This window comes from Capsicum annuum, chromosome 8 (genome assembly GCF_002878395.1).
Source record: "Capsicum annuum cultivar UCD-10X-F1 chromosome 8, UCD10Xv1.1, whole genome shotgun sequence".
Classification (NCBI taxonomy): Eukaryota; Viridiplantae; Streptophyta; class Magnoliopsida; order Solanales; family Solanaceae; genus Capsicum; species Capsicum annuum.
In genome coordinates this window covers 14,550,551-14,622,639 of record NC_061118.1, presented here as the reverse complement: position 1 = coordinate 14,622,639, position 72,089 = coordinate 14,550,551, and the positions used below count along the sequence as shown (strand labels likewise).

The 72,089-nt window shown below is 33.6% G+C and overlaps 1 protein-coding gene and 2 pseudogenes across 1 annotated transcript; 2 read left to right on the top strand and 1 right to left on the bottom strand.

Moving 5' to 3' along the window:
• The first annotated feature begins 33,299 nt into the window (after positions 1-33,299).
• Positions 33,300-40,111, top strand: LOC107838981 (26S proteasome regulatory subunit 6A homolog). The gene is made up of 9 exons (XM_016682295.2): positions 33,300-33,713; positions 33,797-33,913; positions 34,684-34,791; positions 35,023-35,406; positions 37,358-37,476; positions 38,155-38,242; positions 38,488-38,607; positions 38,772-38,912; positions 39,688-40,111. Exons 1-9 carry the CDS (start codon positions 33,600-33,602, stop codon positions 39,763-39,765), a joined length of 1,269 nt encoding a protein of 422 aa, XP_016537781.1. The 5' UTR covers positions 33,300-33,599; the 3' UTR covers positions 39,766-40,111.
• A 3,608-nt stretch (positions 40,112-43,719) lies between these two features.
• LOC107879129 lies at positions 43,720-46,192 on the top strand (annotated as a pseudogene).
• Positions 46,193-46,896: 704 nt separating this feature from the next.
• LOC107879128 lies at positions 46,897-48,403 on the bottom strand (annotated as a pseudogene).
• Between the last annotated feature and the right edge of the window lie 23,686 nt (positions 48,404-72,089).

The following is a 72,089-nucleotide window of genomic DNA, read 5'->3' as shown; positions in this document are numbered from 1 at the left end:
CTGGATTATAATCCTCTTTTGAGTTCCTACAATTCTTTGATACCTCCACTGAGTAACACACTTAAAGAGCCAAGAAAGAATAATATTTTGTCAGAGTGTAATAAAAATAAAAGGTTTTCTTAGGATAGAAGAAAAGAGTAAATATGGTTGCTTACTTCTATGAGATGAGATGAACGTTCTTTCTCCATAGAGAAGGACCATGAGTAATAATTACCCAAAGCAAAGAAAGGTAATACATAAGTATTATGGAAGCTCAATAGTGACATCCCCGATGTATTGAAAGAACAAAGAAGTCACAGGAATCAATAAAAAAATGGTACATTGTGGGAATATTTTTATCATTTAGGAACGGTCTCCTTTGGATAGGATCCACCCTATTTTTTTTTATTTTTGTGATTTTATTTAGGCTTATTTGAGCCCATTTTTCTTAATTTTGGGTTAATTTTCATTAACTAATAAAAGGAACTCTACATCCAAATTTTGCTAAAAAAACCTATGTTAAAAAATTTTAATTTCTTTTGTAATTTATTATTTTTAGTAGTAAAATCATATTAAGTGGAGGCACAATTTGTTGAAAAAGGATCGTTCATGATATTAATCAAAGTCTCAAATATGACTAACATGTTTTTATCTAAAAATAAAATATCCCCTTCTCATGCTTCAATTAGTGGAGTTTATGTAGAATTAGTCTTAAACTTAGCATTGCCTGTAACTTGGAAGAAGCCAATTACGTGATGCTTTAGGTGTAATTCTGATGGGGGTTTTGAAAGAAACCTAACACCACATCATAAATCATAAAGGATATTTGGTGTTTGCTAGGATCTATCAAAGTTTTGAAACAACTAGTATTGATGTAGACGTTATAGCTATGGAAAAAAGGTGTGAGTATTATATTCAATATCAGTTATTGCCTCTAAGTTTAGAAATGGAGATCACTGACCTTAAATAAGACTATAGACGAATAAGGGGAATGTCCATGAATCATATATATTGTAAAATGAATAAGAGAATAGAGAAGGATAGGAATCATTCAGATTAACCAAACTCTCAAAGAAGGTAATACCCTAGCAAATTTATTTTTACCAATATGGATTTTGATTTTGTAGGTACAAGTACATTTTAATATGTACTTAATAGGGCTAAGAAAATCATCTACCTATACAAGAAGAAAGTGACACTCATGAGAATTAGAATATTGAAGAGACAAGCCCTAGATTAAAGCAACAATACAGAAAGAATTTCTCAAGTTTCAGAAATATAACATACATTAAAGGAGAGATAAAGAATTCACAAAGATTTCTACAAAGAATATATTAGAGAAACATTCCAACTAAAGTCCACTACTTACATGGTCAATTCACAATCCCATATAAAATTTTTACTTTAGGGTCCCTCAACTGAAACTCTAATGGGGAGGTATAAACCCCTTCGAGTTGCATTCTTCCAAAAGAGAATCAACAAAAGTATTGATTTATAGCCTTAAATAAAAAACTAATCTATAGAGTAACTTGTGATTGATATAATTGAGTTAGCCATATCTTCAAGCTTAAAGCTGGTCTTTGTGGGTTCAGATTTCACACCAGGTGAGAGTTCAAAGGCAAAGTAACCAGTTATCTCAGATTTGTGCAAATCAAAGGTTATAAACTATGGGGAAGGAGGAGAGGACAACATCTACAAGGTTTTACTTGAATTTCTAATGCAGGCACAAGCGGTGACAACATAGTCGGAGAAAATAAAAAAATCAATTAAAAATTCCCCAGAACTTTTTTGAGTGATAAACTAAACTTTTTGTGGTCTATTTGCTTGCTCTTTGGTCTTCTGTAATTTATTTAAGTTATTTTGGACATGGTTTTTTGGCCTCTTTTGAGCCAACTTTGTTGGCCTTTGTTTTTGTACATATTAGATTTATTTTCTTATAATTGTTTTCCCTTTGACCATTTAATTTTTTTACAATTTAAGATAAGTATAATCATAAATTAAAATTGTATTATTGATTCAAATATAGATATTTTATCTAATTAAATGATCAAGTAAGAAAAAAGAAAAATAATGCACATGCCTTTTATTTAAATTATTTGATAAGTCTATTAAATTTATTTATCCCAGCTTCAATGACAAGTAAAACACGTATAAGAGAATAACTTAAATTGTTTAACCAATATTGATTTGAGATTCAAGAGTTACATCATAAAGTTAGATTCATATATCTTATAATACACGTGCATCACACATTACTTTACTTCTATATAAGACAGGATATTAAAATTTTATAGTCCACACAGTGGCATTAAGGTAATTTTAATTATTTAATCCTCTAAAATTATGACTTTTAGATGATATATAATTTATGATTTTTTTACACAATTCCTTTCTTGCCACTTGGACCTTCGCATTTGGTCTATCATAATATGATAAATTATTATATGTTATAAAATATTATAATGTAGATTTTTTTTGCTTAAATAATTTACTCCCACTACTTATCTCCAATACTTCCTCTATTATGAAGATAACCTCCACCATTCATGACTATTATTCTTGTGATCTTACACCTCCATAACGTTCTCCATTATCTTCCTTATTAATGTCATGTCTATGTCAACCTTTTGTATGCCTCTATATAGCACTATAAATATAGGCTTAAGGGTTCATATTATATACACTTGAACATTTGAAATAATAAGAAAAACTCTCAACTATTGTCTCCCTAATTTCTTATCTATTTTTCTTAATTTTTATTGTTATGCTTTTAGTTTGAGTTTACAACACATTACCAGCACAAAGTCTCTATTTCAACCAATATTTTCAAAGTTGAACTCCACTTCTTGTGAGTTTTCCAAATACCCAAATCTTAAGAGGTGCTATAATTTTAGCATAAAAGTAAAAGTGAATGAGGCAATAGTCTTCCATTTGAATAGGAAATTATCAATGGTGCCAATGGTAAGTTAATGGTATGCATTTGCTCTCTGGTAAGGTTCCTTCGTTGTAATATTTATAATAAATCTCTGGTAAGCTAATAAAATAGATTAATTATATAAGTTTACAAAATGTATTGTGTTTCATCTAAATGCACACTCAAGTGTACATTGTTGTGCAAGTAATAAAGTGGCTCTTGCAAGTAGTATATCAAACTCACACGGACTTGTGACTTTAGCTAATAATCCAATTCAAGTAATACTATAAATTTAACAAGTGCAATTTTGTAACAAAAGAATGAGTAGGAGTTTTGTGATTCTAAACATAACAATAAAACTAGAGCGTAACTAAAAGTGTTGTAAGCAATATTTAGGAGGATTCCAGGGTCAAGGCATCTTGAACAACCATGCAGAGCTATGCAATATCATTCATTTAGTTATTACCTTGGTTGTTGATTCACGATATCAATATCATGATTATGATCTATTGGGCATCTAATTATTAAGACTACTCTTACAACTACATTATTGAGCGGAGATATGAGGATCTAATTCAAATCCATTTATGTTTCTTCTTGTATTGGAACCAAATGGGGAAAACTATGTGTATTCCTATCCTAACTATTAATATTATCTTTACTTCTTAAAGATGAGAACCCACCCCTTACATACTTCATTCTAATCTAATGTCAATCCTTCTGAGCTTACACAAGATTAATGAATTTATTCTAAAGGTCACGAATTATTAAAATAGTAAGAGTAAGAATGCAAGAACAACCAAAAAAAATAAATAACATTAAACAACTTGAATTTAAACTATACAATCATGTTCATAGCCTCAACCCTAGAATTAGGGTTCTTAGCCACTCATGCTAAGGATAAAAACATAATAATTTGATGCTTTTATAAAAAGGAAAGACTAAGAAATTAAAGAGAAGAAGAAACCTAATGTTGAGCTTTCCTTCAAGTTTTTTGCCTCCAAAAGTAATGAACAACCCTTCCAAAAATATGCGGAAGGATTATATATAGTAGTGGGAAAAGTCTCAGTAATCCTACTAGGTTTTGGAATTGATTTAAGAGAAAATTTGGATCTGGATAGCCCCTTGGTGCCATGCGCCTACCATAGCATCTAGGCTTTTATTCTGGGTTTATGTCCTAGCGCTATATACCTACTATAGCATCTAAAAGGTTGCCTAAAGTTAGGGCCTGGCACCATGTACCTATGTATTCACCTCTGATGGCCTGCTGGAGTTTAGGCTCTGGCTATGTGACTACCATATCACTAACTAGGTTCATGCCCAAAAAATCTTCCAAAGTTGATCCAAAAGGTTCTAAACCTCCTTTCATGCTTTTATGGGTCCATTTCCACCATCATTTTTTACAAAACACCTAATCACAATGGTTAGTTTGCAAGCACTTTGGATAATTCTCTTCTCACCCAATTAAACCCCACTTTCATAAAGTACATAAGAAGGATTATTTCTCATTCATAACATACTCAAACATACTCAAGCCATTATACTTAGGATTTCTAAAAAGTAGGCCATCCAAGGGCTCAAGGGTTGAATTTTTTCCAAAAAATTTGGTATTTTAGGCATGTTAATCTTCCCTAGTTACTAATTTGATAAAATCATAAGTTTTAAAGTGTTGTTCATACGGTATTAAGGTTGGTTTTGAAAACATGGGTTGAGGGTCTTGAACAATTATTGCTTATGTGATATTTCATATTTGTCCTTGCACGGGTTATGTTTAAACAATGGTTTTAAAAATCCAATTGGTTCATGGGAATGGTGAATGAACTAAGGATTATTATTCCCCAAACTTATGACTTTTGAAGTAGTTATGACCCCAATCCCATATTATGAAATCAGTTTTGAATATGAAAAAGTATGTATATTAAACTACTCGTGAACAACTACATAATATGAAAAGTCAATGAAGCATAATGATTTTAGAATTAAACCTTAAGAGGTTGTATGATTCCCCAATCCAATGTGTGATTGAACCAAGGGGGATTGTCGTATCCCATAAATGATGGTAAATGGTGTAGCATGTTAAAGTTACCTTGCAACTGTAGTTGGTATGACGATACTAAAAATGTATTCTTAATTGTATAGCATGGTTCAATAAATGATAATATATGTGTTAATTGTTTAGTTGGGCTTTAATAAGGGTTGTGTAGCTGAGTTGTAAAAGTAGAGACTTAAAGGACCAATACTGGAAATTGTGGTTGTCGATGCGGGGGTCTATATGACTGGGAGATTTGAGTCCTCCTTATTAGTCATTTGATTGGGTGGTTTGAGTCCCCCAGATCGTATTATATAATTTGGTACTTATGTTACATTGATATGTCGGGAGGTTCTAGTGCCCCATAGTGCATATATATACCCTTTGGTTTATATGGCCACACGTACTGGGCTGGGACCATATATCCTGTGGATGCATTCTTATGTTATGACAGTTGTGCAACACAATCTTGGCTACAATTTTAAATTACATGTTAAGCCGTGTTCCCTATCCCAACATGTGATATATATATATATATACATTCGATTATGTGAGTTGGTTTTGAATTATTTTGAACTGTTAATCACGACATTATATTATCCTTATCCCCGAGTTACATGCTAGTGTTTACCCCATTAACCATCTCTAGATGGTGTATCCCCATGCAATACAGGCATCGTAGATACCTTTACTTTTCCTGTACAGAGTTAGGTGGATCGGCTTAGTTCGTTGGTTTGTTGTAGTGAAGTGGTGAGATGTAATAACCCGATCATTTCTTAAGCCTAAGTTCATCTCCCGAGTGAATATAGGTGACTTCCAAAGTTATTGCTATTCAAACTACATTATATTTCCCTAATTTCTAATTTTTGTGTTGTGGAGAATTGAATAAGCTTTCCATCGATACCAAATTTGCCTAAATCCGATACTCGGGTGAGAAGTTAAAGCCATTTTAGTGAGACAGTGTGCCAATTGGCACTTCAGCGCGTCGCGGAGCCAGCTAAAATGGTAATTGTCATTTTCCAGTGAGCCTTCGCAATTTCACTGCGTCGTCCTAAGGCTCAATTTTAGGGTTGTCAAATTACAGTGCACCAACGCGATTGCTCTGCGTCACGGTGCCCTTCCAGGTCACGATTAAGGTGGAAAAAGTGACTTCACCGCGTTGCACCACTGTGCAATTTCCCAATTGTCAAAATCTAGTGAAGGTCATAATTATGGCATGTCGGGCCAGGACCAAAGATCGGGCTCCAGTTCTAGAATTTGCTCAAGGGTATTTTGGTCTTTCCACCCACCCTTACCCATTATATATATACAAATAGAGGATACAATCCTCATTTTCCTCTTTCATTCTATCCCAAAAAGCTAGGGTTTCTCTCTTCCATTTCCAAATCCAAATCTTCTCTAAGAAATTTAAGAAATCTCCCATATATTTCACCGAGTTGTTTAAGAATCAAGTTCTCCGAGTCAAAGGCATCAAGAAATTTAGCTCAAGGGTGCGAGAAAGAAGTTTATATCAAGTTTCTTCATCTCCAAAATCATAATCAAGGTATCTGGGGTTTGAACAAGAATATCATTTCATACTTGTGCCCAAAGAATTAATTTTTACTATTGGAATTTCATGATTTTGCAAGAGGGTTTATATCCAAATTACTTTATCTTTGATTTATGAGAATCGAGCTATTCAAGATTGATATACATGACTACTTCATTTTTTATTTCTTAAATTGAGAATTTATGCTATGAATTGTATATTGCAACTATGAATTGATGATTTCTAGGAGATATGAGTCATGATTTTAAGATTTTTCATAAGAAGTTAATTATTGAATATATATATATATATATATATATATATATATCGATATTGAATTTGAGAGTCAAGAATGAGTCCTATGATGTTTTCTTGAAGCTTTTGATATTTGAAATGATTTGATAAGCAAGCGTACTTGATGATGAGAAAGATTGTTTTGAGTTGAGTCGAGTTAGGAATCCACAAATTGCTTATGATTTACAAATGAGATATATTTATGATTTTGGTCTTTATGATAGACCCATGAGTTGATATTGATTAAAGTGGATTTTCTAACGTGTTCTGAGATGAGTCTGGGAGGAGTATTTAGCACTGATCAGGAAATATGGTATTTCCCTAGAACTATGTGCCAACATAGGATTGATATTAATAATTGTAGACCAGAGGCTGAGTATGACCTTGTGATCACGAAGTTGAGGTTGTACACCCTGGCAAGAGTACGATGCTCCGGCCAATGTGGGCTTTTCTCTTTAGGAGGGCAAAACGTATGACTCCATGTGGCTCACATGGTCTATGTCGGTTATAAGAAACTCCCAAGTCCATAATAGTCTAAGTTTGTTGAGTTACCGAGTCACTCTAAGTGATGAGTCAAAGAGTTTGAGTTGAGTCCAATGATTTATGAGATTTATAAAGCATGTATTATTATTGATGATTTATGGAAATTATGTTTCAGGAAATTCAAGCGAAGAGAGTCATTATTGTCAGCATGCATGATTTTATTTTACATTTATGATATTATTTAAAAATATTGCATACACCCTCACATACTCAGTACATTCCCAAGTATTGATTCCCATACTCGTTTGTGTTCTATATTTCCTCGTGATGTAGGTTCAGGTACTCAGTCTCAGCAGCGACAGTGATCTTCGAGTACCTTCATCTATATTTCTATAGTTGGTGAGTCCTCATGGTTCGAAGACCTATGTCCCTGATTTTGTCTTGTTAATAGATGGTTGTTTCCTTTCAGATCAGTACGAGTTAGTTGGAGGATCTGTCCCAATGGCTCCTCAGTCTTATGTAGCAGAGGCTTTGTTAGACTAGAGTACCAATATGTACAGAACTTCAGTATTTTGATTGTACAGGACTGTATCTCTTCATATTCTAGTATGTTCATGGCATGATTATTCTTTCTTACTCTAGCTTAATTTTTATCGTAGAGAGTTCTAAAAGTGATGATAGGCTTAAAGGGTTAGCTTGAGGTCACGTGTGGCCTTAAGCACCATGTAACGTCTCAGGATAGAATCTCGGGTTGTTACATGAGCTTCCATACTTTTGAAGACTTATACATTTTATTAGTTCTTATCATAGACCAGAATTGAGAGTTTCATTATCATTAACATTATCATTTTTACTGTCATTATCATCTGTTAGAGTCAAGGAAATATCCCGACCAAGACTGGTTTTTGGTTTCTATGTTAGAAGGCTTTGTTGATTACTATGGACTTAGGCGATGTTTATCAGTTATTTTGGCCGATCGATGTTTATCAGTTATAAACATACCTTTTATTCTTTGAACTTATCTTGTTATAGGTTCAGAATTCATCTGATATTAGGGATATTTTGTTTGGTTTGGTTTGGTGTAGGGGGTGATCTTCTGTCCGCGTGGGACTTGAGGTATCCTTTATAGCCAGGCCCTAGTTTGGGTCATGACAAAGATAGTACCAGATCCTAGATTTGATGTCATTGGGTGTCCACAATACTGTGTCAAGTAGAGTCTCTTTTATGGATATGTAGCACACCACACTTATAAGGGAGAGGCTACGAGGCATTTAGGAACGTTTCCCTTTCTTGTTGTTCTATTTCAAGCTATAGAGTCTAAGGTCTTGAATCTTTTCTAATTTTTATATGTTCTCTTTTCAGATCATGCCTTCTAGAAGATCTAATATTCATAGAAACTCTTCTATCTTGTCTAAGGACAATGTGGATGGAGCTCATCCTACTCCAAGAGATCAGACTCGATTAAGGGTCGCTACTTCTAATTTCTATGAGGGGGCTCTACTGGTTTCCCCCATCCCTCCTCAGGCACCCCAGGTTAGTGTGTCTAATGTTGAGTTTTACCAAACGATTTATTTGCTTACCCAGTTGGTGATTGCCCAGATTGAGCGTGTTACTTTTGTTGTTCTATGCTCTGAGGCCACTAAAGTTGGCCAATTTATGAGGTCGGTTCCTTCTATTTTCACTAGTTCTAAAGTTGAGAAGATTTTTAAAATTTCTTTGATGATATTGAAAAGAGTTTTTATGTGGTGCGTGCTACCGATGTGAAGGGTATAGAGTTCACAACTTATTAGTTGAAGGATGTGGCATATTAGTGATATGAGGAGTGGGACCAATCTAGGGGAGATAATATTGTGTCTATATTATGGGATGATTTCTCTAGTACCTTTCTTGATTGTTTCTTTCCTTTGGAGTTGAGGGAGGCAAAGGTCTTGGAATTCATAAATTTGAAGTAAGGCAGGATAATAGTAAAGGACTTTTCCTTGAAGTTTCATTAGTTGTCACGTTATTCTCCTGAATTAGTGTCCAAAATGAGGGCGAGAATTAGAAAGTTTACCTCTGGGTTGTCCCGTTAGTTGATTTTGAAAAGCAAGATTGCTTCGTTGAAAAGGATATAGACATCTCTAGACTTGTGGTGTATATGCAATAAGTGGAAGAGAAAGCAAGATTACTTTGTTGAAAATAAGAAGCTAGCAGAGATGAGTAAAAGGTAGAATAAGAATTTTAGCTATTCGAATGAGGGTGGATGTCAGCAATAAAGTGGTAGAGACAGTGGAAAATGGTCTAAGAAAAAGTGAGGCAATTTTAGCTCCTACTCTATAGCTAGTTCTTCTTATCCAAAGATGTTGGGTGATCATTATTTTCTATATAATAGTAGGTTTAGAACACCAGAATCCTAGCCTTAGGCTAGTGGGGCTCAGTCAGCTCCATCAAATCCTCTTGTACATTTTGTGGTCAGGTGCATCGTGGTATTTGTAAAGAGGAGAGAAACAAGTGCTCTAAATATGGTTAGATTGGTCATATGCAAAGGGATTGTCCTTGTAAGGTTGCTTCTAAGGAAAATAAGATTCTTGTTTCTACTTTATTAGCTCCTACACCAAAAGGTGTTGCGTCTGCTTCTAGCTCTGGCACTGGTCAAAATCGTCTGTATGCTCTTGCCACCTGCCAGGATTTTGAGGTATCCCCCAATGTTGTTACTGGTATGCTCAAACTCTTCTTTGATAATATATATTATTTATTTTATCTCAGGCCTACCCTCTCTTATATGACTCCTTATGTGGCTATCCATTTTGTTTTTAATCCTGAATATATTTCGGACCCTTTTTCTATTTCCACCCTGGTGAGTGAATCCATTAAGACTAGAAGGGTCTATAGGGGTTGTGTGATATCGGTCTATTGTAGAAAGACCCTGTTAGACTTGATAGAGTTAGACATGTTAAACTTTGATTTGATTTTTGGGATGGATTAGTTGTATTCGTGCTATGCGTCTCTTGATTGTTAGACCCAAAGGGTCAATTTCTATTTCTCTAATGAACTGGTAATTGAATAGTAAGGTAGTTCCCTAATACCTAAGGGAAGGTTCATTTCATATCTTAGAGCTCGAAAATTAGTTTCTAAAGGGTGCCTATTATTTAGTACATGTCAAGGATTCTAGATCTGAAAGTCCTTCTTTGCAGACTGTCCCTGTAGTTTGTGAATTTCTCAAGGTGTTCCTGATGATATTCCAATTATTTTTCCCCATAAGGAAATTGATTTTGGGATTGATCCTCTCCCAGACACTCGTCCTATTTCTATCTCTCCTCATAAAATGGCTCTGGCTGAGTTAAAAGAACTCAAGGAGCAGTTGAAAGATCTTCTTGACAAGGGTTTTATCCACCCTAGTGTATCTCTGTGGGGTGCTCCTATTCTTTTCGTGCGCAAGAAGGATGGGTTCTTTTGGATTTGTATTGATTACCACCAACTGAATAAGGTGACTATAAAGAATAAGTATCCTCTTTCAGGAATTGATGATCTATTCGATCAGCTCTAGGGTGCTAAGTTCTTTTCAAAGATTGATATTTGGTTGGTTTATCATCAGTTGAAGATTAGGGAGGTGTATATCTCTAAGACTATTTTACAAATATGGTATGGTCACTTTGAGTTTTTGGTGATATCCTTCAGTTTAATCAATGCCCTGGCAATATTTATGGATCTTATGAATTGGGTTTCCATTAATTCTTGGATTTGTTCGTAATGGTCTTTATCTATGATATCTTAGTGTAGTCGAAGAGAGAGGCAGATCATATTGATCACCTCCGCCTTATGTTGCGGACCCGTATAGAGCAGCAACTATATTTAAAATTTTCCAAGTATGAGTTTTGGTTAAATATCGTTACTTATCTAGGACATGTTGTTTCCAGTAAAGGGATCATGGTGGATCCCCATAAGGTTACGATGGTTATAAAGTGTCCTAGACCCATAACTCTAATTGACATTAGAAGCTTTTTGGGTTTTGCCAACTATTATAAAAGGCTTGTGGAAAGTTTCTCTTCTATTGCTACCACGTTGACTAAGTTGACCTAGAAAAAGGTGAAATTATTTTAATCAAATGCTTGTAAGGGTAGTTTTAAGAGGCTAAAGGATAAGTTGACTTCGACTCTGATCTTGACTGTACCTGAGGGCCCTGATGGTTTTGTTGTCTATTATGATGTGTCCTATGTAGGGTTGGGTTATGTGCTGATACAGTATGGCAAGGTGGTTGCTTATCTCTCTAGAAAATTGAAAGTCCATGAGAAGAACTACCCGACCCATGATTTGGAATTATTGGTTGTGGTATTTGCATTAAAGATATAGTGACATTATTTGTATGGAGTCCATGTTGATAGCTATTTTGATCAAAATAGCCTGCAATACGTGTTCACTTAGAAGGAGCTAAATCTCAAACAAAGAAGATGGCTTGAGTTGCTCAAGAACTATGACATGAGTCTTCACTATCATCCAGGTAAAGCTAATATAGTTGTTGATGCTCTTAGCAGGTTGTCCATGGGAAGATTATCTCATGTGGACAAAGAGAAGTTGGATTTGGTGAAGGATATTCACCATTTGGTTAATCTTAAAGTTTGTCTTTTTTACTCCAAAAATAGTGTTGTAGTTGTTTAAGAGGTGGCAAAGTTATCTCTTGGTGTAGAGGTGAAGGGGAAGTAGATATTGGATCATGTCTTGATGAAAATCAAAAATGATGTAGGCAGGTAGAAGTTCATAATTTTTTAGATCAGTGGTGATAGTATCTTAAGGTCTCAATGTAGACTATGTGTTCCCAATATTGATGGGTTACGAGGGAAAATTTTGGCCAAAGCTCATAAGTCGCGTTACACTATTTATCTTGGTTCGATGAAAATATATCGTGATCTTAAGGAGATTTATTGGTGAAATAATATGAAAAAGGATATGACCAATTTTATAGCTAAGTACATAGTATGTCAGCAAGTGAAGGTGAAGCACTTGAGGCCCGATAGGTTGACTCAAGAGATTGAGTTGCCTGTGTAGAAATAGGAGATAATTAATATGGATTTTATTACTGTTCTTCCGCAGTCTCACCAGCAATTTGATTCAATTTAGGTTATTGTGGATAGGATAACAAAGTCTAGTCACTTTTTGCCAGTAAGGACTAATTCCTCTTCAGAGCATTATGCCAAGTAATTTATCGAGGAGATCGCGAGTTGCATAGTGCTCCAATTTCCATCTTATCTGATTGGGGTACTCAGTTCTCATCTCACTTTTAGAGGTCGTTCCAGTGAGGTTTGGGGACTAAGTTGACCCTTAGTACTATTTTCCACTTACAGACTAATGGGCAAGAAGAAAGGACAATTCAAGCCTTGGAAGATATGCTTTGGGCTTGTGTTTTTTATTTTGGTGGTAGTTGGGTTGACCACTTTCCTCTCATAGAATTTGCCTACAATAATAGTTATCACTCTCTCATTGGTATGGTAGGAAGTGTAGGTCTTCTATTGGGTGGTTTGAGGTTGGTGAAAATAAGTTATTTGGTTCGAATTTGATTCACCAACCTATAGAGAAGGTGAAGGTGATTCAGGATAGACTTAATGTCACCAAAAGTCCAATGCAGATGTGAGGCAAAGGGTATAGGAGTTTAGTATTGGTGATAGGGTATTCTTGATAGTGTAACCCATGAAGGGAGTGATGTGGTTTGGTAAGAAAAGGAAGCTCAGTCCCCTTTAGGTTGGTCCATACTTGGTTTTGAAGAGGGTTGGTAATGTTGTATATGAATTGGAGTTGACTTCTAGTTTGAGCTCCATTCATCTGGTGTTTCATGTTTTAATGTTGATAAAGTGTGTGGGTGATCCTTCGACGATTGTTCCTTTGGAGGAGGTAGTTATTTTGGATTCCTTGTCTTATGAGGAATTCCTAGTTGAGATTTTAGATCGGCAAGTCCGTCGGTTGTGGACTAAGGATGTGGCATCGATAAAGGTTTTTTGGAGGAACCAAAAGGTCGGAGAAGCTACTTGGGAAGCCGAGGAGGACATGAAGTCCAATATTCGTTCTTGTTTCACATTTTGTATAATCGTGTTTGAGGTATGCATATTCCTTCACATCTTTGTTCTATTTTTGTTAAAGGTAAGTGTGGTTGTTTTTGGAGTTAAATTATGCTAATAAATGCCTTGTCCTGTCATTCTAGGACGAATGATCCTAAGGGAGGGAGTATGTAACGCCTCAGATTTTTTGGTCCTTGAAAATTTTTGAAACTTTATCCTCAATGTACTGACTACGACTCACCTAATGGGTCGTAGGGTGTCTTGATGAGTCGTGGGAGTAAATTATAACCAACTCAGAAAGTGTGTGGATGAGTTCTTCTTTGAGTATGAGTGGCTCACTATGAGTCAAAACGACTCGTTACAAGTCGTTGGGTGTAAATCATAGGGTGTCTAATGTATACCCCAAATGGTTGCTGGGTTGACTATGACTGGACCCTACGAGTCATAGGGTCCCATTACGAGTCATATAGGTTGAGTTATAGGGTCAACAGATTATGAGTGCCTAGGAGACTATCTTGGCTATGACTTGTGGTGACCAATCGTAATGAGTCTATATGAGTCATATAGTGACCCATAGTCACAAACGACTAAATTATAGTTTTAAAATTGAGGGCACTTCGGATAATTCCCTTCTCACCCAATTAAAACCCCACATTCATAAAGCACTTAAAAAGGGTTATTTCACATTCAAAACATACTCAAACACTTCCAAAGCACTCTTAAATTTTCTCAAGTAGCCATGCTTAGAGTTTCCAAGAAGTAGGTTATCCAAGGGCTCAAGGGTTGAATTTTTTTCATGAAACTTGGTATTTCAGGCATGTTACTCTTCCCTAATTATTAATTTGCTAAAAGCATGAGTTTTAAAGTTTTGATCATATGGTATTGAGGTTGATTTTGAAAACATGGGTTGAGGATCTTGAATAATGGTTGTTTATGTGATGTTTCATGTTTGTCCCTTCATAGGTTACGTTTAAATGGCAGTTTTAAAAATCAAATTGATAAATTGGAATGGTGAACGAACTAGAGATTGTGATTCCCCAAACTTGTGACTTTTGAAGAGTTATAACCCTAACCCCATATTGTGAAATCGATTTTGAATATGAAAAAGTATGCATATTGAACTACTCATGAACTACTATATAACATGAAAAGTCAATGAAGTATAATGATTTTTGAATTGAACCTTAAGGGGTTATGTAATTCCCCAAGCCAATGTGTAATTGAACTAAATGGGAATATGGTTTCCCCCAAATAATGGTAAATGGTATGGCATATTAAAGTTACCTTGCAAGTGTAGTTGGTATCACGATACCAACAATGTATGCCTAAATGTATATCATGGTTCAATAAATAATAATCTGTGTGCTAATTATTTCAATTAGGCTTTAGTGAGGGTTGTGTAGTTGAGTCATGAAATGGAGGTCTTGAAGGACCAATACTGGAAATTGTTGTATCAGACGGGGGGTCTATATGATTGGGTGGTTCAAATCCCCTTTATTATTATCATTTATTTGGGTGGTTCGAGTCCCCCACATTGTATTATATGATTTAGTATTTGTGTCACCTTGATATGCCGGGAGGTTCGAGTCCCCTATAGTGCATATGTATACCCTTTTGTTCGTGCGGCCACATGCACTGGGGCCTTACCAACTGGGGGAGATCTGGGCCCATATAGATTGTGGGTGCCTTCTTATGTTATGATGGTTGAGCTACATAATCAAAGCTAAATTTTTAAAGTGCAAGTTAAGCCTTGTTCCTTATCCCAGCATGTAATATATATATATATATATATATATATATATATATATATATGCATTTGATTATGTGTGTTGGTTTTGAATGATTTTGAACTGTTTATCATGGTATTTTGTTATCCTCATCCCCGAGTTACATGCTAGTGTTCAACCTACTAACGGTCTCCGGGTGTTGTATCCTCATGCGATGTAGGCACCGGAGATCCCTCTATTTTTCCTGTGCAGTGTTAGATGGATCGACTTGATTCATTGATTTGTTTCAGTGAAGTAGTGAGCTTCCATACTTCAGAAAACTTAGAAATTTCATTAGTTCCTATCGTGGACTAGAGTTGAGAGTTTCATTATCATTAACATTCTCATTTTAATTGCCAATGTCATTTGTCAGAGTCGGGGACATGTCCCGACCAAGACTAGTTGATGTTTAGCTCATTTTCCCATAATGGGATTATTTATCAAAAGAAATTTGGACTATCAAGTGAAAGCTTTTACTCATATTTTGAGTAAGTTTATCATGATTTACGCAAAGTAAATACCATGGGTTAGCTTTGGGACTACTGGATGTCCATGGGGGTATTCTCGGGTCGTTACATCTATAGCTGAATTTCTATAACTTAGTTTCTTATTCTAAAGTTGCTACGAATTTCTAAACTCATTGTCCAACTAAATATCAAATCAAATCTTACTACCCATATTCACATTACTACCAAGTTTCTTTTGACTAATACACCCTAAAAAATTATTCACCACTAGACTAGCCCTGAATTTCTTAAAAGTTGTATAAGGAAAGCCTTAATGAAGGTATTATTTCTTAATGAAGGTATTATTTATTAATGAAGGTATTATTTCTTACTTCAGCATAAACATAATTTTGGTCGTTACATTTGTAAATCATATTTAGGAAGATTCCATGATCAAGTCATCTTGAACAAACATGTAAAGCTATGGAATCCCATTGGTTAAGTTATACATATTGGTTGTTGATTCACTGGGTCAATACCATGATTATGTCTTCTGAGCCTCTAGTCGTCTATTTAAACTAGTCTCACAACCATTTTGTTGAGTGGGAATGTGAGGATCTAATTCAAACACATTTATATTTTCTCCCGTATTGGAACCAAATGGGGCAAAATAAGGTATATACCTATCATAGCCGCAAATCTAATCCTTACTTCTTAAAGATGAGAACTCATCCCTTACATACCTTGTTCTAATCTAATATTACTCTGGACTCATACAAGATTTATGATGCGGCACGTTAGCTATCATGTCGATGCCAACGAAGCAGCGTGTCGGCCTGCGCATCGGTAACACAGTTTTTCAGTCATTAAAAGACCGCGTCCTTGGGGGTAATTGGATCTTTTTTGCAGGATCTTCAACCCCCAAAACATGAAATTAAACCCTTTGGAGAGTAATTATACTCATTATTCCTCAAAATCCTCAAGAACAAGAACCCTAGGAGATTCAATTTCAAATCAAGAACTCACCATCAATCTCTCAGAATTCAGGCACTAAGGTATGTGAAGTGTTCATCCAAGGGTTCATTCCATCCTTGGAGTCCAAGAAACTATTTTTAAACATCAAGTATATGAAATTCATGAATTCCATGTTGGGTTTGATAATATTCATGTCTATAATGATCAATTGGGTTTCAAATCCATGTTCATCATAAATTTCATGTCGGGTTAATTCATTTATATGTGTTATCATGTGAGATCATGCTAAAGCTTTCAAATTGTGAATTTGATATTTGGAATTGTGTGCTCACATGTTGATTAGTATTATGTGCCTATTTTATGCTTTTCAAGTGATTGATGAATCAAACATATGGGTTGAATAGTGGAATTATATCATGTTAGCATGTATTCAAGTTCATGCCATACAAGTGTTTGTTAAAATTCCCAATGAATAAATGATGATCAAGTACTTAGTTTACATGTTTCAAGTTTGTGCCATGTCTCTTAATTTATGCTATTGAGTCCTGGGGGTACTTGTACCCAACAATTTAGTTGTTTACCTAGAACCATTGTCAGTCATAGAATAGTACCAGTCACGTCACGACCAGTAGTACTCTCAGTCAGTCACAGAACTCAGGAAAAACTTAGTAGACTCAGTATTAGGCCGGTCTAGTTCAGTACTCAGCCCAGACCTCAGTAAACTCAGTCAGCTAACAGAATTCAGTAATATTCTACCAGTCAACGGAACTTAGTGAATTAAGTTTAGTTTAGTTAAATAGTATTATCAGTAACAGTTCAGTCCAGCCTAGTATAGACTAGAAATAAGTTTAGTGACTTTTCAGTTGGGAGTAGGATTAAGCACTGAGCGAGCCCAGGGATGAAGGCATTCCTTCCAGTAGAGGGTTTGAACCTTAGTAGTAATCCCTACATTACAGAACTACGTAGCCAGCATAGGTTGAGTATCATCCTACTAGATATTATGAGGGTTGATATATCTCATTCGAGTTATCCTGCCAGCGAGGGTTGATGAAAGAGCTTACTATCATATAGGGTTAACTCACAGGTTATCCTTACCCGTGGCACGGTATTGACACCCTTCCAACTGGGGTTACAGGTTGGACCCCAATCAGATTAGAGAGAGGGCATATCGGTAAGATGATTACCTCCCACAATCTCAGTTACAGTCTTAGTCTCAGAATAGAACTCAGTTCAGTTCTACAGATTCAGGACTATTAGATATAGTTACTCAGCTCAGTACAAAACTTAGTATAGTTCCACAAAATTTAGGACTGTCAAATACAGTCATTTAGATAATCAGTAATATAGTATTAGTAAACTCAAATATCAATTATTAGTATTCAGACTCAGTACTCAGTATTATCACTATCTCAGTTATAGTCTATGTATTCATGCATGTACTCTTATTCAGTCATACTCATGTTATTCAGTTAGTATTGTTCATGCATATGAACTTATGCATTCTATCCTCCCTCACTAAGCATACCAGTACATTTAAAGTACTGACACATGTTTTTTGCACTATGATGTCTTATATCATAGGTTCAGATGCACGGGCTCCAGAGCACCCTTAGCAGTTCAGATCTTCAGTTTTCAGAGTAGTGGTGAGTCCTCATAGTTCGAGGACATGCTTGTTATTTTTTGTATTTCAGTATTGTTTTCAATAGTTGAAGTTAGTTGGGGACTTGTCCTATTAACTCCACAATTCAGACTAAAGTATTTTCAGACAATTGTTTAGTTTTACTGTACTTATATTCAGTTTTGGTATTGTGATACCATATCCAGTATTATTTATAGTATTGAACCTTATGGCCAGTTTTTCGCCTACATTCCATATATATACCGTATTATTATTCAGTTATTATAGCAGGTACCATTCATGGGTTAGCTTGTGGTCCTTCGGGATTATGAGCACCGTGTAGAATTTGGGATACAGACTCAGGGTGTTACAAACTTGGTATCAGAGCCTAAGGTTCAACAGTGTCCTAGGAAGTCTGAAAGTCGAATCTAGTAGAGTCTTGTGCATGGGTGTGTTGCGCGCCACACTTATGGACAGGAGGCTACAAGATGTTTTAGGAACAGTTTTCCTTATTTCAGTATTCGTCGTGCGAGTGACCATGAGCTCCAGTTACACTCTCTTTCTAATCCTAGTTTCTCTTTTGTTTATAGAATATGCCTCCTAAGAAGACTCAGGGAAGAGGAACGGGAGACCAGTCAGCCCCTCAGCCCATCCATCCAGATCCTTTAGGTGAGCATGTCTCCCACACAGAGTTTAGAGCAGCCTTCACCACCCTAGCTCATTTTGTGGCAGCCCAGAATGAACGTTCAGCTGCAGTTTCGGCCAACCCAGTGGCCAATACTGTTGCTACCAGTATTTGGGACTTCACCCGAATAAACCCTCTATCATTTACTGGGTCTAAGTCAGATGGGGACCCTCAATAACTTCTTAATCAGGTGAAAAAGGTTATTGATATCATGGGGGTGATTTTTGTTGAGAGCACTCAGTTGGCCACATACCAGTTATAGAATATGGCTCACTCATGGTTCAAATAGTGGAAAGTAGAGAGGGTCGCAGATGCATGGCCCATAGAATGGAAGGAGTTCGCAGTTGCTTTTCTAGATAGGTTCTTTCCTCTAGAGATGAGGAAAGCAAAGGTTTTGGAGTTTATAAATTTGAAGCAGGGCAATATAACAGTACAGGATTATTCTCTCAAATTTACTTAGTTAGCCAGATATGCCCCACATATTGTAGCAGATAACAGATCTAAGATGAGAAAGTTTGTGTTATGGGTGTCTAGCAGCATGGTCAAAGAGTGTAGGACTACAATGCTAATAAAGAAGATAGGCGTAGCTAGGCTCAGGGTCCATGCTTAGTAGATAGAGAAGGCCAAGAATAAAGAAAAAAAGAGGAAGACAAAGAGAGCAAAAATAGGTAGTCTCATTTTCACTCAGCCAAAGTCAGAGGGTGGGAATCGTTCTCAATTCTGCCAAAAATCCTTAGTTCTAGCTCTGTCCTCAGTTAATGCTCTAGTACTAAAATTTAAAGACGTAAATAGAGATAGGGCATCATACCTAAGCCCTAGGGCAGTATTAGCAGTACCCAAACCAATATCCTTTGTCAAAAGTATGGCAGAAACCACCAGGGCATCTGCAAAATGGGCAACGGTGTATGTTTTGGATATGGCAAGCCAGGCCATAGAGTCAGACAGTATCCTCAGGTGGGTTCGCAGAGTCAGCATACCCATCCCCCAGCTCAGTCCGATTGTCCAAAGTAGAAGGATGCCTCTTCCAGTACTACTAGTGGTAAATGCCCAAATAGACTCTATGGGCTTCAGTCCCGACAGAATTAGGAAATTTCCCCTGATGTGATAACTAGAACGTTACAAGTTTATCACTTGCACGTTTACGCTTTGCTAGATCCTGGAGCTTTCTTGTCCTTTGTTACTCCATATATAGTAGTTGACTTCGTAGTTAGTCCCAAAATTTTAGCAAAGCCTTTCAAAGTCTCTACCCTAGTGAGTAAATCTATCATAGCCAGGCGGGTATACAGGAACAGACCGATTATGATATCTCAGAAAGTCACTTCAGTAGACTTAGTCTAATTAGAGATGACTGATTTTGATGTCATTCTCGATATGGATTAGCTTCATTCCTGCTATGCCTCAGTCAACTACAGAAATAAAATTGTCCAATTTCAGTTTCTAAATGAACCCATCCTAAAATGGAGGGGAAGTACTTCAGCACTTAGGAGTCAGCTTGTTTCTTACCTTTGGGCTAGAAAAATAATATCCAAGGGATATGTCTGCCATCTCGTTCGAGTACAGGACTCTAGTTCAAAAACCCCTACTCTTGAATTAGTGTCTGTAGCTTGTGAATTCCCAGATGTGTTTCCCAAAGATCTTCCCGGAGTTTCTCCTGAAAGGGAAATTGATTTTAGAATCGATTTTCTCCCTGATACTCAGCCATATCAACTTTGCCATACAGAATGGCTCTAACAGAACTCAGAGAATTCAAAGATCAGTTAAAGGATATCCTAGATAAGGGATTCATCAGGACCAGTGTGTCCCCAAAGGGTGCACCAGTGTTATTCGTGCATAAGAAAGGCAGTTCTCTCAGTATGTGCATAGACTATCATCAGCTAAATAAAGTCATGGTCAAGAACAAGAATCTACTTCCCAGGATCAATGACTTATTCGACCAACTTCAAGGTGCCAGCTATTTCTCTAAGATAGGCCTCGGACCAGGCTATCACCAGCTCAGATCAGGGAATGTGACATCCCAAAGAAGGCCTTCAAAACTCGGTATGGTCACTTCAAATTATTAGTCATGTCCTTTGGCCTTACCAATGCCCCAGCAGCTTTCATAGACTTGATGAACCATGTGTTCAAGAATTACTTGGACATGTTCATCATAGTCTTCATAGATGATATTCTTCTATACTCCCGCAGTGAACATGATCATGCAGACCATCTCAAAATAGTAGTACAGACTCTCAAAAATCATCAGTTATTCACCAAATTTAGTAATTGCAAATTTTGTCTAAGGTCAGTTGCTTTTCTTGGCCATATCATTTCCGGTGATGGCATTAGAGTCGATCTCCAAAAGACCGAGGCAGTGAGAAATTAGCCTAGACCCATCTCTCCATCAGATATCAAAAGTTTCTTAGGCTTGGCCGGCTATTACTGATGGTTTGTTGAGGGATTTTATTCTATTGCATCCCCTATGTCCAGATTGACTCAGAAGAAAGTCAAATTCCAGTGGTCAAATTCTTGCGAGAAGAATTTTTCGGAGTTTAAGACTCGACTCACTACAGCTCTAGTTTTGACCTTACCAAATGGTTCAGATGGCTTTGTTATGTATTATGATACCTCTAGAGTTGGTTTGGGGTATATTTTGATGTAGAGAGGTAAGGTCATAGCCTATGCCTTTAGACATCTTAGGCCCCATGAGAAGAATAATCCTACTCATGACCTTGAGTTAGCAGCAGTAGTTTTTGCCATAAAGATTTGGAGACACTACTTGTATGGGGTGCACGTTGAGGTGTTCACGGATCACAAGAACCTGCAGTATGTGGTCTTTTAGAAAGACCTCAACCTTCGTCAGAGAAGGTAGTTGGAGTTGTTAAAATACTACTACATGAGTGTCCTGTATCATCCGGACAAGGCCAATGTAGTGGCTGACGCTCTCAATAGAATGTCTATGGGTAGTGTTGCCCATGTTGAGGATAGTAAAAAGAAGTTAACTCGGGATGTTCATCAGCTAGCCAGACTAAGTGTCTGCTTAGTCGATTCAGCAGAAAGTAGTATGTGGGTGCAGAGTAGCTCAGAATCATCCCTTATTTCTGAAGTGAAGGAAAAACATAATAGGGATCCCAGTCTATTCAAGTTGAAAGAATTGGTTAGAGATCAGAAAGTAGAGGTTTTCTCCCAAGGGGGAGATGGTGTGCTGCGTTGCTAGGGTTGGCTATGTGTTCTAGACATAGATGACTTGAGACAGCAAATTCTTGCAGAAATGTATGGCACGCGCTACTCGATTCATCCAGGGGCTACTAAGATGTACCGCGATCTATGGGAGATCTATTGGTGGAGTAGGATAAAAAGAGATATTACAGAGTTTGTAGCTAAGTGCTCAACATGTCAGTAGGTTAAGATTGAGCATCAGAAGCCTAATGGATCCATGCAGGAGTTCAGTATTCCCACCTAGAAATGGGAAGAAGTGAACATGGAATTAGTGATGGGTTTGCCTCGTACTCGTTGTTAGCATGATTCAGTTTGGGTCATCGTAGACAGGATGACCAAATCCGTTCATTTTCTTCTAGTCCATACCTCTTATTCAATCGAGGATTATTCCAAACTTTATATCAATGATTTGGTCAGATTTCACGGTGTTTCGTTGTCTATTATCTCAAACAGAGGTACCCAGTTTACCTCTCATTTTTGGAAGGCATTCCAAAAGGGTCTTAGTACCCAAGTTAACCTCAGTACAGTCTTTTACCATAAGATAGATGGTCAAGCAGAAAGGACCATTCAAACTTTAGAAGATATGTTGCGACTGTATGTGATAGACTTTAAGGGTAGTTGGGATAACCACTTTCCTTTGATTGAGTTTGCATACAACAATAGCTATCACTCCAGCATTCAGATGCTCTATTTGAGGAGCTTTATAGAAAGAGGTGTAGATCTCCCATTGGTTGGTTTGAAGTGGGAGAGGCCATAATGATAGGGCTTAACTTAGTATTTGGTACCTTAGAGAAATTTCAGTCGATCAGGGAAAGGCTTAAGACAACTCAGAGCCAAAAAAAAATCGTATGTAGACATACATAGAAAGGATCTCGAGTTCGAGATTAGAGATTTTATGTATCTAAAAATATCTCCTACGAAAGGAGTGAAACAGTTTGGCAATAAGGGAAACCTCAATTCCTGATATGTCGGTCCTTACCGAATTTTCAGCTATTTTGAAAAGGTAGTTTACAAGCTTGAGTTGCCTTCAGATCTATCTTCAATGCATCCAGTGTTCCACGTCTCCTTGCTAAAGAAATGCATAGGTGACCCAGCAGTCGTAGTCCCTATAGAGGGCATAGATTTTTAGAACACTTTTTTTTATGAAGAGATTCCAGTCAAAATCCTTGACTATCAGATTCACAGATTGAGGAACAAAGAAGTCTATCTAGTCAAATTTCTTTGGCGGAATCAGTCCGTTGAGGAGCTACTTTGGAAGCTGAAGCAGACATGTAGACCAAGTATCCTCACCTCTTCTTCGCTAATCCAGACTCAGCTCAAGGTAATATTTTTCCTTAAACTTATTCAGTTTCATGTTCAGATTTTAGTTACAAACTTGGTATCAATTACCATTGTATGTCCAGTCATAGGTTCATGAGTCAGTTCAGTTATGTATTCATGCATCAGATATGCAAGTCCAGTATGAGAAACAGCTTATCAGTAATCCCAGTCATGCATTCATGAAGCATGTTCAGCTATGTACTCATGCATTAGATATGCATATTAAGTATGATAATTCAGTGTATCAGTGATCTAAGTCATGAAACCATGCTTCAGTTGTGCATACCCAGTGTCTAAGTCCAGCCTCTCTATATTCTTAGTCTCAGCAGTCTCATTCGAAGACAAATGTTCCCAAGGGGGGGATAATGTAAGACCCCGCAAAATTCTTAGCTTAAATTAGTCCTTTAGGCTTATCAAGGAGTCTCAGACTTAGAATATTTTAGCTAAGTATTCAAACTTAGTATCATTTTAGCCTTCAAAAGTTGGCAATATTATTTCAAGACCTTTACATCCATTAAATATTGATATTCAAGTTAATTCATGATCAGGAAGGTCAATAGGTGTTCCCGGACGAGTTTTAAATTTTTTAGACCTCGTTTAGACCATGTTTGATTGCCCAAAATAGCGGATCGACGCAATCTCGATACGTCGTATCAACCATCACATCGATAAGATAGTTTTTCCCTAGGTTCAGTGCAAATTCTAGTGAACTGACATGGACTATATGCGGCACGTTGGCTATCACGTCGATGCCAACGACACAGTGCGTCGGCTTGCGCATCGGTAACATAATTTTTCAGTCATTAAAAGACCGCGTCCTTCGGAGTAATTGGGTTTTTTTTTGCAGGATCTTCATCCCCCAAAATACGAAATTAAACCCTTTGGAGAGCAATTATACTCATTATTCCTCAAAATCCTCAAGAACAAGTACCCTAGGAGATTCAATTTCAAATCAAGAACTCACCATCAATCTCTCAGAATTCAGGCACTAAGGTATGTGAAGTGTTCATCCAAGGGTTCATTCCACCCTTGGAGTCCAAGAAACTATTTTTAAATATCAAGTATATGAAATTCATGAATTCCATGTTGGGTTTGATAATATTCATGTCTATAATGATTAATTGGGTTTTAAATCCATGTTCATCACAAATTTCATGTCAGGTTAATTAATTTATATGTGTTATCATGTGAAATCATGCTAAAGCCTTCAAATTGTGAATTTGATATTTGGAATTGTGTGCTTACATGTTGATTAGTATTATGTGCCTATTTTATGTTTTTCAAGTTATTGATGAATCAAGCATGTGGGTTGAATAGTAGAATTATATCATGTTAGCATGTATTCAAGTTCATGCCATACAAGTGTTTGTTAGAATGCCCCAATGAATAAATGATGATCAAGTACTTAGTTTACATGTTTCAAGTTTGTGCCATGTCTCTTAATTTATGCTATCGCGTCCTGGGCTACTTGTACCCAACAAGTTAATTGTTTACCTAAAGCCATAGTCAGTCATAGAACAGTACCAGTCACGTCACGATCAGTAGTACTATCAGTCAGTTACAGAACTTAGGAAAAATTCAATAGACTCAGTGTTAGGCTGGTCTAGTTCAGTACTCAGCCCAGACCTTAGTAAACTCAGTCGACTAACAACATTCAGTAGTATTCCGCCAGTCAACAGAACTCAGTAAATCAAGTTCAGTTTAGTTAAATATATTATCAGTAATAGTTCAGTCCAGCCTAGTACAGACTAGAAATTAGTTCAGTGTCTATTCAGTTGAGAGTAGGATTCAGCACCGAGTGCGCCAAAGAATGAGGGCATTCTTGCCAGTAGATGGTTTGACCCTTAGTAGGAATCCCTGTATTGCAAAACTACATAGCCAGCATAGGTTAAGATATCTTCCTGCCATATATCATGAGGGTTGATATATCTCATTCGAGTTATCCTGCCAGGGAGGGTTGATAAAAGAGCTTCCTGTCAGAGAGGGTTAACTCATAGCTTGTCCTTACTCGTGGCATGGTATTGACACTCTTACAACCAGGGTTACAGGTTGGACCCCAATCAGATTAGAGAGGGACATATTGGTTAGATGATTACCTCCCACAGTCTCAGTCTCGAAATAGAACTCAGTTCAGTTTTATAAATTCAGGACTATACAATACGAAACTCAATATAGTTCCACAGAATTTAGGACTATTAGATACAGTCGTTCAGATAATCAGTAATACAGTATCAGTAAACTCAGACATCAGTTATTAGTATTCAAACTCAGTACTCAATATTATCACGATCTCAATTACAGTCTATGTATTCATGTATGTACTCTTATTCAGTCATACTCATGTTATTTAGTTAGTATTGTTCATGTATATGAACTCGTGCATTTCAGCCTACCTCACTAAGCATACCAGTACATTCAAAGTACTGACTCATACTTTTTGCACTATGATGTATTATATCATAGGTTCAGACGCACGAGCTCCAGAGCACCCTTAGCAGTTCAGATCTTCAGCTTTCAGAGTAGTGGTGCGTCCTCATAGTTTGAGGACATGCTTGTTATTTTTAGTATTTCAGTATTATTTTTAGTAGTCAAAGTTAGTTAGGGACTTGTCCTATCAACTCCATAATTCAGACAGTTTAGAGGCTTTCCAGACTAGAGTATTTTTAGACAGTTGTTCAGTTTTACAGTACTTATATTTAGTTTTGGTATTGTGATACCATATCTAGTATTATTTACAATATTGAACCTTATGGTCAGTTTTTTGCCTACTTTCCGCATATATATCATATTATTATTCAGTTATTACAGCAGGTACTAGTTATGGATTAGTTTGTGGTCCTTCGGGATTATGAGCATCGTGTAGCATCCGGGGTACAGACCCGGGGCGTTACAATTGATGATAATGATGATGGAGAAAAAATATTAAACTTTTGATGTAAAGTCATGAAACTTAACCAATTTATTTTATCCATTTTGTAAGTATGAAACATGATAAAATAATTGTGGTTGTACAAATGATAAGTCTAAAAGATGACAAAATAACTGTGGTTGTACAAATAAATGTTAGTGTGGTAAATGACAAAATAATAATAGTCATTATTTTAATAATAATAAAAAGAAAGAACACAATGAATTACATTCTCCAATTTGTCCTTCAAAACATGAAAGTGCTTTTTTCCATAAAGGTGATATGAAAGTTTCATTAGATACACAGTTATCTCGCGACTTGGTAAGTTTTATAAATCCCCCATTAAAATTTTAAAAATATAAAGTGGTGGCACACTTAACCTTTCAATGTGATGTTGAGGTGGATCATATAGATATGGTAAGTGACAATACATGACAATGGACTTCTAATAAAATTTTATAGGAAAATATATGATTAGAGTTCATTCTTGAAGAGAATGTGACTTATGATGAGCATCGTAAATGCTTGATCATTCTTAAAAATGAATGTGTCGAGATATGATAAAAAATTATGTGTAAAATGTGCATATCTATGGTTAAATAAATATCAGAAACTCACCTCTACGGCAGGTTTGAGAGAAATAAAAAATAATAATTTGATATAAACGATCATTGGTCAAGTACTTTTAGTACATCACTAGTATTGTGGTATATCTTATCATAGATTATACAAGGGTAAAAGTAAGAAATAATTCTTAACTACAAAATTTTTGACATTGACCAAGTAAAACAAAAAAAATGGTTTTGCTTATAATCATTTTGACCATAATAACAAAGTTTTGTCTCTAAAAGAAGATGTTCACCATATAAAATTGTGTTATGAAATATGTGGCAGCACACAAATATTTGATAGCTCTCAAAAAAGCTAATGTATTATTACCCACAGGAATAAAATAATTCATGATGTTGGAATTGTAGTAAGTCTCCAAAAGAAACTTTGTAAGTTTCAATAAAATTGACAAGAAAAATTATGAAAGATTTTATATCCTTATATTACGACAATCGAAGTGGGTTATAGATATTTATATAAAACGGTATCTGTCTTTTTATTCTGTTTGTCGTACACAAATATATGCATAGCAATGAAATCACATACGACTGTAAACTAATAGTTTACAGATAGTATATTAGTTGACATTGATGGCTGGCCATTTCGATTCAAATGAGATGAAAATAATTAAGACTATGTAATTATAGATTGAAGAAATAAAAGGTTCTTCAAGAAATCTCTTATATTATTTATTTTCATGATAAATAGATTATTCTGTACCAAAAAAGGTTGAGATTGTATCCCTTAATTTTGAAAACATATAATAAGGTGAATATGACTCATTCACTTGCCATGTGGATCGTTTACTATTATATGATTTAATAGTTGCATCTATAGCTGGTCACATGTACTTTGTTATCAACTTGCAATTTGATTTTTGTAAGACTGTTGCTCAAGTTTTAAATTAATAGCATGATTCCAAACTATAAAACTATATTAATAATAGTGGTTGGTTTAGCAGACTTTATACTTCCAATTGCATCTAAACCATTGATTATTTAGAATAAATCTCCCAAAAAAATTATTTGATATGAGATATATTATTTCATATGCAGCAACACTTGTGAGCATCATGCTAATAAGGTTCTCATATATTGTTTGTTTAGGGTCAAAAATTAAATAATCTCCATCTAAAAAATTTAATGCAAGATATTTGATTTAATTGTTCTACCATTCATAAACATGAATACACAAATGAGGTTGGGATGAATAATTAATATCTGAAATTATGTATGGGAGATGAATTATCTGGATCCTCATAAAAATTGAACTTGAAGTTCAAGAGATAACTCATTTTCAAAATATTACAAAATAATTGTTAGTTGTATTTACTAACCCCATATTATAACTCAGTTGTGAATGCTCCAATGAGAACGTCTTAAAGGACACAGTTTATAGCATGCCTAAAACGTAATAGACCATTCGAGTTCAAACAGAAAAATTCCTGAAAAAGGAAAAGGATCAAATAATAATAAAGATGGTCATGATATTGAGGTAAGTTTTTAAAATAGCACCATGACATGACACTTTATAAAACCTTGATAAAAGTTCAGGTACCTAAAAATGATAAAAAGAAGAGATCAATCTTGATAGTTATGTCGCAATAAAATCGACAAATAACCATCAAGGGTATTTTTAGTATAACATCGTGATCACCATTATAAATGATAATGAGGATCTTGAGTTTAAATATGTCAAATAATGTGAAAAGACAATAATTGATCAAACAAAATGCACAATTCAAGTATATTTTGTTTCACTTAAAAAAATGAAGGTATGATTCAAGGACCAAGGTATAATGTCAAGAGGGATACAAATTAATTTTTGTGTGAAAGTGAAAAGAAAAATAAATCCCTTAATGATAAGGTGCGACTTATGCCTTAGGAAAAAAAAATTTTTTGCAAAAATTTTATAATATTTTATAGAGATGTATTCTCTTGTGGTAGATGCATTAAGTTTTTTTAGCCTGACAATATATGAAAATCTTGAATGCGTGTAATGAATTATTGTGATATCTAGTTAGAGGATAAAGGTTATATGAAAATTTTTTAAGAATCTAAAAGGTTTTAAAGTAATTCCACTGAGTCCCCTCAATGACTGTGAGATTGTTCAATATATAGAAAGATAAATTTTAAGCTCATAATAATGATTAGAAAGTACTATGTCTTAGTGCAATTGGTGCAATTATGTATCCTATTATTTTTGTACATGAAAAAATATATTTTGTTAATATGTAGGAAAGCCACAATTTCTCTTTTATGTGAATTTGAATGAAATCAAATATTTATTAATTTATTATTTCTAATCAATATTGTCAAGAAATTATTGATTATAAAACTGTAGAAAATTATTTGATTTATATGAAATTTTTAGAAAATAATCTATTTGTTTGTAGGAACATTGATATATCATGTTATTCTACTAGACAATCAAATCTATTATCATGTAAATGAAATGTCCACAAACTGAGCATTCTACAAACAAATTGAATGAATGATTTGCTTGAGACTACGAGATCATGAATAAAATGATTATCAAGAATTTATTTGGATGAGCTCAAAGACTCAACATATCTAAGAAACAAAAAAATGATATATCAGGATAAGTTCAACAATGCAGCATCTTTATGAATGTAAGTTGATGAGGCACTGTAAATATCGACATTTGAAAAGCTGGTATACATGAATGAAAGATTTCATCAAAATAATTAAGTAATGTTATAATCAATGGGAGTGTATTATCTGTTGAACTTTTTTTCCTTGATCGAGTTTTTGTCCCACTGAATTTTTCTAACAAGATTTTAGTGAGGCAACATATAATGTGTATTAAAAGATATGTGTAGTCATTTTTATTTACTTGAATTTTTTTCAGTGAAATATTTTTTAGTAAGGTTAGAACGAGGCACATTATTTATGGACATCCAAGGAGGGTGTTATAAATATTATACTATGGATGTATACTACTCCAAAAAATTACTCCCACTGCTTATCTTCATTACTTTCCTCTATTATAAAGATAACTTCCACCCTTCACGACAATTATTCTTGTAATCTTACACCTCCATAACCTTCTCCATTATATTCATGATTAATGTACTATTTATGATAACCTTTTATATGCCTCTATATGACACTATAAATATAGGTATAAGGATTAATGTTATATACCCCAAAATATTTAGAAGAATAAGAGAAACTCTCCTCTCTTGTATTCCTCATTTCTTGTCCATGTTCTTACTTCATATTGTTATGTTGTTAGTTTGATTTTACAACACTCTATTGTTTGAGTTTCTTTTTGTGTTTTTAATTATTTAACTAATCGGTAAACCATTTTAGAAGTTCTAATTATAAATTATGATGGTATGCTTCTCTACATTACATATTGCTTAATCAAGTCGATTGAAAAATATAAAAATTAAATATTTATTAATTAATTTATTTGCTAAGTTACTTGTGTTTATTGACTTTAAGATTGCATCTTCTAATAACATCATTTGTATAACATTTTGGTAATACTCATTCTATGACAAAACTAAAAAGGTTTTTTTTGTTATTATATCTAGCATTTTCTCATCAAGTTTGTTTATTTAATTATCTTTAAATAATTAAAATAATTTTAACAAAATTAATATCATACATCATTTTTATTTTTATATGGGTTAAGATTATTGAACCATACGCCTTAGTTCATTTTATATATTATTAAAATATAACTTTATGATTTTAATAAAAATAATTATTAATAAAATATTTAATATTCGGTAAGATCTTTTATAATAACCATTCTTTACAACAAAAACATATTATGACTGTGGATAGAGAACGTTCTTCCATTGCATGAACAATTTATAACTCTTTTTTTTTAAGAATTTATATAATTTTTTTTGTGAAAACTTAGCATTCATATTCAATATTCAACAATTTTTTTTCTAGAAAGAAGTTTGGAAAAATACTTTGGGGATGAAGAAGAGAAAGAAAGAAAGAAAAAGGATTAAAATTATTTTGAATAATAGTGATTGTCAGTGTTATAATTCGTTTCTATTGAACTAACAATGGTTCTCAGTAATTATTATTTTTAAATTCTTATGAATTGAATATAATTTTCTGTGACAAATTTTATTCATCGTTTTTGAAATATTAATGACATATTTCAAATACTGAAATTTAAAATTATTGATAATGTTTAAAATATAGATAGTGGTATCAATCAAGATCAAATTATTTTTAAGCATAAATTATATATGAAGAGTCAATTGATACTGAGGTTCATTTTGATGAATTTAATTTATTTTTCTTAATTTCATATAATATAAAAATATAAACTATCATAAATATAAAAATTAAAACATAATAAATATCAAAAGAAATATATTTTATCTATGAGTAATGAAATTATATGTTAGCAAACTCATAAGAATGCTAAATGTTTTTCACTTTATGTCCTTTATTGAATTGTAAATGTTTTACATATTTAAAGTCATGTTATTATAAAATATTAAATATCTTGAGTTTGGTCTGGCTTAGAACGAACCTTAGTGAATTAGTATACATTATATAGTTAGATCCATATATCTTGGAATAAACATATCGTTGGGTTCGAAATCGATAGGGCATCATGTGGAAGCTAATAGTTTACAAGCCATCGAGATGACAGTTCAAACAACAAAAAAATATACTAAAAAGCATATTATTAACATGGTATGACCAATTAGCCTACTTATTAAAAACTACTAATCTAAAAGGCATAAAAACTATTAAAAGAAAATCTTCCCCAAAACACGACTCTTTAAAAGACTATATTGTGAATGTTATTGTGTTATGTTATGAGAAGAGAGGTCTTTTATTTATAGAATTCTATAAACTTTTTTCTTTAAGGAAGAAATAAATCAAATATGGTAGCGTTTTATATTTTTCTTTTAAAAAAAGTAAAAGTAATTAAGGTAATATTTTGACTTCCTTCAATAGAAAATTAAAGCTCAAATTTGGTAAGAAAATTAAGACAAAAAACGATAAGAATTCTCCCTTTTTGGCTGATTTTCTTGACAATACTTGGTTCGTCTTCTTCACATGTAAGATTTTCGTTCTTCACATAATCTTCATCACTGCTACTTGACATGCTTAAAAATGGAGTCCTTTTGAGTTAAAAATATTGGAGCCCTTTTGGGTTAAAAATAAACTCTTTGCAGTGCTAAAAATGACTTTTATGTTCAAATATGTACAACACGATTGTTGAAAATATTATTTTACAATTGTCTCCACATGTAGCATTTTAGACTTTTTTTTGTTAATTTTTTCATTGTCATCAAGTTGGTTGCAACTTTTATCTTGACATGTCTTTAATCTGAATTATTGGCTCTGATACCACTCGTTGGGTTCAAAATCTATAGGACGTTATACAGAAGTTAATAGTTTGCAAATCATAAAGATGATAATTCAAACAAAAAAATAAACATACTAAAAATCATAGTATTAGTATGATTTGACCACTTGACCTACATATTGATAACTAATAATTCAAAAAGAATAAAAACTATTAGAGAATTTTTTTCCCCATTAAACTACACTTTTCACTGCATGCTATTTGAGAAGAGAGATCTTCTATTTATAAAGTTTAAAAACTTTTCCTCCAAGTAAGAAATAAATCAAATATGGTAGGATTTTATATTTTCATTTTTAAAAAAATAAAAATAATTATATTAATACTTTGACTTTTTAATAATAATTATGATAATACTTTTAAAAAAAATAAAAGCAAGAAATCCTACCACATGCAACATACATATTTTTATCCTATATAATAAGTGAGAATGAAACAGCTGAAGTGCCGCTCATGGCCGACATGCCTGCTTCAGCTGCTTCAATTGTGATTTTACTATATTTCCATTAATTAATTATTATAAGTCATTTTCTTATTAAAAAATTAATAATATTAATAAAAAATTAAAATAGACATTTATGACATGATTGCTTCAGCTACTTCAATCATGATTTTACTATATCACTCATAATTAATTATTATAAGTCATTTAAGTATTAAAAAATTAATAATATTTAATAAAATAGACATATAATAATAAATTAATTTCTGATGTTTTAAATTGACTTGATGTCTTAGATGAGACCACTTCAAAATGATTTCGCAAGTATTTATTATAATAATTTTACTATGTCACTTCTAATTAGTAGTATAGAAGAAAAATATTATATATCACAATAATTAAAAACTTAAGTTATTTAAAAATATAATTGACTATCAATACCAAAAAAGTTTGAGCAACTTAAAATATTATTATACAAATTTTATCAATTTAAATATAATAAAATATGCCTAACTTAGAATTTATCAATCAAATAAATGAAGATTTTAATTAAATGATAGAATTATATATAACGTAGAATTTTTAATGATACCATGGCGTAGCCGACTAGTAAATTAAAATAAGCAAGAGAGTGTATGTATGGCCAGGACAAGGGAGGTCTCTCAAGAGATAAAACTCCCTACATCAAATTCTAAGTCTATGGATTTGAGTAAGAAAGAGAGAAAAAATGTAAGTTCCCAATCCTTGAGGTGTAAAAAAGAAAAAATGGTTAGAAGGAGCTTTAGTTGGTATTACTACTAACTACAAGGGTGCAAATAAATATAAATGACAAACGAAACATTGAAATGCAATAATGAGAGAATTGGTTCTATTTTACGCCATTGGTGACTGACAGTATAGCAGACCTTCTTATTGTACAAGCTACACAGATCGATTCCTTCATTTGGTTGTGCTCTTCTCCTCTCTCTGACTCCTAGGTTGGCATACATAGATTTGTGTGTTGTGGATGACGACAGTGATGGCGGAGGACAACAACTTCGAAGATGACCTGTATGCGATGTCCACTGACGATATTATTAGGGCTGCACGTCTACTTGACAACGAAATCCGAATTTTAAAGGTTCCGAATCTACTTTATTCAAATGTTTTCTTGCTTTTTTTTTTTGAATTGTGGAGTTTTAATTTACGTGAGTTGAATTTTAGGATGATCTGCAGAGAACCAATCTTGAATTGGATTCATTCAAGGAAAAGATAAAGGAGAATCAAGAGAAAATTAAGTTGAACAAGCAACTTCCTTACTTGGTCGGCAACATTGTTGAGGTATGGGTTTACTTTGAAATGCTCCTATTTTACAAATAAAGAGAAGGACGAAAAGAATTCGAGTGGGGGTTTACGATTTTGTTTGAAAAACTGTATTTAGATTGGGTTGTATCTGTTGACTGTATTTAGATTGGGTCGTCTGGTTGCGGTTTGTAATTGCGTAACTGATATCCTCTGCGTGCATATTGTTAGATAACTACTTTTATGCCTGTATATTCCGTAATTATGAAACTAGGGCTTTAGGACCCTCAGCCAAAGCTTTGGGAGTGTTATTGGTATTCTACTTTCTAGTAGTGTAAGTAAACCTGTGACTCGGTTTATTAAAATTTTTTATTGTGTCGTTGGGCATCAACTTGTCTTGGAATCAGAATCAGAATCATAATTATCCTGCAGTACAGATATTGACTGTCTATTGATAAGATAGCATAAAAGAGAATGTTGATCATCTGGAGAAAGAAAAAAAAACATTTCAGGATGAGGCTATAAACTGCAATAGAGCCAATGAGAAAGCCTTTAGTGTAAGAGTCTAAGAGAATGCAACAACAACAACAACAACAACAACAACAACAATGCCGCAATCTCAAACAAGTTGAGGTTGGTTATATGAATCGTGACTATAAGACCTTGGGAAGACAATATACTTGCACATAGTATTATGTACCCTTTCTATTTTTTCTTAGTCTTTTGTTTTGTTTAGGAAGGAGGTTTATGTAAAGAGGGGGTACAGGGAAGTTAACTTTGAGGCACTAACTGGATCCTTATCTTTGCAGATTTTGGAAATGAATCCAGAGGAAGAGGATGAGGAGGATGGTGCAAATATTGATCTTGACTCGCAAAGGAAGGGCAAATGTGTAGTACTGAAAACATCCACGCGCCAGGTGAGTTGTTATACCCATAAAATTATCGTAATTTAATTATGTAATGCGTAGCTGCCAAAATGTTCTTCTAAGTAGTCTTCTTTTAATTTATCCTCCCTAAGATCCTTTGGCATTTATGTCCTTTTTATGGTTGAACTTCATAACTAGGTCCTTGTGCTCCATATGAAATCTGTTTGGTTTTAGTATATTTTTTTTTTGCTAATTGAAGTCGTTTCTTCTTGCCAATTGTAGACAATTTTCTTGCCTGTTGTTGGCCTTGTTGACCCGGACAATTTAGAGCCCGGTGATCTGGTTGGAGTAAACAAAGACAGCTATTTGATATTAGACACATTGCCATCTGAATATGATTCGCGGGTGAAGGCAATGGAAGTTGATGAAAAACCAACTGAAGACTACAATGATATTGGAGGCTTGGAGAAACAGATTCAAGAACTCGTAGAGGCAATTGTTTTGCCTATGACACACAAAGAACGGTTTCAGAAATTAGGCATTCGTCCTCCAAAAGGCGTCCTTTTATACGGGCCTCCTGGGACTGGGAAAACTCTCATGGCCCGAGCCTGTGCTGCACAGACAAATGCCACTTTTCTTAAGCTAGCTGGGCCGCAGCTTGTGCAGGTGAATTTTCTTCTACTTTTGGTGTTTGTTGTGATGACTTGCTTGAACTCATATGAGATACTCTGCATGTGCAAGGTACTCTTGCACCTCGTATCCTCTCTTCTATATTTACTCTTTGTAAGTAATGTATCCCCGGTTTTCTTCTTTCCTTGCAATTGGTGCAATAGTTGCTCTAGAATGCTGCTATAGCAATTAAATTTACTGAGATGCCAGATGGTTCTCAGATCGAACTTGCTGATGATCATGTCAAAAGCTTGAGGTGTTCGATTCACTTGCATTTAGTCCACATTCGTTAATCCCAATTATAGACTATGCGTTTGATACATCTAGTTTTCGGAGCTTTTAAAGGATCTGAAAATTTTGAATTTTGGAACTTGAAAAAGAGATACTACTTTGAAAACAGCTCAAAAAAACACTTACCCCGAAACTCAGAAAGTTAGTTTGCAAACTTGAAATCAAGTGCCACCTTAGAGCATGTCTAGGCCACTGGGTAACATGTTAATTAGTATACGACAGCTACTTAGGTGGTGGAACATGAATTATGCATTATCCTTCGATGGTATAGTAACATCTACGGGATTGTGAACTAAAGTATATCAAAGGAAGCAGTGTTCTATAAATACACAATGGCGAGAGGTCACTCTCTTATGCATTCTCAAACTTTCATATTGCTGTCTAGGGTATTTGTTCATGGAATGATTCGGATGTCAAACAACTATCTTCCAGTTATCCATATATCCAGAGGAAAGACACTTTATCTTATTGGTAGTGAGTTTCATCAGTAACATTCATACTTTCGCAAAATGGACTAGGCATAACAAGCTATCGATATTGGATATGTCAAACTAGTTTCCTTAAATTGATTGACTAGAGAAAATTGTTTCTGAAAGAGAAGTACATATCATGACATGATTGGAGCAGTTTGGATGTTGGATGAAGTGGAGGCTCGCCTCGGGAGTGTTGTGCGATAAGAAGGTACCCTTAAAGCTTAAAGGTAAGTTCTACAGAGTGGCAGTTCGCCTGGCTATGCTGTATGGTGCGGAGTGTTGGCCAGTCAAGAACTCTCATATTAAAAAATTAAAGGTAGCATAAATGAGAATGTTGCATTGGATGTGTGGGCTTACTAGAGGGGATAGTGTTAGGAATGAGATTATCTGGGAGAAGGTGGGAGTGGCGTCGGTGGAATACAAGATGCGGGAAGGAAGGCTAAGATGGTTTGGGCATGTGATGAGGAGGGGCATGGATGCCCCAGTTCGTAGGTGTGAGAGGCTAGCTTTGGATGGTTTCAGGAGGAGTAGAGGCAGGCCGAAGAAATACTAGAGAGGTGATTAGACATAACATGGAGCTGCTACAGCTTACCGAGGACATGACCCTAGATAGGAAGGTGTGGAGATCGCGGATAAGGGTAGAAGGCTAGTGCGTGTGAGGGTTGTGACTAGTATTTAGGGAGCTCTTGTGTAGCCGGTTTAGTAACCCTAGGACTGTGTCCTTTGGTAGGAGCCGCGAGTGTATTCTACTACTAGTGGGTGTCCTTTTCTTATTTCGTATTTCCTATTTCTTATTTTCGTATTGCGCTTATTTTCGTGTCGCTCTTATTTTTATTATTATTGTTTCTTATTTCTTATTTTGGTTATGCCACCTATCCTGTTTCATGTATTACTATGACCTTGTTAACTATTCTTTATCTTGAGCCGGGGGTCTATCGGAAACAACCTCTCTACTTCAGAGGTAGCGGTATGGACTGTGTACATTCTACCCTCTCCAGACCCCACTTGGTGGGAATACACTGGGTTTGTTGTTATTGTTGTTGTTGAAGTACATATCATGACATATAGTTTGCATTTAGAAGTTTATGATTTAATTGTTTGGCATTCTGAAGTTAACTACCTAAATAGTGCATAAAACAACTGAATCTATACTGTTTGTCAAAGAGACCTTGTATTAAATATAGATGTTCATCGGAGATGGGGCAAAACTTGTTCGTGATGCTTTCCAGCTGGCGAAGGAGAAATCACCTTGTATCATTTTTATTGACGAGATTGATGCTATAGGCACAAAGCGTTTTGATAGGTGACCATGTTTCTTATGTTCTTTCCACTTACAAATGTCTTGAATCTGTCTCTCTCTCTCACACACACGCATGCGCATAATATGCAGACTGTCTCTCTCTCTCACACACATGCATGCGCATAATATGCAGACTCTTGCTATACGTTATGACTGAAAGGATCACTTCTTTATAAGCGAAAATTTCACTCTAAACCTCATATAAGATGTCTCTTTCTAATCTTCTTCTCACTTGCAGATGCTTGAATCTTACATACACTCTCACACAGACATAATATGCAGATTCTTTATACTCCCTCCGTCCCATTTTACCAGTCCCAAATTGGGATGGCACAACTATTAAGAAAACAATGATTGGTAATGTAATTTTACCATTTTGCCCCTCTTAATTGAGTTTTGTTATTAGTTCCAATATCGATGGATGACTAATAACAAGGAATAATCAATTACACCAAGGGTATAATGGGAAAAAAAATTTGTCTTGTCTTGATTAGTAAAAAAGGACAAGTAAAATGGGACATTAAATTAGGAAATTTGGGATGGGTAAAATGGGACGGAGGGAGTATATGTTATGACTGAGAAAATGATCACTTTGTACTTAGTAAAAGAAGTTCCGCTCCAAACTTCATAGATGCGGTACTGCCGGATCTTCGCTTACTAATTTATGTTGTTTGATTGCAGTGAAGTTAGTGGGGATCGAGAAGTCCAAAGAACTATGTTGGAGTTACTTAATCAGCTCGATGGTTTCAGCAGTGATGATCGAATAAAGGTTTTCTCTCTTTCCTGTAACCATATCTTTCTACTTTTGCCCACCTTAAACTAGTTTGGTCATTGAGAACAATTTTCCCTTCCCAATTTTTGTGGTATTTGTTGTTGGGGTGTAAAATCTAGCTGCACATCAGTGCAAAAAGGTTGATGTGGGAATTTCTACTATTCATGGTGATTTTAACTATTATGCTTCTCTACAGTTTGAGACTTTGAGTGAACTATACTGGTCTCTCTCCTTTAATTCAGGTCATAGCAGCAACAAACCGAGCTGATATTTTGGATCCTGCTTTGATGCGATCTGGTCGATTAGATCGTAAGATTGAGTTCCCCCATCCTACAGAGGAAGCTAGGGCTCGAATCTTGCAGGTAGGTCCTGCTCTAAATAGTTCTGATTTCATTCTATCCTTGCTTGTTTATAAAAACGTACAACGACAGAAAGTGGTCTACAACTGCTGATTCTTTCCCGAATCTAGGAAATAAGTTCTTCAGTGTTTTTGGTTTAGTGTCTTTTGACTCTATTGAAATTGCAGATTCACTCTAGAAAGATGAATGTGCACCCTGATGTCAACTTCGAGGAGTTAGCTCGATCCACAGATGATTTTAACGGGGCTCAACTAAAAGCTGTATGTGTTGAGGCAGGCATGTTAGCACTCCGTCGTGATGCCACTGAGGTGTCTGTTCTTCCCCTTGCTTTCTCTAGTATTTGTGGGCTGCTCCACTTGTACATTAACACATGTTGGGCTCATTGTCTAGCCATGATCTTGATCTAGATCTATTTTGTGTAATTTCTCTTATTTAATTCAGTACAAGACACGGATCACCAAAAAAAAAAAACAGAGACAACAGATAGCCGCCATGTTTCTTGCATATAATCATGTTAGTTGGCCTAAAATTAAGAAAAAAGGAGAGTAGAAGATGACTGCATGTGATCATGTTAGTTGGCCTAAAAAGTTTAGGATGTTTGAATTAATTAAACACGTGGGAAGTTTAAAATCTGAACAACTTTGAACATGGCAAATGTCGTTAAGTACTGAGAAGAAGTATATTACACATTTGTTTGTGAAATGTATTCTGTTTATTCTATTACATGTGAAAACTGTATGGGAAGTTGCAAAAAGATGTGTACGATTGTTTTTCGCTAAAAGAGAGATTTTATTTCAGATGTCAGAATCTTCTTCCCATAAGTTGTATAATTGTGTAGCTTGTAATTTTTCAAGTTTATGAGAAACTAGTTAGGACCTTCAAAGTGGTAATTTAAAAACAGATCTCACCAGTCCAAATGAAACATGCCCTTAATGTAGAGAGGTTTTCAACTTGTGGCGTTTGATAGTTGTTGGTCCTGTGAAGCAAGCACTAAAATTGAAGCTAAACAATGGATAGAACACATTCTAAGCTTTTCTTTTTTATGATTTGCATGCTGTAAGCGTTGTGTTCAATATTTTGCAGGTTATCCATGAAGATTTCAATGAAGGAATTATTCAGGTTCAGGCTAAGAAGAAAGCCAGCTTAAACTACTATGCTTAAATCAGCCAGATGTGCCACAGAGGGCGCCTCTTAATCTTTTTGAAGTTAAGATTGAAGATTGACACCGTAGTGGCCCCCGTCCCTTGGACATTAGCCTTCTTAGGTGCTAGACCCGTGGCTGTTAATTTGCTCGTATCACAGATGGTGCATCTTATTATTTTTGATATCTTCTTAAATTTGTTTTCCTTATAGTTCATTGTTGTATTAGTCGTGGCCTACCAAAGCCTAATAGAAGTATATCGGCAATTAGGATATTTATATATAAAAAGGTAAGATATGGGATTAGGGTATTTATTAGTCATTTATAAGGAACATAAGATCTGGTAATTGAGGACTTTTTACATTGTACATCAGCCCAACCAAGATCTTTCATCGAGGGTTAACAACAGAGGCGGAGCCAGCCTCCCCGAACCCCCTTTGATTGAAAAATATACTATTTATACATGATTAAAATTATTTTTTATGTGGTTATAGTAGGTGTTGAACCTCCTTCAATTAAGTTTTCATTGAATATCGAACCCCCTTAGTTGAAATTTTGGCTCCGTCTTTGGTTCACAAGGTAAAAGTTCAAATTTTCCTTTTAACTTGGTGAAATTTGCCGTTCATGCTCTTGCTTAATTGTTAAAAGTTTGGATACAAAATGATCTCGCTGTTACCAAACGTGATATGTCTTCCATTTGTAGTGCAGCCTAAGTTGTGTCAATTTTGGTCATTTCAAGTTGTCACATAGGTGTCATGCAACAGAAACTAGGAAAAGATTCAAATATCTCATTGAATTTTGTGAAAATACTTATCCATGCTCCTTTTTGTCTTAATTTTGACCTTTATCTGTGGTGACCACCATCACTACCAATATAGCCGGTGAGTAGGAAGAGTTTCCATCACCCTGAGCATTTTCCTATATATCTAGATATTTTACTAATGGGCGTCCAAGCTAGTCATGTTGTCTCTCTCATCTCCCTATATCTATGATAACTAAATAATAAATATCATCAATTCTTCCGAAGAGAAACTTTATCTTGCTGTAGCCATAAATAGGTTGGCATGCTAATTCCAGGACAGAAATTGTTGTAAATATAAAACGGAAAAGGCTTAAAATACCCTTCAACTATGTAAAATGGTGCAAAAATGTCCTTGTCTATCTATCGGGCATAAAATATCCTTTTCATTTACCTATTGGGTCTAAAATGTTTCCTATTTCCCCCTTTTATTTAGGTAAATTATATGAAAAAAGCATCCTTAAAACTTAACAACATAATTAACAGTACTTTTTCTATATTACAAAAATAAGTTTTTTTTTTTTTTTTACATATATAGCCATTTAAAAAAATTAGAAAAGATAATTATAATTCCTAATTTAATACTATAACTAATTATCAATTCACCTTAATTTAAGAGCTTTTTTTTTAATCTTCAAATTAAAAGAGATAAAGATAATCCCTGCTTTCAATTTTTTTTCTCTTATATTCAAAATTCAAATATTTTTAAATAAACTAAGTATTTCATTATTTGCTCGTGTATGTTTCATTTTCTTTTCGTGTATGTTAATCATCTAGTATTACTTCATTATTGTGTATTTTTAAGTCTAATGTTATGGATTAATCATAATTTTTTATGGATAAATATTTATGAAATAAAAATCATTATGTTGAAAATACAGAAACATGTAATTTTTGTTGTATAAATATAATTTAGGTCAAAGTCAGATTATTATTATATTTTTGATATAATTTATGGGATAAATATTCATGTTATATCTCATTATGTCGGAAATACTTTTCTTGTTAAAAAGTTATTTATTAAATATAAAATATATTTTCAGTATTACATGGTATAAAATTTTTATATCTAAAATATACCATGTATGTTTATGGTATAAATATAATTTGTATGGTATAAATATATCATGTATTTTTATGATATAAATATATTTTGTATAATATATAAATATACCATGAATTTTTATTGTATAAATATACCATATATTTTTATGAAGGCATCGTGAAAACAGGCAATAAAAATAAAAAACATAAAATTTTGATATAGTATATAAAAAATGAATGAACAAAAGGCTTCCATTAAAATAGACAATAAATAAGAAATATATAAATTAACATATAATTATTTTCTATATATTGAAATTTGTTATAAAAGTAAATATTTTATATACTATATCTGGCAACCAACTAGCTACGTATATGTAATGATTTTTTAAAAATGACTATTTATGTTTTTTTTTTAATTTATTAGATCAATTTGGAATGACGAAAAATTGATATTTTACACTATTTATTTGGTTAATATTAATAAAAATGATAGAGATTTTATATAGTTTAATAAAGATAAGTTGTGGTATAATATAGGCTTTTTCTTAAATAAAAATGCAAAATAACCCTAATAGGTAGGCGAAAAGGGCATTTTAGGCCCAATAGGTAGGCGAAAAGGTAGAAAATTGCATGTCATAGACCCAAATATGGGTGACTTTAGATATTTGACCCCAAATAAGAATGTCTTTGAAGAATGACCTTCCTTACTTTTTAATATACTAAAAGTATCATTTTACCCCTCCACACCTCAAATATATTTTTAATCTTCCATACTCATTTATCTCTCAAATTTTATTTTTTATTATTTTCACTTTTTATTTTTCCCTTTACTTTTATTATTCTACTTTTTTTCACTCTTTTTTTTTCTTTAAATTTATTATTATGATTTTTATTATTTTTAATTTTTATTTTTTTCTTTAATTTTATTTTCATGTTTTACCCATTGTAATAAGCTCAGGTGACGAGAAATTTCATAAAGCTACAAAAAAAGCTCATCTCAAAGCTTGAGCTTCGGATTTCTCTCTTCCCTTTGGTATAATTGCATTCTAACTTTAGGATTTTTGATTTTGCCATTCATCTCTCTGCACTTTAGGTAATTTCTCTCATTTTATCTTAATCTTATTGCATGCATTTGAAGTATTTGTTACCTAGTAATTTTTTTGAGCTGAAAACCATTTTTCTTTTTCGTGAATCACATTCTATAATGCATAGATCAATTTACAAACTTTATTTTTTTTATATCTACATCACCTTGATGAAAATGCGTTTTGGGTGGTTTCTCTACTCACTGATCTCACTATTATCCAGTCAGTAGGTTGTTTAGATTTGGATTTTGGGTGTTTTGTGTAGCCGTTGGGTCAATTTTTTTCTAATAAATTTTATTTTACAGCTTGATTCTTGTTTTTTTGTTAATTTTTAATTTGATAGTTGTTTTTATCTTTATAACTCTGCAGAATTTGGTAATCATGTCTAGCAAGACAAATTGTGTCAAGTACTTTATTGATTCTAATGATTGGTTCAAGTCAGACCCCCATTGGAGAGGAGATTCAAATTATCATACAACGATAACGAGCTTTTTGGATGACACACAGTTGTCATTGTTAGAGAAAGAATTTTTTGGAAATTTGATGAAATTAGGTACCATATGTGGCAGATTTTGATTCAAATGCTTCGCAATCCATTTTTTATCAGAAGCATCCTTTAATCTGTGACATTAAAGCATTTAATAATCTGTCGAGCTTAAACACTGATTTTTGGGCATTCATCAAGTGTGGATTGAATACGTCAAAATGGTAGGTTTACTATCTTTAAGCTTTTCATTTTGTCATTTTTGTACTTATGGTAACGCATATATTCTAATTGTATTCATTTTTCATGTATTTTAAGTGCCAAAAATATATACGTTAAAGGAAAAGATGTGTTGCCCGAATGTTTAGTGTTTGGCTCTTGTGCTGTGGATTCGAAGAAGTGGTCTTATTCACTTGCAACTTGTGGTGGACCTTTGAATGACACAGTATTATCACTTGCTATCCTAATCTATATTTGGATTGGTTAATATCATCTACCTGCTATCTTTGTAACTTTAGTGCAAAGTTGTAACTTTTCTATTCACTAGTAGAGCCAAGTGTATAGTTAGATGGGAAAAGGGGGTCATTCAATTTTTAGTTTAATCTTGATTTGTCTACCTGTTTTAACTTTATTTTCATTTCATTGTAGAAACAAAGCCAATGCTGTTAACAAGATCCCTTATGTTCCGATTCATCGTCCGATCACAAGGTTTGGCTCATTTCTTGATTGCATGATACTAAATAGGTGCTTCGCCGTAGAATTCATAAAGTTGGAGTTAAAGATAGAGTAATTTTTAATTTGTATGTGGGGTTATTGATATTTCAGGAAGTTAGCTGCAGAAATTGCGAACAAACAGCAGAAACCAACAGCTGAGGTACAGTGTTTATCCCCTCCTGGTTTATTTTATAACTGAGCTGCTGTTAACATTGTATATCCACAGATAACAAAGCCACCAATTCGAGTGGCACCAATTAGAAATAAAACAGAAGACGGCATTATTATCGATGCTGAAGATTACAAGGCCACTGGTTATTTGACGTGCCAATGTTTATGCAGCATACTGAAGCAATGATGGAGGAAATTGATAGGATGGTAAGCTTATATGATCTATATATCTTGGTTATGAATATAATTCTTGTGGATTACCATTGATGTGTTAAATCTTTGATTCAGGATGAGGAAATTGAGATGGAAAATGTAGAAGATTGGTCAGTCGTGGACATAGACAGTTCTGATAAAAAGAACGAACTCACTATAGTGGAATACATTGATGACATCTATGCTTACTACAAGAAGGCTGAGGTAGAGATGTTATCTCCATTATCCCTATTTGTTTCTTAGAAGTTTTTTTTTGTTTACAACTTGTACATGCTCATTACCCCACTGCGTGGGAATACACTGGGTTTGTTGTTGTACATGCTCATTAGGATTATGGCGTGTAGAGTTAGTAGAAGTCCCATATTTTTCAACTGATTATCTAATTCTTTTGGATAGGATCTCATTAAGCTTAACAGATTGCCAAATTACTCATAAAAGCTAGTTTAATTTCAATATGGATTGCAATTTTTAGTCAGTAAAATAATAGGTGCAGAACATAGGATATATAGACACACGGAGGATATACTTGGGTTGTTTCTGTTATGATGCTATTCTATCAAGGATGATTACTGTTTCAATTTTAATTGGAAATCTGGAAAGAAATGGAGGTGTATTTTTTACCCCTTTCTTTTAATGTCATTTTCAATTGCAGATCACTGGCTGCGTCCCTTAAAACTATATGGAACAACAATTTGATATCAATGAGAGGATGAAAGGTATCCTCATTGACTGACTGATTGAGGTATATAGTGTTTGCTGTTGCATGTCATTTCTGAGTTTTATGAAGAAGAATGTGATAAATTTAGGTGTCATTTAACGTCTAATCCAATTTATAGGTTCACTACAAGTTTGAACTGATGGAGGAGACCTTGTATTTGAATATGAATCTCATCAATAGATTCCTGGCAATTCAGTCAGTGATTAGGAAAAAACTTCAGCTTGTTGGAATAACAACTTTGCTTCTTGCCTGCAAGTATGAAGAGGTTTCTGTACTTATAGTGGAGGATCTAATTTTGATCTTTGACAAGGCTTATGCCAGAAAAGAAGTTCTTAAAATGGTTAGTTTAAAGACAAAAATCTTGCATTATCAGGACTTGTATCTCCATTTTATTTTTCTTCGCTAAATGATTTCAATTGTTTTCTTATCCACAGGAGAAGTTGATGGTTAATGACTTACAATTTGAATGACAGTACCTACAACTTATGTGTTTGTGCAGTAGTTCTTTAAAGCCTTTCAGTCTGATAAGAAGGTTGGTTAAACGTCTTTGTCACATAAAAAAGTAACGCAACAATCTAAATCACTACTCATAAAACTTTTTGTCATTGTTTAAATCAGGTGGAGCTCGTGTCTTTCTTCTTGATCGAGCTATGTCTGGTTGAATATGAAATATTTAGATTCCCATCATTAATGTTTGCTGTTGCAGCTGTCTTTACTACTCAGTGCACTCTCGGTGTGTCCAGGGAATGGAACGCAACCTGCGAGAAGCATAGCAACTACAATAAGAATCAGATTTTATAAGTATATTTTATTTTTAAAGATACTTGTAAATGTACATCTCTTTATAGAATAGACAAAAATATGTAATTGTGTGCCTATTTTCTACAATAGGGAATGCTAGAAATTGATGGTTTCTTTCCATCAGAAGGCAGCAGTTGGGAAGCTTACTGGCATACACCGAAAGTACAACACGTCTAAATATGACAATGCTTCAAGATGTGAACCAACTTCTTTTCTGTTAGAAGCCTGGTACTATGATAAGAAAACACATGAAGGGGAGCGACATGCTTTACCAGTAGTTGTGTTGAATGAAATTGTTGATGTGTGCACAACATATGTTGCCCCAGGCTCTGGGGAAGGGGGAAGGGTGTTTTTGAGTTCTTTTGCTACTGAGAGAACCATGTATTTATTTATTTTTTTCATGTACATTGTTTGACATTGCTGGTGTTTTGTGAAATATCTTTCTTTCCATACTTTTTCTTGAATACAAACATTAGAAAGTTAAAATTTCTTCTTAACAGTATAAAGCTTAAGTGATTAGAAGCTGTACACATAACACACTTAACAACTAATGTGACTAGAAGCTTGGTGGACACACTTAAAAAGCCTTCATATATATATATATATATATGTATGTATGTATCCTCTAAAATAATAACTTCATTAGTTGTTCTCGAGAATAAGGAGTGTCAAAGTCAACAATACTAGTGCGAGAGAGGTAACAAATTCACATATTGGACCAACGTATTTATTAACTAGGTCCCTATTTTAGCTCATCCAATATTATTTGGGCTAAACATGTAACTCAATGATTGAAGCGCCATAAGAAAAAATGCATATTGAAACTTGTGTTGAGTAAAAGAATATTAGTAACAATTTGTGTTTGATGTTTATAATCACAGTACAATAATTTTCTAAACTAAATCTTGCACATGAAGAAAGAGTTGCATATATGTTAATAATCTAATCAGTGCAATTAAAGAATAAAATTTTGCCTCTTGGGCAAAAGTTTTCAATTTCAACAATTTTCTAAACTAACTCTTTCCCATAAGGCAAGAGTTGCATATATGTTAATAATCTAATTAGTGCAATTAAAGAATAATCTTTTGCCTCTTGGGCAAAAGTTTTCAATTTTAAGAAAAAGGAAAAGATCCTCAAGATAGAATCTATGTCATAGAGAGGGCTGTGATTGTTTTCATATGAATTTGCAGGTATGAGAATATCTTTAAGAATTGCCTGATCTAGCTACAGACCAATGCGTCTCTCTAGATCAGACCTGCAGGAAGTCGATGCTGATGCTGCTATTGCAGATTTTAACAAACTTAAAAGTAAAGCCATTGGCACTGCGCTTTTCCTGGATTGTATTGGTAGTAAGCCAGCTATTTTTTCGATGATGATCCTTTGTCTTTTCTGCAAATCCAAATCCAAGAAACTTCCTTTAACCAGCGGAGGGTCCTTGATGAACAAGCCCTGAAGAGAATTTTGGGCATAATTTATCAAAATTTTGCTGATAATGTCTTGTTTAAGACTTTTTGTTTTTACTGTCGACAAAACTCTATGAAAGAAATCTAGATCCGCGAGTGATTTTCCCCACTATTCTGATGGTGTCTCAGACTCAATGCACTGAACAGGTTTGGGTGAAAAATTATACTCTAGCTTTGACAAACCAGATGTTAGCTGCTCTTTACAGACATTGTTTGCAATTGCATTTATTAACTAGCTAACAAGATTGACTTCTTCAGATACTGGTAGTAATGTTTCACAGCGATGAAGAACAGATATCGAGTTGGATATGTTTGGAAATACCGCATCCTTAAGGAATACCTCAGTACGAGTTTCCAAGTTTTTCTCGGAGATATCTTCTATCATTTCCATTAACCTGGCTGCACATCTGAGTAACGCCATATTTGATATGGTAATCTCAACTTTCACTCCATAGTAGAACTTTGCAGCAAGTTCAAACGCATCAGATCCGCCAGGAAGACCAGTAAGATTGATTCTTGAAACCTTTGTATCCTTCGCCTCTAGCAGCAACTTTCTAATTCTTCCACTTCGCGAAACCAAAGGGAACTGCAAATAATGACAAATTAGCAATAACATTAGAAATGTATCAAAGATATTCTTCTTTTATTTTTCTTAATTTTAACACGAAGCACATAACTTAAGTTCTGTAGTTCTGTTTTTGCATCTGGCTATTGACTTTTCTTTTCTCCTCAACATAACTGTATTGATATCGGTAGCCTACTTATAACGGCTAAAACATCAATCTTTTTTAAGGTACTTTAGACTAGCTATTTTTTGCACAACTTCTATTTTTCCATAGACTTGAGCATTGCAATGAAGATGAAAAGTGGTAGATTAAATTACACGAGAGGAAGAAAGATTGCACACTTCATTTTTGTACTTTGTGAAGAGCAAAACTGGCTGATCCAACTTCTATAGTAAGATCACTCAAAACATCAGATATTGGCCTGCAATAGAAGACATAGTAAATGATCAAAAGTTGGAAACTTACATTTTTTTATAATTTTTTTAGCCTAAGGTTTCATGCATGAGCAACTTACATCTTAAGAATACAATGCTGGATGTGTCGAGTCTTAAAGCTATCTAAATTCAAATGATGAAACCTTAACTCTTCGAAAAGCATAAGTCAGCCTGATTTTTCTCTTGTACATATGACCGTAATTTAGGACCAAAAATAGCATAAAAACACAATCTTGAATGGATAAAAATGTTGAAACAAAGTTAACAATACTCTGTGTGTGTGTGTGCTATTTTTGGATTCAATCTAGCAAAGTGCCAGACATTTTCTGGTGTCTTTAAAATATGGTGTGGAGTAATCTAACAGCTAATTGTAAAACTTATCTGTACTAACTAGAGGGCCCTCACAAGATACACATGTTGGAAACTAGGAAAATAATTTTTGATGTCTACACCATTCACACCACATCTTGAACAAGAAAATTGAACACATTGGACTTTAGAGGTTTAAAAGGCCAGCTATTAGATTTGTCATTTTCAATGATTTTAGCCTTAGAAATTGCTCATCTATAGTCATTATATAGAGTATATGATATCAACTTTATGAACTGATAGAAACTCTACAATATTAGGTTTTAAGGTAAGTTCCATCACAATCAGTTTCCAAAGCTAAAAGTATTGCCATTTTCACTTACCCAGTACTTGAATGTGGTCTGTCATCAGTGGAGAAGTCGAGACTTTCACTAAGGGAGTTCCAAATATAAATAGGTGAACACACGAAAGAAATCAAGGGGTTCAGTATCTAATATATATATACATAAAAATATACTTTTCCCCTTATATATATAGCGTAATTCTTTCACTAAGGCCCTTGTGATATACGACCCTGGATCCACCTGTCTTTCATAAATGCATTTATTATTCAGATATTTTGGTGGTTGTAGTTCTCTTCTAGTTCCAAATCCTACTACCATTAGAGAGTTTAAACCCATTGCTTGTTGCTCTATGTTATACAAGCTAATAGCTAAGGTGCTCTCTCTTAGAATCAACAAGTTAGTGCTTCTTTAATCTCTAAAACATAGGCTGGATTCATCCGAGATGGAAAACACAGCCTTTCCCTCCAAGATCAAACCCTCGCAACTACTCAAACACAATTATACTCACAAAAACAAAGTCCCCACAACCTGTTCGACACAATTCCTCATCATCTTTTAATGCTAATTATACCACTAGTATGAAATACTTAAAACTAATTTCTTGTACCATCTTGACCTTATACGTTTGGCCTTCCCAAAATATGTTGCAATCAATGTCAACTCCCATATTAACGGCCTTTCCCTCCAAGACCAACCCCCATAACTACCCAAATACAATTATAACTACAATAACAAACTCCCCACAACCTATTCGACAAAATTCCTCAATGGTAAATATGTTACTATAACAATAGCATATCCCAAGTTCAACTTACGTTCACCTTCCCAAAAATTAAATCAATATGCTAATTATATAACGAGCTAAAATTACCACAATGCATCAATAAGCTAAAATTACCACAATGATTTTTGATGATGAATTTCATACCTGAAGAACCCTACGGCAAAAGTCGATTCTGTAAATATTTGAAAGTCGATTTTGGAATTTAGAAGAAAGAGAGGAAGAAAGATATTTAACGGTTTAGGCAACTTAGCCTCTGGCTTTAGAGAGCCATCACATGGGTTGATTCTGGAATTTGGAATAAAAAAACAAAGAAAGAGATTGAACAATGAATATTTTGGAGGAGGGTATTTTCGTCCAAAAAATATGACTTAACAAGTAAAGGCTATTTGAACAAAGCCATTTTATTTGATGCTAAAATTTGAAAGCCACTCTAATCTGTGTCTATTTTTGAGAATAACCTGCGAAAAGGGCATTTTAGGCCCAATAGGTAGACAAGAAGGGCATTATAGGCCTAATAGATAGACGGAGGATATTTTTACACCATTTCATATAGTTGAAGGGCATTTTACGCCCCTTTTCGAATATAAATAAAGTTTTTTTTGAGTTGAGGGATTTTGGTTGTGACTTATTGAATTACTTGTCCCATGTTTTAAATTGATTATTCATGCTTCAAATTGATGCTTTTAAGATTGATTTGGTGCATTGTTTAAATAATTGGAATGAGGGACACGAGTTTCTCCAAATTGAATGAATGTTGGTTTGTAATTGACATTAACCTTAACCTACTTTTAATCTTGATTTTAAATATGGACAATTGCATGGTTTAACTTATTTGAAACCCATTGCATTGCATTAAAGGATAAATGGATATGGATATGGTTTTGGATGGCCTTGGAGGCCTTAGTTTTGGATTTTAAATAGAATTTGAGAGTCCAATTTGGTTGTGTGAATTGGTTTGGCATGATTAATTTAGCTTGCAAGCATATTGGTATGACGATACCAAGTGGTAAATATCTTAATGAATGACTCCTAGGTTAATGAATTGGTTTATGTACAAATTTCTTTGATTTAGGCTTAAAGAAAATCGTGTGGCTTACTGTGAAGGTGTAAGTCTTGGGGGAATGAATATTGGAAACCACATTTGCCAGTGTTAGGGGTCTATATGACCGTGTGCTTAATGCACACTTGATATATATATTTTGGGACAGCTATTACCTTAGTAGCTTTAGTTTTCCCTCAGTTTTCCTCAGTTCGTGTGGGTAACACGCATTGAGGCACTTCTAGTAGAGGAAGATGGACCCATATAGTCCATGAGTGCCTTTAGGATGGATCGAGCTACATAGTTCAGGTTAAACCTTTAAACTCTCATGTTCATGACCTTTTTCCTTATCTCGACATCCTATATATATATATATATATATATGAATGTGTGCATGTGATTTTGACTAATTTAGACATGGAATTACCTATCACTTTCCCTGAGTTACATGGCGGTACTTATCCCACTAACCGTCCTAGGATGCTACATTATTTTTTTATGTAGGGTCCGAAGACTTTTCTGTTTCTCCTATGCAGCGTTAGGTTGTTGAGCACGTCTGTTGAGTTGCCGTGAAGTGGTGAGTCTCTATACTTCAAAAGGCCTTGCCATTTCATTATTCTTTGTTTATTGACTTAGTACTATTGGATTCTTTTCTTTTGTCATGGTCGGGTGAATGTCCCAACTTAGTTGCTATTATGGTTTTAGAGGCTATTGTGGACAAGTGTGGGTTGGTTATTGTTTTGACTCTTAGTTTTATTTGAGTTATCTATTCAACTTCTTATTACTGTTTGATTGGCTTCTGCTTTATTGTGATTATTGTGCTCTTAAGGTTAGACTAAGGGTGTGGTCTCCGGTCTATAGTGGGCTTGAGATACCCGTCATGACTAGGCCTTAGTTCATATCGTGACATACATGCTGGAAAACAGGGATAAATTGAAAAACTATGGTGGGAATCTAAGGGTGGCATTTCTACTATTTGGTTTGAAAATTGAACCGACATTGGTCCTTTATTTTTGCACAAGTTTGAGGTGAAGACATGTCATACTCTGAGAGATATAGGGGATTTCTTTATAGAGGAAAGCTGAAATTTTGATTCTATGTAGGATGTTTCTGAGAATGTGGAAGAGCATATAGGGAACAACATGAGTTATGTACATTATGATAACAAAGAGGACTATCTTGGTGGACCAAGATAAGTACATGCACATTAAGTGTCGAGAGTGCTTGGGAGTTGTCGATACAAAGAGCAGACATTAATGATGATTTTAGACTTCTATGGGGCAAATGATTACCTTTCAAATCCTCAAATCTAGCTTGGAGAATTTGGCATGGTAAATTTTTTATGGCATCTTTACTTCATTCTAGGGATCCTAATATTTCACAGAACTATAGGTGTTGTTCTAAATTTGAGAGTGAGACTATTGAACACTTATTTATGAAATGAGAAGTTGCAGCTAATGTATGGGAATATTACCAAGAGATCTTGGAATTATATCCCCAATGACTCATTTGAAGCATTGTATGAGGAAGTGGTAGGTAACTGATGGTAACTCAAGAATCAAAGTGGTGTTCTTGGTTGTTCCTTTCATTATGCGTTCTGCTGGAAAGAAGGAACACTATTCTGCATGGAGGGACATATTATTCTAGGAAGACTATTTAGTAAATTAATGACACCATTATGAAGTTTTTTAAACTTAGATTCAAGATATTGTGGGGGAGCAGTAGTTGGCTAGAGATAGTAGCTTATTTAGACGGTTGTAGGGTGTCTTACAGTAACAGAATTGCGAGGTAAATTCCTCTCTACATTAATTGGTTGAAATGCAATATTGATGTAGCCTCAAGGGGTAACCCTAGGCCTAGTTCAACCAATTTTTGTATAAGAGATTCATCAGGGAACTTGGTGGTTGTAAAAGATTTAAAATTCATGATACAAACAAATTTAGTGGCAGAAGCTAGGGCTATTAAAGTAAGCTCGGTGTCTTGTAAGGATCTTCTTAATCATATAATCATAGAAGCTGACTCTATGGTGAGATATCGTTAGGTGTGTGATTAGAGGTCAGTTCCATTAATAGTCTAAGGAGTTCTTTATGAGTAAGAGCAAAATATTCCTCCCGAGAAGGAAATACTCTTGCTAAATTTTCTTGCTAATCTAGTTTTTGTTTTTGTAGGTAACTAATAGTTTAACCATTTTCAGGATATCCCAAGTTATGGAAGAAAGATTTTCAATTTGGATAAAATTGGTACTCCTTATCTATGAAGAAGATCTTCAGATTGATTATATCAGATATAGATAAATGTAAGTAACTTGATATAGGTTTAGAACTTATCAATAATAAACTAAAAGGATTCAGAATAGTCTATATGCAACTAGTAACTACCTATGTCTGAAGCAATTTTATATGATTTATTTAGCTACACCTGATGAGAGTGTCTGGGATATCCATTTGATACAAAATCAGGACTATAATACTTCTAGAAGCTTACTGACTACTGAATCCCTATTTGTTTACTCGAATAAGCAATAACAAAGATCAATATAAAGTTACCTTCTAAAATTTGTGTTTAATTTACCTACTCTTGAGATATGATGATGGTATTAACTTCTTAGGGATTACAACCCATCGATCTACAAAAAAGGAAGACAATGCAATTTAAGGAGTGGCTTAAAGGTTCTTAACTTGGGACGTTGATGGTGTTCTTGACCATTAACCTAGCTGCTTCTACATTGATAGAGTCATGTTTAGAGAGAAGGAGGACAACATTGGGAATCTTCTACATAGATCTAAAATAACAATTTATATGTGATAAGTGTGTCTGAGCTGGTACAAACAAGATTGAGAATCTCTAAAAAATATTGTAGAAAGATAGTTAAGTTCATATGAAAATAGATTACTGGATTGGTTTCAGTTAAGGGTGCGGATAAGTTTAATAGATCTATCGTAACTATGTATCTATTTTTATTTGTGTGTGAATACATTTTATTTATTTCATATTTTGGGGGTGATTAAATGGTATTTGATTAAATCTTTTACTGTAGTATTCTTTAATTTTTTCTCTTAGTCTTTGTAATTCTTCTAGATTATTTTTGAGATATTCTAAATATTCTATATCTTTTGTTTTAAAATATTCGATTAAATTTTCTTTCATAAGCATTTCTTCTAATCTTATTTCTTCCATATCTTGTCTCCAATATTTTAAATATTCATAGTTTATCATTTTATTTTAAAGTGGTTGCTTGTTTATTAGTTTTTGTGCAATATTCTATTCTAATTGTATTATAATTTATATCTGAATAAAGGTTATGAATGCTATTAATTATCTCTCTTTCTTCTTCTCTTAATGAGTTTTTTATGTTATATAAATTATTATCTGTACTTTTTTCTAAATTTTCTAAGGTTTCTTTTATCCATATTAATTTTTCTTTTAGATTTTTCATTATTTCTTTGAGTCTGTTTCTATAATTAATTTCTTCATATAGGTCACTTTGGTTTTCTCTAATTTTTCTAATATATTCTAACATTTTAGTTTGAATAATATCCATCTGGGTAATTATCTAGGTATAGTTGTTCTATCCAATTTATAATTTCAATTTCATAGTCTAATATTTTTTCTAATATTATTCTCTTAATATCTATAATTTCTATATTTCTAAGTATATATAAGATTAATATTTTAAGATTATCTGTCATTTAAAATTGGTTAAATACTTTGTTATAATGTTTTTTTAGTTTTTTGTTTTAATCTCATTAATTCTTCTATATTTTCACTGAGAAATTGTATATATTTTATATCTTTAGTCCTCATATATTCATCTAAATTTGTTTTTCTGTTGATTGTATATTTTTCATATCCATTTTCCAAAATTCTAAATATATGTAATATATCATGGTTGATATGTTGGTTTAGTATATAAGCATTTGTAAGAGTAGTTAGGTAAGTGTGATATATAATTTATTCTAGTCATAAAATATTTATCAAATATTTTTTCCAATATGATTTTTCTTATATCTACAATTCTATATCGTTAAGTACATATAAAACAAGTATTTTAAATTTATCTACCATTTCGTCAGATAAATAAGTATTCATTTTTCATATGATGCTTTTTTAAATATTCCCTTCAATCATACACATAACAAAATATAATCATTTTAGATTACTATATACTAGATTATTCTTAAATAACATATTCTTCGGTCACTATTAGCATGGTAATCTGGATAATTTTTTCTTAAACAACGTCTCTACTCTGGCTACTCCCCTATCACGGTTTTCTTGCCTCACCGGTTTCACCTTTAGGATGACCTAGTTCTTAGGGATTTTTCTCCTTTTCCACTTTGCTAATAAACTTCTTAACATGTTGTTTTTCGAATAATTCTACTATAAAGTAACTAACATGAACTTATTTTATCATATCATGATTGTTAGGAATTTATGAATTTAGTTATTCATAATCATAAATAAATATACCTGTTCTGGTAGGTTTGATAATTCTAAGCTTTGTTCATCCATAGCTTTTTCCATTGAAATATACCTGTTTTTAATAGATATTCAAAAGTTTGTTGTGAAAGAAGAGTGTTTGCTTCAACGCATGAAGACTTTCCCTTCTTTCTACCTTCGGTGCCTTTTATTTATAATGAATCCTTTACATGCTTAACATGGTTCCTGATGTTACAAAAGTAAAAAAAGGAGGCTATCCTATTCTACACCTGTCCTAATATATCTTTACACGTTTTCTCTATACATTTGTCCTAAAAAATCCAATAATGGCAAGTGCTAAAAGCTAATAAATGAATAAAAGAAAAATCAAAAAGTCTATAGTAAAGCTATTAAAGTTATTCACATGATTTACATATTTCATATTTCAAAGTTAGCTTTTTTTTTCTCCATATGTCCCTTTCTTCTTTTAATGCTTTATCTTCTTTTATTATTGCTCCGTTGATTTTTATCTTTTTGTCGTATTTGTTACTTTTCTATCTTCTTTTCATCTGGCATGCTTATCTTCATTCTTGCTGTACGTCTGGTATAACGTTATCTTCTTCTTTACATCTCGAATATTGATGATCTGAATATTTGTGTCCAATTATCTTGCAATATCTTGTTTATAATCCATCTGAAATAAATCCTTTCATAATTGCTCTTACAGTAGATTATTTTTCTGGGTTAAGTAATGTCATTACCCATTGTCTGACATCTTCCATATCTGTTTGTTGTAATTCTCTTGAATTTGAATAAATCATTTTATGATCTCTTGAATAATAGCTCTATATTGGGTTTTCATTGATATAATTATTTGCTAAGTCTTGAATAATTATAGCTAGTCCAATAAGTTATTTATTTGCGTAGAAATCAGGTATCTCAATTCTGGGTATCTCTGGCTGCTGTACAATATCTTTCGGCATAATCATATCTCCGGTTAGTCCTATTTTTACAACTTGTATAACTGGTTTGATCTCGTCGTATAATATCTCTGCTGGTGCAGTATAAAACTTTATATAAAATAGATTTCCTTTGGTTACTCTTTATAAGTGGTGAATATTTTATGTAACTCTTCTATAGCTGATAGTTCTTCTCCATCTTGGGTATATATGGTATTTAATTATCTATAGTCAAAATAAATTTTTATTAAGCTTGGGTTAGTTTTGGGTAGTGCGATTAGCTTGTTATGACCTTGCAATCTTTGGGTTATATAGTTTGTGTTTGGTTTTTGGATATTTGTAGCCCTGGGGTTAAGGTTTAGAAAAGTTTATACTTTGTAGATATTTTCTATGTATCCTTGGGCTAGATGGTTATAAGTTTTTTATCTTGATTCAAACTATCTCGATATGTGGTAATTTATGGGGGTATGTACAAGGTGTCTTCTTATATTTTTGGTATAAATGATTTCTCAAATATCTTATTCATGTTCATGTTCTGGTATCTTTGTCCACTAACTCCTTTGCTTGTACCTGCAATTATAGATTGATAAACGTTATGGGTTTTTTGGAGTGTCCCAACGTCTCCTTTTAGCTCTGGAATTTTAATGTCTTCCGATCGACATAGCTCTACACACTGCTGAGTTAGCTGATTTGTAGCTACAGACTTCAGTTTAACTTCATTAGTCTTTAGCTTTTCTATTTCACTACCCATACTGTCCACTTTTATTGAAAGCGTAGTTAGGGTTTTGAGTATCTTTTCTAAAGCATCATTTTCTATTATATCAGTCTATGTAGCTTTGTCTTGATATGTAATCTGCAATAACATTTTTGTTAGTACTAATTACTTCAATTATGAATGTAAAATTTAATATATTCAATACTAGTCTCCGAATCTCTTTTGTTGTAACTGAATTTTGTATTTTATTTGTTAGCTACCACCGAACTTGGGTATTATCTGTTCTCATAATAAATTTGTTATATACAATATATGGTTCAAATGCTAACAAACATTTATATAACGAACATAATTCTTTTCTATTTATTTTTCATTTAATTTATGTTTCATTAAACGTACTTGAGTAGTATCTGCAATGATGTTCTAATTTTTCATTTTCGTATCTATATTTAAGTAATCCTCCCTAACTATATTCATTTGCATCTACTTCTACTATATATATAAATTTTTTATCTTCGTCTGGAAATTGTAATTTTGGTAATTCTTTACAAAGTATTTTTATTTTCTGGACTTGTTTTTTATCTTCTTCGTTGTAATTATATTCTACGTCCTTTTTTAATTTTTTCTGTAAAGGCTTTAGGTTTTCTGCTAATTTTGGTATATATTCTCTTACTTGGTTTACTAATCCTAAAAATGATTGTAATCTCTTTTTTGTATCTAATTCTTCTTTTGAATTTATTATTTTTTGTACTATATGTTGTTGCATTTTTACTCCACTTTTATCTATTTGTATTCTTAAAAATTCTATCTGGTTTTTCATAAGTTCTGCTTTCTTTTCACTTAAACTTATTCCCGATTTTTCTATTATATTTGTAAATTATTCTAATAATTTTAAATGTTCTTCTTTAGTTTTTGTATATAATAGTATATCATCTATGTATACTATACAATTAGGTAATTGTTTAAAATAACTATCTATAAAATGTTGATATCTACCTGGTGCATTTTTATATCCAAATGGTAATACTTTCCATTCATAAAATCCTTGTGGTACCGTAAATGCGGTTAATTCCATAGATTCTTCTTCTAACTTTAAGTGGTAAAATCCTGATTTACAGTCAAATTTACTAAAATAGTTATATCCTTGTATTTGTCTTATTTTTAATATCTTATTTGGTATTGGATAATTATATGTCATAGTTTATGCATTTAAATTTCTATAATCAATAACCATTCTACTTTTACCTCTTTTTTGTTTACTTTTTTTATTTACTATAAATATTGGACTATTGTGTTTACTATTACTTTTTTTGTATATACTGTTTTTCTAATAATTCATCTATGTACATTTTAAATTCTTTTAAATCGTCAAAATTATATGTTAATGACTTTTGAGTTATTATGCTATATTTATCTATTAATTCAATTTTTATAGTAGTTTTATATTTTTCCCATCCTTTTAATGGATCTTCACTAGATAATTGTCTCAATTTTTTCTTTATTATTTATACCTTATCTATTAAAAATATAGTTATTTCTTTTTTATTTATCGAAAATACAACTAGTTCTACTGGGTCTTCTATATTTTTTATATTTTCTAACTTTTGTGTAATTTTTTCACTTCCTTCTATCCATTCAGTTTTCTTTCTTATTTTATTAATAACTCTTTTTGCTCTTACTTTTTGTTTACATGGTGTTGTAAACCACCAATCTGTTTTAATTATTATATGTGGGTATAATTTATCTAAAAATGGCATTTCCAAAGCATATCTTTTGATGTTAGTTCATAATTATAGATTTCTTCTATTGTTATTATTTTATCCCCATATCTGTATTTTTATATTTTTAGCTTTATATGTAATTAAACTTCTTTCATTATTAAATCCTTTGACTACTATTGGTGTTTTTAATTTATCCCATTTACTTTCTGGTAAACAGTTGTATCTACATAAGTTTGCTTCTGCTCCTGTATCTATCATAGGTGTATAATACCTATTATAATATCCTTCTACTATTATTTTACAAGTACATATATTTTCATATCATGTTAAAGTTCTTTTTATGAATAATCTTTCTTCATTATATGTTATAGATAATTGTGTATGTTCTATATTGTATGATTTTACTTGTTCTAACCATTTTATTCTGTCTGTTTTTTGCATTTCTTCCTTTATTTCAAATTCGATTTTCATTTTTCTGACTCATATTATTATTTTTTTTCCTGTCGTATCTTTAATGTTTATTAGACTCCTTGGTAGATCTGGGCATATATTACTATTAGATTTTATTTCTTCACTTTTTACTAGATATTTTGCTATATAATTTTTTTCTTGTCCTGTGTTTAAGAGTATTAAATATTCTTTTTCATTTATTGTTCCTGTTATATAATATTGATTTAAATTAACTGTTGAAGTAGTTTCATAACTTGTTCTTTTTGATGAGCTTGATGATTCTGGTTTTTCATGAGCTATTCTTTTTGTTGTACTTGTTATGTCATTTATTATTTCTAAATCTTCTTCTATATTTATGTCTTTGTAACTATAATCATTATTATCAATTGTTTTTACAAATTGTTCAAAAGGACTTTCTATTTGTATTTTATTAATTTTATTTTTTCCTATTTTTTTATGTTTTGTTGTTAATACATATAGATTTTTACATCTTGCTGTAAATATTTTACTTCCTGGGGTTAGTTCTATTCCTGATATTTTCCAATACAATACTAATGATTTATCAATATTTTTATCTGTTACTTCTACTGAAAAATTCGCACTTATTATAAATTAAAATTTTTGGTATATTAAATTTCCTTTTATAGCGGTTATTATACTTTTTTCTATAGGTTTTATAATTCTATCATCTGCTAAATATAATTCTATTGGTGTATCTATTCCCTCTCTAAAACATACTTTTATCAAAATCTCTATTCCTCCAAGGTGTACATATTTTATTGGGTCTTTACTTTTTATATCTTTTATTTCTTTATTAACTATTCTTTTTGTTACTAGTGGTATACTAGCTCTTCCTTTTGTATATCTACAGTCTATTACATGTTCTTTTTGGCTTACTACGTAGTATTCTTCCCTTTTTATACTAAATATATTTTTTATTATTGGTATTTTAAATATTTTTTATACACTTAAGCCTAACTCTTTTTCTTTTATTTCGTCAAATATATTACTGTCAAATATTATTTTTAGGTCTGTTTCTTCTTCATTTAAATATTCTTCATTTGTTATTATTTTTATATCTTCTTCAGTTATTTGGTTCATTTTTATATCTTCTTCAGTCATATGATTCATCTAATTCACTATCTATTTCATTATCTGTTTCATTCTCCGAAATTTCATATATACTATCTTCACTTTCTAATTCATAATCTATATAATCTATCTGCATATATTCTGAATCATAATTATCTGTTTCTTCAGCATCTATTATATTTATTTCTAATTCACTGGTTTCTGGTTCTTTATTTTTTATTTCTAATTTTCTTTAATTGATTTATCTTAGTTAATAATTTTGGTTATTTATCATTTTCTTCTTTTTCTTTCTGTCTTTTTTCATACAAGTCTTTTATCATTTGTAGTTCTTTTTCTAATTCATCAATCCTACTATTTTTAGTCTCTTCTATTTTTCGTATTTCTTTTGTAGTTTGTTTTTTTATTTTGTCTATTTCCTTTTTTCTATCCATCTCTTCGTTTTCTCTTTCTATTCTTACCATGACTGTCAACTTATGTTCTAATTTTAATTTTTATTTCTAACATTAAAAATAAATGTTCACCTATTTTCTTATATCTCCTTCCTAAATTAGAGAATACTATTTTTATTTTTAATTCTTCGTGATTCTCACATGTTTTTTCATCTATTATAAATTCTTCTTTGTTCATTTTATTTAAATGTATATAGGTTATGTTGATATATATATATATATATATATATATATATATATTCTAGACTATCAATTGTTGATTCTAAATTTGATATTTCTTCTTTTTGTGCATTTACTGAGTTTTTGCTAACTCCAGCAATTATGTTATACTGTAGTCTTTCTATCCTTATTTTTAATTCTTTACGTTTATAAGATATTATTTGTTTTATATTGTTGTGGTTTTTGTACGTTATTCATCTAAACAAATATTATAAATATTATTTTGGCGGATATCTAAATTTAATTTTTATCATAAATTAATCAAATAATTCCAAATATATACTACTTCTATAACTTTTAATAGCATAGACTCTGGTATCAATTGTAGGGGGTGCGGATAACTTTAATAGATCTATTGTAACTATGAATCTATTTTTATTGGTGCGTGGATACATTTTATTTATGTTCATATCTTGGGGGGGTGGTGGTGGTGATTAAATGGTATTTGATTAAATGCTTTACTGTAGTATTCTTTAGCTTTTTCTCTTAGTCTTTGTAATTCTTCTAGATTATTTTTTAGATATTCTAAATATTCTATATCTTTTGTTCTAAAATATTCGATTAAATTCTCTTTCATAAGCATTTCTTCTAATCTTATTTCTTCCATATCTTGTCTCCAATACTTTAAATATTCATAGTTTATCATTTTATTCTAAAGTAGTTGCTTGTTTACTAGTTTCTGTGTAATATTCTATTCTAATTGTACTATAATTTATATCTGAATTAAGATTATTAGTGCTATTAATTATCTCTCTTCCTTCTTCTCTTAATGAGTTTTTTATGTTATATAAACTATTATCTGTACTTTTTTCTAAATTTACTAAGGTTTCTTTTATCCATATTAATTTTTCTTTTAGATTTTCATTATTTCTTTGAGTCTGTTTCTATAATTAATTTCTTCATATAGGTCACTTTGCTTTTCTCTAATTTTTCTAATATATTCTAACATTTTAGTCTGAATAATATCTATTTGGGTAATTATCTAGGTATAGTTGTTCTATCCAATTTATAATTTTAATTTCATAGTCTAATATTTTTTCAATATTATTCTCTTAATATCTATAATTTCTATATTTCTAATTATATATAAGATTAATATTTTAAGATTATCTGTCATTTAAAATTGGTTAAATACTTTATTATAATATTTTTCTAGTTTTTTGTTTTAATCTCATTAATTCTTCTATATTTTCACTGAGAAATTGTATATATTTTATATCTTTAGTCCTCATATATTCATCTAAATTTGTTTTTCTGTTGATTGTATATTTTTCATATCCATTTTCCAAAATTCTAAATTTATGTAATTTATCATGGTTGATATGTAGGTTTAGTATATAAGCATTTGTAAGAGTAGTTAGGTAAGTGTGGTATATAATTTACTCTAGTCTTAAAATATTTATCAAATATTTTTTCTAATATGATTTTTCTTATATCTGCAATTTCTATATCCTTAAGTACATAGGAGTTGGGTCATTGGGTTTGGTTTAAAATCTGTATGAACCAATAAAAAAAAGTCATGTGGCTAATTGAATGACTCATCATTTTTCATGTTATTCTGCTATTTACAAAAAGGTTTTTAGACATTAAAAATGTTGAGAGTATTTTAGTTCTAATAGATGAGGGGTCATTTTTGAACTACTTATGATACATTAAGGATATTTTAGCCTTTTCTATTAATTTATTACTATTAGCATAGTGGCATTTAATTTATAATTTTCTAGAGTGCAATTTCTAATAAATAGCTAATAGCTAAACATGGATAGAGTTTCAAGCAAAATAACATTAACTTCATTTAGGATTTTCAAAAATTTAACCGAAGATATAATATAACTTTGATTTCTTTTTAAATATGAGAAATAATATATTTTTAGTTTTTTTTTTTTCCAAGTAAATGTTAATTTTGTTACCATGCATATCATCCGCAAAGGGATGAAGTTAGGGGTGCACATGTCATGATCAGAGTCTGCAAACCTAGACATGGGCTATAACTAGCTGCTCACTAGTGGTCCTGCGGAACCCTTGGCATAGAATTCCATAGAAGAATATTAATAATGAAACATAAGTAGAAACATAAAAAATAGTAACAGGACAAATCTTGTAATGACCTGTTCATCGTTATTGAAAATATTGTAAGACCCCGCAAAATCCTAAGCTTAATTTAGTCCTTTAGGCTTGTCAAGGGGTCCCACACTTAGAATATTTTAGCTAAGTACTCAAACTTAGTGCCATTTTAACCTACGAAGGTTGGAAATCTTATTTCACGATCTTTACGTTCATTAAATGTTGATTTTTAGGTTGATTCATGATCAGGAATGTCCGTAGGTGTTTTCGAACAAGTTTCAAATTTTTTGAACTTTGTTTAAAGCCCCTTAAAAACCTTAAAATAGTGGATCAACACGATCTTCACGCACCGCATCGACTATCACATTGATTACTATTTTTCCCAGCTACCAGGGTCCAATTCTAGTGAATCAACGCGAACATGGCGTGACGCATTGGCTATCGCGTCGATACCATCGACGCGCTACATCGACCTATATGTTGGTAACCCAGTTTTCAGTCATTTAAAAGACCGCGATCTTGGGGGTATTTGGATCTTTTTCCCTCGACCCTCAAACTACAAAAAATGAAATTAAACTCCCTATAGAGCAAATATAGTTATTCATTCTCCAATTAGCTCAAGAATAAAACACCAGGTACTTAAATTTCAAATCAAGAACTCAAGATTCAGCCATAAACTTTTAGAAATTCTTCAACATAGGTATGTGAAGTGTTCATCCAAGGGTTCCTTCCACCCTTGGAGTCCAAGAATCTCTTTTAAACTTTGTAATTGATTTTATGATTTCCATAGTTGGAATTAAAGTGTATCCGTGATTGCTATTTGGATTAAGTTCCTCATGATTATATATATATATCTCATGTGAAATTGATCATTATATGTGTAGATTCATGTGAATCCATGACAAACCCTTGACTTGTGAAATTAGAGATGAATTATGATGCTCACTTATTGTTCAATACTATGTGCACATTCTATGCTCACCAAGTTCTTGATAAAGTGTCCATGTGAACTATTAAGAGAATAAAATCATGTCAAGTTAGCTTATTTGCAAGTTATATCATGCAAATGCTTGTTAAAATGACCCAATGTATGGATAATGATCAAGTTCATAGTTTACATATTTCATGTTATGCCATGTCTCTTAATTTATGCTATCGATTCCTAGGGGTACTTGTACCCAAAAATTTAGCTGATTACCTAGAGCCATGGTTAGTTATAGAACAGTATCAGTCACGACACGATCAGTAGTACTCTTAGTCAGTTACAGAACTTAGGAAAACTCAGTAGAATCCATATTAGTCTAGTCTAATTCAGTATCTAGTTCAGACCTCAGTAAACTCAATCAGCTAATAGAATTTAGTAGTATTCCTTTAGTCAACAAAACTCAATAAACTCAGTTCAGTTCAGCTGAATAGTAAGCTCAGTAACCGTTCAGTCTAGCCTAGTACAGACTAGAAATCATTTCAGTGTCTATTCAGTTAGGAGTAGGATTCAACATCGAGTTAACCCAGGGATGGGGGCATTTCTGTCAGCAGAGGGTTTGGCCCTTAGCAGAAATCCCTGCGTTATAGAACTACGTAGATAGAATAGGTTAAGGTATATTCTTGCCAGACATTATGAGGGTTGATACTTCTCATTAGAGTTATCCTATCAGCGAGGGTTGACAAAAGAGCTCCCTGTCAGAGAGGGTTAACTCACAGTTTGTCCTTACTTGTGGCACGGTATAGATACCCTTCCAACTGGGGTTATAGGTTGGACCCTAAATCAACTAGAGAAGGGGCATGTTGATTGGATGATTACCTCCCACAGTCTCAGTTCTAGTCTTAATCTCAGTATAGAACTCAATTTAATTTTACAGATTCAGGACTATCAAATATGGTCGCTCAGCTTAGTACAGAATTCAGTATGGTTCTACAGTACTCAGAACTATCATATACAGTCATTCAGATAATTAATAATACAGTATTTGTAAACCCATATATCGCTTATCAGTATTCCGATTTAGTACTCAGTATTAACACGATGTCAGTTACAGCCTATGTGTTCATGCATGTACTCTTACTCAGTCATACTCATGTTATTCAGTTACTATTATTCATGCATATGAACCTATACATTTCAGCCTACCTCATTGAGTATACCAGTATATTCAAAGTACTGACGCATGCTTTTCTTTGTGCTGTGATATCTTATATCATAGGTTCAGACGCACGGACCCTAGAGCACCTTTAGTAGTTCAGATTCTCAGCTTCCAGAGTATTGGTGAGTCCTCAAAGTTTGAGGACATGCTTATTATTTATAGTACTTCAGTTTTATTTCAGTAGATGAAGTTAGTTGGGGGATTGCCCCACCAACTCCACAGTTCAGACAGTTAGAGTCTTTTTCAGACTAGAGTATATTCAGACAGTTGTTCAATTTTTTTCAATACTTATATTTAGTTTTGGTATTTTGATAGCGCATTCAGATTTATAGACAGATTTAGACCTTATGGCATATGTTTCTGCCTATTTCCACAGAATTATAGTATTTATTACTCAGTTATTACAGAAGGTACCAGTCATGGGTTAGCTTATGGTCCTTCGAGATTATGAGCACCGTGTAGCATCCGAGGTACAGACTCGGGGAATTACAAACTTGGTATTAGAGCCTAAGGTTCAACAGAGCCCTAGAAAGTTTGAAAGCCGTATCTAGTAGAGTCTTGTGTATGGGTGTGTTGCGTGCTACACTTATGGACAAGAGGATATGAGATGTTTTAGGAAAAGTTTTCCTTCTTTCAGTATTCATGTCATGTGAGTAAGTATGATCGCCAGTTACACTCTCTTTATAATTCTAATTTCTCTTCTATTTATAGAATATGCCTCCAAAGAGGACTTAGGGAAGAGGAATGGGAGATCAGTCAGCCCCTCAGCCCATCCATCCAGATTTTTTGGGTGAGCATGTCTCCCACACGAAGTTCAGAGCAGCCTTCACCACCTTATCTCATTTAGTGGCAGCCCAAAATGAATGTCCAACTATGGTTCTGGCCAACCTAGTGGCCGATATTGCTGCTGCCAGGATTTGAGACTTTACCCAAATGAACCCTCCATAGTTTACGAGGTCTAAGTCAAATGAGGACCCTAAGGAATTTCTTGATCAGGTGCAGAAAGTTACCAATATCATGGGGGTGACTGCTGCTGAAAGTACTGAGTTATCTGTATATCAGTTATAGGATGTGGCTCACTCATGGTTCAAATAGTGAAAGGCAGAGAGAGCTGTAGATGCAGGGTTCATAGAATAGGAGGAGTTTGCAGTTGCTTTTCTGGATAAGTTTTTCCCGCTAGAGTTGAGGGAAGCAAAGTTTTTGGAGTTTATAAACTTAAAACAGGGCAATATGACAGTGTAGGAGTATTCTCTCAAGTTTACTCAGTTAGCCAGATATGCCCTGCATGTTATAGTAGATAGTAGAGCAAAGATGAGTAAGCTCATGTCAGGAATGTCTAGAAGCATGGTCAAGGAGTGTAGGACAATGATTATTAAGGAGATAGACATAGCCAGAATCATAGTCCATGCTCAGCAGATAGAGGTGACCAAGAATAAAAAGAAAGAGAGGGATAATAAAAGGGTGAGAAGAGGCAATTTCAATTTTACTCAGCCTATGTCAGAGGGTAGAAATCATTCTCAGTTCCACCCAAAATCCTCAGTTCCATCTCTTTTCTCACCCAATTCTCCAGTGCTAAAATTCGGAGATGGCAAACGAGATAGGGCATCAGGCCCTAAACCCCAGGGTAGTGTTAGCAGTGCCCGAACCAATCCCCTTTTCTAGAAGTGCAGAAAAAACCACCAGGGTATTTGTAGAGCTAGCAGCGATGTGTGTTTCGAATGTGGTAAACCAGGCTACAGAGTCAGACAGTGTCCTCAAGTGGGTTCGCATATTTAGCATAACCATCTCCCAGCTTAGTCTGATCGCCCAAATTAGCAAGGTGCCTTTTCCAGTGCCACCAGTGGGCAGCGTCCAAACAAACTCTATGCTCTTTAGTCCTGACAGGATCAGGAAAGTTCTCTTAATGTGGTCACTGGTACGTTATTAGTTTTCCATTTGTATGTTTATGCTTTGCTAGATCTAGGAGCTTCCTTGTCTTTTGTTACTCCATATATAGTAGTTGATTTAGGATTCATTCCTGAAATTCTAGCAGATCCCTTATCAATTTCTACCCAGTGGGTAAATCTATCATAGCCCGGTGGGTATACAGGAACTGTCACTTCAACAGATTTAGTTGAATTAGAGATGACTGATCGATTTTATTCTTAGTATGGATTGGCTTCATTCCTATTATGCCTCAGTCAACTACAGAAATAGAGTTGTCTAATTTCAGTTTCTGAATGAACCCGTCCTAGAGTGGAAGGGTAGTACTTCAACACTTAGGGGTCAACTTATTTCTTACCTTCAGGCTAGTAAGATGATATCTAAGGGATGTGTCTACCATCTCATTTGAGTTTAGGACTCTAGTTCAGAAGCCCCTACTCTTGAATCAGTATCAGTAGTATATGAATTCCCAGATATGTATCCCGAAGATCTTCTAAAGTTCCTCCCAAAAGGGAAATTGATTTCTAAATTAATCTTCTCCCTGATACTTAACCCATCTCTATCTCGCCATATAGAATGGCTTCAACAGAACTCAGAGAATTATTAAAACAGTTAAAGGATCTCTTAGATAAGGGATTCATCAGGCCCAGTGTGTCTCCGTGGGGTGCACCAGTGTTATTCATGCATAAGAAAGATGGTTATCTCAAAATGTGCATAAATTACTGCCAGTTAAACAAAATTACGGTCAAGAACAAGTATCCACTCCCCAGAATCAATGACTTATTTGACCAACTTTAGGGTTCCAGTTATTTCTCTAAGATAGACCTCAGATCAGGCTATCATTAGCTCAGAGTCAGGGAAAGTGACATCCCAAAAATAGCTTTCTCGGTACAGTCACTTTGAATTTTTAGTCATGTCCTTTGGTCTTACTAATGCCCCAACAACTTTCATGGACTTAATAAACCGTGTGTTTAAGCAGTACTTAGACATATTCATCATAATCTTCATAGATGACATTCTTGTTTACTCTCGTAGTGAACACGATCATGTAGACCATCTTAGAATATTATTTCAAACTCTCAGAAACAATCAGTTATTCTCCAAGTTTAGTAAGTTTGAATTTTGGCTGAGGTCTATAGCATTCCTTCGACATATAATTTCCAATGATGGCATTATAGTTGATCCGCAAAAGACCAAAGTAGTGAGAAACTAGCCCAGGCCTATCTCTATATCAGATATTAGGAGTTTCTTGGGTTTGGCTGTCTATTACCAATGATTTATTGAGCGATTTTCGTCTATTTCATCCCCTATGTCTAGATTGAGTCAGAAGAAAGTCAAGTTCTAGGGGTCAAATTCTTGTGAGAAGAGTTTTTAAGAGTTGAAGACTCCACTCACTACAGCTCTAGTTTTGACCCTACCAGATGGTTCAGATGGTTTTGTTATATACTGTGATGCTTCCAGAGTCAGATTGGGTTATGTTCTGATGCAGAGAGGTAAGGTCATAGTTTATACCTCTAGACAACTTAAGCCCCATGAGAAAAACTATCCTACTTATGATCTTAAGTTAGCAACAGTAGTTTTTGCCTTAAAGATTTAGAGGCATTACTTGTACGGTGTGTATATTGATATGTTCACTGATCATAAGAGCCTAAAGTATGTGTTATCTTATAAAGACCTTAACCTCCATCAGATAAGGTGGTTGGAATTATTAAAAGACTATGACATAAGTGTTCTGTATCATCCGGGCAAGGCGAATGTAGTGGCTAACACTCTCAGTAGAATGTCTATGGGTAATGTTGCCATGTTGAGAACAGTAAGACAAAGTTAGCTCAGGAAGTTTATCAGCTAGCTCGACTAGGTATTTGCTTAGTTGATTCAGCAGAAGGTAGTGTGTGGGTGCAGAGTAGTTAGAATCATCCCTAGTTTCCAAAGTAAATAAAAAATAGGATAAGGATCCCAGTCTAGTCCAGTTGAAGGAATTAGTTAGAAATCAGAAGGTAAAGGTTTTCTCCCAATGAGGAGATGGTGTTTTGTGTTGTCAGGGTCGTCTGTATATGCCAGGTGTAGATAACTTGAGCCAGTGAATTCTTGCAGAAGCGCATGGTATGGATTACTCTATTCATCTAGGGGCCACAAAGATGTACTATGATTGGCGGGAGATCTATTGGTGGAGTGGGATGAAAAGAGACATTGCAGAGTTTGTGGCTAAGTGATCAACATGTTAGTAGGTTAAGATTGAGCATCAGAAGCCTAGTGGGTCCATGTAAGAGTTCAGTATTCCCACCTAGAAATGGAAAGAAGTGAACACGGGCTTCCTGATGGGCTTACCTCATGCTTATCATCAGCATGATTCAGTTTGGGTCATTGTAGATAGAATAACCAAATTAGCTCATTTTCTTCCAGTTCACACCTCTTATTTAGTCGAGGATTATGCCAAACTCTATATCAATAAGTTGGTCAGATTGCACGGTGTTCTGCTGTCCATTATCTCAGATAGAGGTGCCCAGTTTACCTCTACTTTTTTGGAAAGGATTTCAAATAGGTCTTGGTACCCGAGTTCATTTCAGTACAAACTTTTATCCTCAGATAGATGGTCAAGAAGAAAGGACTATTCAGACCTTAGAAGATATGCTGTGAGAATGTGCGATGGACTTTAAAGGTCATTGGGATGACCACTTGCCTTTGATTGAGTTCTCATATAACAACTATCACTCCAGTATTTAGATGGATCTGTTGGAGGTTCTTTATGGGAAAAAGTGTTGATCTCCTATTGGTTGGTTTGAAGTGGGTGAGTATTAGAACCCGCAAAGTTCCCTCATAGTCTGAGCCTTAGAACGTGTCAACTAAAGTGTAATTCTGGCCCTAAAAGATTAAGAAGTGACTTCCTAAGTGAGTATCATGTTAACCATATAGAATTTCCCCAATGTTGAATTTTTATCACATGGGAAATTTGATAAGCTTTCCATCGATATAAGATTTGCCCAAATCCGATACCCGGGTAAGAAGTTATGGCTAATTTAAGTCCTAGTCACAAAACAACATCATTTTGGTTCTTGGCGCATCGCGGAGAGGGTTTATTTAAAATTTTTCAATTTCCAGTGGAACTCCATGATAGTGGCGCATCGCGAAGGACCCCAATTTCCCAATAGTCAATTTTCAGTGGCCTGGCGCAATTGTGACGCATCACGCTAAAGTTTTAGGTCCTAACTAGTGGGACAACACGATGGCTCTGTATCGCAATGACTCCCAGATTCCTATTTGTCAATTTCTAGTGAGCCACCGCGATAGTGGCGCATCGCTGTGGCCCATGAAATTGGGTTTCCAGTTTAATTTTTCTAGCTTTGTACAAAAGTTAAAAAAGGCATTTTGGACTTTTTCTAAGCCTCTTAAACCAAGCAAACACCAAATCAAGGTCATTTACAAGCATTTTATGAAGTCTCTCTCAACGAAAACCCTAAGCATCCAAAACCTCTTCCAATAATCTCAAGAATCCTCCACAGATTTTCTTAATTGAGTCAAGATTCAAGGTTCCCAAGTCAATGGATTCAAGACCCCTCATTCAAGAGTACGAATAGTGTTCCAAAAGCGAGAGTTCATCCAAAGCTTCTAATTCAAGGTATGTGGTGTTTTGAACAAGGGATCTCCTTTCACCCATGTGCCTAAAAGCTTATTTAAACTACAATTCTCTGTAATTTATGAGATTTTACATGAAATTGGATTGGGTTTTTTCACCCATTGTTATTGGTTGCAAGCTTTTAATGTTTCACTTGAATTAAGAGTCTAATGGCATGATTTTTTTTACATATTTTCTTAAGAAATTGAAGCTTGGTCTATACCCCATGATTTTAATCCTTGAGAAGTTAGTAGTTGAAATGTTTGAAACATTAAAGTACATGAGTATGTTGAGATTTTGAGATAAATTGCTAAAATTTCTAGATTTCTACATGAGCTATGAATCTATATGCTATCTATTATTCTTTGATGAGTTTTAACTTGAGATTGAACTATGGGTTATTAAGCCCTACTTGAGATTTTATGAACTATTGTGCTATAAGCATCCATGATTTGAGTATTCTGAGATTATTGAGAAATGTTTTAACCTAATGGTCCTTGAGTTTTGAAACCCACTCTACTACATGAGATTTTACATTTGATTACTGGGTTTGTGGTGAACCATGAGATTATTTCTAAAAGTGGATTTTTACAAGATGAACGCAGATAATCTAAAATGAGTAGTATTTAGCACCTAGCGGGTAAGTTACTATGGTTTCTTACCCTAAAACTACGTGCCACTATAGGTTGGGCCTGAGGCTGAGTTTATGATTATTATTGGGCCTATGGCCGAGTTGATATTGGGCCCGAGGCCGAGTTTGTTTAGTGATCACTGGACCTAGGTTATACTCCCTGTAAAGAGTATAACGCCTTTCCCTAATGTGAGGTCTCTTTCTTAGAAGGATAAAATGTTGGACTCCATTTAGCTCATATGGTTTATTTCTGTTAAGAGAATCTCCCTTGACATTTAAACTTTAAGATTAGTTACTTTCTTGGAAACTAAAATATTTACTCTTCCAAAGAGATATTTTTCTAAAGTGAAAGAAATGCCTTCAAGTATGTTTCAAAGTTATATGATTTCGTATTCCTAGTATTTGAGTTCAAAAGAGTTATGAGTTCTTGGGCATTAAAGAAGTTTTACTCTTCATGAGGCATATGAATGAGTTAAAAGTATTGTTTAAAGTCTCCTTTAGCCTATGGGTAATGAGAATAAGAGAAGATTACCGATTTTAAGGTTAAACTATGATGACTTACGAGATTTGTGTTATATGCTCTATTCTAAATGATTCATGAGCTTTATATTTTATACTTATTCAAGCCATGTGTGTCATTGCTTATTGCATGCATGATTTGATTAAAGAGTATTAATGTTGTTTTATATAAATGCATGCACCCACACATACTCAGTATATTCCCAAGTGCTGATCCACATATATTTCTATGTGCTACATTATATTATAATGTAGGTTCAGGTGCTCAGTCCCAACCTCATCAGTGATTTCTGAGTACCTCTATCTACATTCCTACAGTGGTGAGTCCTCATGGTTTGAGGATCCATATTCAGATATTTCTATATTTTGAGAGACTATGTTATTATTTCCTGTTCTTTTTGAGTCAGTTGGGGACCTGTCCCAATGGCTCTCTAGTTCATGAATTTGTAGAGGCTTTG

Coding starts and splice junctions, on each gene's coding strand:
- LOC107838981 (XM_016682295.2), top strand. CDS start 33,600: ATGACGACAGTGATGGCGGAGGACAACAACTTCGAAGATGACCTGTAT. Junction 38,243..38,487: donor GCAGTGATGATCGAATAAAG/GTTTTCTCTCTT, acceptor CCTTTAATTCAG/GTCATAGCAGCAACAAACCG. Junction 38,608..38,771: donor CTAGGGCTCGAATCTTGCAG/GTAGGTCCTGCT, acceptor TTGAAATTGCAG/ATTCACTCTAGAAAGATGAA.